Here is a 72,089-nt window from a genome sequence, read left to right as displayed (position 1 = left end):
ACATTAAGACTCACTTTGTGTCAAGCTTATGCTAATCCCTGTGAACACTAGAATGAAAACAAGCCTGGAGCATTTTTGATTGTTCAAAACGAAAATAAGGCATCTCATCCTCTTAAAGAGAAAGTTGGTTTCTTACAAGGATGCGAGCAGATGGACCACTCACAGTGCAGTTTGTCGTCTCCTTGCCTCCAGCTTATCTGACCCACGTGGTCTCCTGTTTGCGCCTCTCTTTCTCTGCCTGTGAATTCTCCTTCTTCCACTACCCACTGACCAAGAGATCACACATCATTTAGTCCAGATTTCAGAAGGAAAAATTTTGATTAGCTTATGATCCCCTTTGCAAGGTCAAAGCCCTCAAGCCCACTACCTTGTGGGTCACTGGACAGCATTAGATCGAGTGTCCATTTGAGTGACAATGACAGTCTCTAGACAATAAAATATTCTGATATGTTTCCTTGAAACTATTAGAGGAATTTAGGAGTGAAAGGCCCTGTGACCTGGATGTCTAAAAGGATGATTTAGAAATAACTCTAGGGACTTCTCTGATGGTTCAGCGGTCAAGACTTCACCTTTCTATGCAAGGGGTATGGGTTCGATCCCTGGTCGGGAAGTTAAGATCCCACATGCCTCACGGCCAAAAAACCAAACTATAAAAACAGAAACAATACTGTAACAAGTTCAATGAAGACTTTAAAAAAAGAAAGAAGGAAAATAACCCTAAAGTTAGGCTCTCTGTCAGTGGTCTGATACCTTCCAGTACTCCCTGTGTCTCTGCTGGAGAGCTGTGACTGAGTGATGTACATTGACTACCCCACCACAAGTTTAAAGCGTGAAGTAAAATGGAGTCAAAGTCTCTCTTTTAACAGAATCAGCAATGATTCTTAACCTGTTTTGGAGAAAAGAAATAGAAACTGAATTATCAAAGCTAGAACAAAAATGTGCTCTATAGGAACAAATCATCCACAGTGTCATCATTTCAGAAGGACTAAAAATACTTGCAAATGTTAAATTAACTAGTTAAGAGAAAAGCAATTTATGAGGCAATGTTGTAGGTTTTTTACGGTAAGATACTTCTGGACATGCGATTATATTTCCAGAGAGGTGATCCCATTGGCATGAACTTAACCAAGAAGACACAGAGTTAACCGGATAGATTCAGTGAATATAATCACTTAAATGGAAGATTTTAATTTTTAAACAGGAAAACACAAGTGTGATTTCAGAATTATTAGAGGAAAATTCTTAGAAGAAAAAGATAACTTATCCTTATTAATTTGAAAACAACTCTAGAAAGAAATAGGGAGTGACACTTTCTACCATTTACTTATCTGCATTCTCTATTGTTTCTATAGTCAGAATGTATCACCTGAGAAAAATTTAAGTGTGGTATTTTATATATGCATTGTAAGCAATTAAAAGGAAAAGACAGCAATTTATCTGGTGTAGCAGCCAGCATGGCGCTGTAAGTAAACAGAGGCTTTCCTTTCTAATGCCTTTGAGGGTGATGATCTCCGTTCCAGAGTTAGCACGTAGAAATGCCACAGACACCCTGGAAGCACACTGGAGCCTATCTTGGTGCATTTGAATTCAGAATTGAAGTACTGAACCCATGTGGGTGGTGTCAGATGACGGTGGGGCATGTGGGCATTTGTGCTATGACTTCACTTACTATATACTTAAATAGAAGATGGACAGCTGTGCAAGATACTATTTTCATCTGCCTCCAGTCTCGGGTGAGCGGTTTCATCCAAGCTGTATCTAAGCACTCAGTCCTCAACGAAAACCCACCAAAGTCAAATGCAGCCATTTAAAAAGCAACCCACTTTGTAACAGGGGCAGGAGGAATAAATATTCTTTAAAAGGCAGTGTTCTTTGAGGAGTGGGCTGACTAAAGTACCAGTCAGGCCATGTCATCACTGCCCTTAACAACGTCCAGAGTTCCTCATTACTGACAGAATGCTGTTCTCTTCCCCACTCCATCTCCAGCCCTTGTCCTAACTTTTTCTCCAACCTTATCACCCCCCAACATCTCTTGATACACCCCACTTTCTGACCATCTGAGACGGCCCTTTCCTGAGCAAGCCTAGCATTTTCTGATCTCTGTATGTTAAAATATTTGTCCTGTGAGTGTACAACAAACATGCCCAAGGACCACTGTGAGGAGAAACTCTGTAGTTATGTCACTGACACTTAGAATTTTCCATCAGTTTCTTCTGATCATTACTGCCAGGCACGGGGACCTTCCAAATATGCCCTTCAATGGCAGCCCCGCTCCCTGAGGATAGCACATGTTCACGCAACCACTGGTTCCAAGAGGACTTTGGAGTGTCCCCCAGGTTCCACGAGAGACTCAGATGAGTGTGGAGCTGGAGCCCAGAACCTGGATTCCAAGCTGAGTGACCTTGGGTTGCTCCCAGACTTCCGGTCCCGTACTTCTGCTTCTTCAGCTGCCTCTGGGAAATAAGGATGCCTGCCCTGCTTCCCTCAGAGTTTGGGATGAAGAGTAAATGGATGTGAAAACAGAGACATTCACATCTCAATAAATCTCTGCTCTCACTTTAGTTTAGCATAGGGGTTTTCAGCCTCAGGGCTACTGACATCTCAGATGGCTGGACGATTCTTTGCTGGTGGGGTGCTGGCCTGCATGGATGTGTGCTCACTAGATGCCAAGCAGTCAGTTCAGTCCACTTCAGTTGCTCAGTCGTGTCTGACTCTTTGCGACCCCATGAACCGCAACACACCAGGCCTCCATGTCCATCACCAACTCCCAGGGTCTACCCAAACCCATGTCCATCGAGTCGGTGATGCCATCCAGCCATCTCATCCTCTGTTGTCCCCTTCTCCTCCTGCCCCCAATCCTACCCAGCATCAGGGTCTTTTCCAATGAGTCAACTCTTCACGTGAGGTGGCCAAAGTATTGGAGTTTCAGCTTCAACATCAGTCCTTCCAATGAACACCCAGGACTGATCTCCTTTAGGATGGACTGGTTGGATCTCCTTGCAGTCCAAGGGACTCTCAAGAGTCTTCTCCAACACCACAGTTCAAAAGCATCAATTCTTCGGCGCTCAGCTTTCTTCACCATCCAACTCTCACATCCATACATGACCACTGGAAAAACCATAGCCTTGACTAGACAGACCTTTGTCAACAGAGTAATGTCTCTGCTTTTTAATATGCTGTCTAGGTTGGTCATAACCTTCCTTCCAAGGAGTAAATGTCTTTTAATTTCATTGCTGCAATCACCATCTGCAGTGATTTTGGAGCCCAAAAAATAAAGTCTGACACTGTTTCCACTGTTTCCCCATCTATCTGCCATGAAGTGATGGGACCAGATGCCATGATCTTAGTTTTCTGAATGTTGAGCTTTAAGCCAACTTTTTCACTCTCCTCTTTCACTTTCATCAAGAGGCTTTTTAGTTCCTCTTCACTTTCTGCCATAAGGGTGGTATCATCTGCATATCAGAGGTTATTGATATTTCTCCTGGCAATCTTGATTCCAGCTTGTGCTTCATCCAGCCCAGCGTTTCTCATGATGTACTCTGCATATAAGTTAAATAAGCAGGGTGACAATATACAGCCTTGACGTACTCCTTTTCCTATTTGGAATCAGTCTGTTGTTCCATGTCCAGTTCTAACTGTTGCTTCTTGACCTGCATACAAGTTTCTCAAGAGGCAGGTCAGGTGGTCTGGTATTCCCATCTCTTTCAGAATTTTCCACAGTTTATTGTGATCCACACAGTCAAAGGCTTTGGCATAATCAATAAAGCACAAATAGATGTTTTTCTGGAACTCTCTTGCTTTTTTGATGATCCAGTGGATGTTGGCAGTTTGATCTCTGGCTCCTCTGCCTTTTCTAAAACCAGCTTGAACATCTGGAAGTTCACGGTTCATGTATTGCTGAAGCCTGGCTTGGAGAATTTTGAGTATTACTTCACTAGCGTGTGAAATGAGTGCAATTGTGCAGTAGTTTGAGCATTCTTTGGTATTGCCTTTCTTTGGGATTAGAATGAAAACTGACCTTTTCCAGTCCTGTGGCCACTGCTGAGTTTTCCAAATTTGCTGACATATTGAGTGCAGCAATTTCACAGCATCATCTTAGGATTCGAAATAGCTCAACTGGAATTCCATCACCTCCACTAGCTTTGTTCGTAGTGAGGCTTTCTAATAGCACCACCCAAAATGGACACTGCCAAATGTCCTGGGGAGAAAGTGCCCTGGGGAGAACACTGGGTATAGGATGAACCCAGCTCTAAGTTGGGTTCTGGTCACCCTTCCATCTTTCTCCCCACACTGCTCCCTCCAGCCCTGTCTGCAGGCTTTTGTGGTCATCAAATAAACAAAGCTTTAAAAAATTCCATGTCCAATGCCTTCCCCCACTCTGAGTCAACCTTTTATAAAGATGTTTCTGCAGTTACCCATGTGCAGACTTAGTAGCTTCTCTGGATTCTGTCCACAGAATCTCCCAGAAGAGAACATCATTTCCTGGGTGCTAAGCTCAAAAACACTTCCTCTTTTCTAGTTCATCCTTCCATCTTTATTGACTAAACAATCCTACTTTTTTGACACACAATCTTCAATGTGAAAAAAATACACATTTTTTCCAACCTACCTGCAGACCTATTGTGGGTCTCTTTTTTCCTTCACGCATCTTTTTTGTTCTGTTTTTTTAATATGAAGAAGGCAACACATGTATTAACATTTTTTTCCAATAGTATCGAGATGTATTAAAGGAGATTTGTCCCCTTGGCTTCCCCTCCTCCTCCTTGCCCCTCCCGCCCAGCTTTCACCATCTCTCTCTAGAAAGTTGAAAAGTTGAAAATGTTAGTCACTCAACTGTGTCCAACTCTGTGACTCTATAAACTGTAGCCCATTAGGCTCCTCTGTCCATGGGATTCTCCAGGCAAGAATACTGGAGTGGGTTGTCATTTCCTTCTTCAGAGGATCTTCCCGACCCAGGGATTGAACCTGGGTCTCCTGCATTGCAGGCAGACTCTTTGCCATTTGAGCCATCAGGGAAGCCCCTTCTCCCTCCAGAGATAATTGTTAATTCCTGGTGGATCTTATCTTCTAGTGTTCTATCCAGAAACATATTTTTTCCTCATTGTTTTTTCAACATGCTAATGTTTGTATATGAAGATGATGAGATTTCTCTCATTCTGTCCCTAGCCAGACTAATTCTCCATCGCTGAAGATGGTCAAAGAGGAGGTTTTATTAGTGCTCTGCAGGTATTGAAAACAGACTTTCCACCTGCAAAAGCCCCACGGGAGCTGCCACCGAGCTCTGGAAACACTGGTGGCCCAGCATGGCCAGGAGAACCCCTGCAGATGTTCACACCGTAACCCACATGTTAAGACCTCCATTCCATTCTGTTTCATTCTTTTCTTTTTTTTCCAAAGAAGCAACACGTTTTGCAAAGGACCCTGATAAGAGAGTATGGACAGGTTTATGCAATAGCAAAAAATAGCTACACCAGAGGAGAAAAATTAGGCATGGTGTGACTGGAACTCATTCCAGGGACCGTGCTGCTTTGAAAAGGCTCATGGATTAAATTCTTGGCTGGGAGACAGTAAGAACGATTTTGTTTCTGGTTCGGTAACTCGTGACCATTTACAAATACAGGTGTCAGTGTGCAAAGGAAAGATTTTTTTAAAATACCATTTGAATAAGGGCCATTTTTAGATCCTTTCTCTGATTCCTTTGTTCATTCAGCATGTATTATCTGTTCTGGGCTATCTTAGGGGGCAGACTTTTGAGGAGGAAGAAGTCATCAGGTTGACTGAGACATGGATACTGCTCTCTTTCAGGGGAGAAAGAGATTGTCTACATTATATAATGCAAATGTCATGTGATAAAGGTCATGAGGATGGCTAACATGCTGCAGATGCTACCGATACACTTCTTTTCCAGTGAACACTGCTGTAAACAGTGTTTCTAGGACACCTAGTTGTCCAGGGACCAAGAAATCCAGAAAGGCCACGGGCAATAACACAGCACAACTCAGTCATGGACATTTGCTGGCTGTGGATCGAACACAGGTCCGGCAGGTGGGGGTAGGAAGAGGAGAGTGCCGAGTTAAGTGTGGACATCCCTGTCTTCACAAGCCTTATCCTTACTGTCTACAGGATGATGTGGCAGTCACATTTCTCTGCACTTTCACGGCTTGGCCGGAAGCAGCTCTGATTTCCTTCTCTGACTTTTTCTGCTCAGGTCTGCCACTTGTGAATGAAGGATCTTAAGAGCTATATTGGTCAGCTACTGCTGCACTGATGCTACGTGAAAGACAACCCTAAATCTCTCCGTAGCTTACGATCTTAAACGTTATGTCCATGTTCATGGTTCTGTCAGTCAGCTGAGATTTGGCTGATCCGGGCTGGGCAGGATTCCAGGTTGCCGGTCTTGTTGAGGTCTGTTTCACATCACGGGGCTTGGGATGTCAGATCACAGAAATGCAAGATTCCAGGAACAAACACCAGACAGTGAGCCATACTGTGTGATGACGCTCAAAGAATTCAGCCCACGCTGTCTATTCCACTCATGTTTTTTTGGTCAGAGCAAGTCATACATGGCCTGGCTCAAGATCAGTAAGGCAGGGAGGTAAACAGTGCCTACGTGAGTGGGAGAGACTGCCCAGTCACAGGGCAAGGAGGAAATTCATGTCATTCAGAGACAGCGTCAGGAACTGGGAACAGTTATCTAATCAGCTGTAAGGAGTTGCCATTTTCCTCAAAGCGAAAAACCTCACAGTGAGACCTAGAAGGAAGTAGCCTCTTTCCACGGAGTGGAGTTGATGCTAGCCTGTGGGTGCTGAAACCCGTGTCACTGCCTGTGCGGTTGTAGCTGAAATGATCTTCACTGTAGAGACTTGATGACTTTGGTCCCTGGCTTCAGATAAGTTTTGGGCCTGCTGCTTCACAGTCGGTGAAGGAAACCTGTCATCTCTCTTTGTGGCGTACTTGCCTGTTTATTTCCTTCCTCCTGTCCCAGATCCACAGTTGTCACGCTGCTCCAGCCCGCTCACTAATAGCTGCTCCACTTCACTTCTGTCCTGCTCAGCGGTCGGGCAGCTCTGGAGGTCCTCTGCCCTCCCCTCTCATCTGGCCCAAGGCTGCAACACTGCTGTCAGTACCTGCTACATTTCTGGAACTCAGTGATGAACGACAGGCTGCAGGATGGGCTGGGTTGTCTGTTGCAGGGCCTGTCTTTAGAAGTGGAGGCCTTTTTCTTCACTAAGAACTTTTAAATGCGCCCACTCCCAAAAGAATCTCACAGACCCATAGGATATGAGTGCCAGAGCGACAGTGACTGTCTAGTCAGCCCTACTGTTTCACAGATAAAGCCAATGAGGCCAGAGAATCTAGTTCATGAAAGAATGAAGACTGGGGCCTTGGACCGGGCTTCTCAGTTTGGTCTACCCCTGGTGTCTCACCACACCCATCCTTCCTCCATTTCATGGACATTGTGGCAGGATACTAGATGAAATTCCAAGAATAAGTGGATTGGGGAGCTCTGCACTCCATTTATACACCTGTCTAGAGACCCCAGCAGCAGAGACCCCATGACTAGCAAATTAGGCTACTATTTGGGCTAGGAAAAGGAGGACTCAGTTAAAATGCAAAGATAAAGAGTTAACTCTTCACTTTGATCTTCTAAAGGCCCGAGGAAGGAGATAGTCCTCCCTACCAACTCTGGTATTCCAAGGCAATATCAGAGAGAACTGGAGGATGGAGGGAGGGACCTGAAACAACTGAAAAGTCAAAGTATTAGTCACTCAGTCATGTCCAACTCTTTGCAACCCCATGGACTGTAGCCTGCCAGGATCCTCTGTCCATGGAATTCTCCAAGCAAGAATAGTGGCATGGGTAGCCATTCTCTTCTCCAGGGGATCTTCCTGACCCAGGGATAGAATCTGGGTCTCCTGCATTGTAGGCAGATTCTTTATTGTCTGAGCCACAAGGAAAACAACTGAAGTTAATCCTGAATAACTGAGAAATCACTGAACTGATGACAGGTTGTATTTGTGACTGTATTCAGTTTACCACAACCAGAACGGAAATTCAAAATTGATGCTGTAATAGAAAAATAGAGCAAATTGTCATCTTTCCATACCTGAGTTTGTAGCTATAGTCTGTTGGCAGGATAGTGACATGAATGGCTAGAACTACAAGTGGAAGGAGGGGTGAACTGCCAGCTAATATCTGGAAAAAGATCTGGGAGGGTTTAAACATGGAACAATTTTGTTTTACTTATATGCACTTAAAATTGTTCCACAATAGTAATTAGCCCCCAACTAAAATAAATAAATTTATTTAAAAAAAAATTGTTCCACAATAAATATATAATGTTTTTATTATAATTTACAAATGTACTATTTCAATTTAAAAATAATTACCTCCCAGCCTCCCCTATTCTCTCCCATTGGATTCAAATCCCCTCAATTTTTGCTTATTTTTGGCATGACCCACATACCTTGGAACTGGAGTTGTTCCTCCTGGTGTCTCTCTTTATTATAACTTGCCCTCTTCCCCAAGCCTTTGTGCTTTTGCATTTTATAGTTTCAAGGGTGCTGAGGACTTAGTTGGCCAGCACATCATCAACTGCAAATCTGGAAAGTCAAATTAAACAGGAAAAAAAATAAAAGAACAAACATTCAAGTCACTCATCTGTGTTTATCATTCTAAAGCGCAGCCTTATACAGATACTCCGTGCTTGTTAATAACCTATGTCCTTCAAAAATACTTGAAGGGACTTAGAAAGAAAAGCTATCAGTATATGATCTGATCAAAACTGAAAGAACAGTGGGAGGAAGTTTAATTTCTTTTAACAGGTATGGGAGGCTGCAGATGAGTGAGATCAGGGGGGTCAGGTGGGGAGACTAACCAACCAGCTCTTCTTAGTAGGTTCTGATGGGTGTTGTGGGATGTTGGGGTGGGGGTGGGGGCTCTTTGACCAGTGTGGGGCAGGGGGAGGCTTCTGAGAAGGCTGTCTGGTGGAGATGCTTCCAAGACTAAGTCCTGAAGGAAGAGTTAGGGTTAGCCAGGGAAAGGAATGTTCCTAGAAGTGGTGAGGAAACCTGAGCTAATGGAAATTCCACTCCCAAGCTTTACTTCTAGTTCCAGGCTTTTGGGCCAACGAAGTGAAACCAGAAAATAAGTCATGCTATTTATTTCTTACTGTGTGAGAAAGGGGACATAACTTTCTAGGAACAAAAATGAAACTCTATAATAGTGATTCTCTAGTTTTATCATGAATGAAAATGCCCCCAAACATCATTAAAATTGCAGAGTTCTGGACCTCAGCTCAGATTCAGTCATGCTGGGATGGGGTCCAAGGCTACATATTTTAACAAATTCCCAAAATGATTCTGGGGTATGTAAACTTTAAACCCCAGTCCACCTAAAAAAATACTGCTGTAAAAGGAATTTTTTATTCGCTTACTCATTCATTCATTTGTTCATTCAAAAACAAAACTATGAAGTACTGTCCTAAATGCAGGATAGACTAGAGAACAAGGCAGAGAAGCTCCCTGCCCTCAGGGGGATGTTGACCACTGGGAGGAGGACTCCTGAATCTCTGGGCCAGTCAGCTCTTCTTCCTCAGATGCTCCCCAAAGGGCCCTCCAGACTAGAGACCACAGATCACTGCAACTCCCAACTGCAATCCTTCTCAGTTTGGTGACCAGACATCTGCTTAGGCCCTGGAGACTCTGTCGTGGAGGAGGTCCAGGCTGAGGCCGAGGGTGGAAGCTGCTAGAATTCCCCAACCTTGCAACAGCTCCTCTGAGCAACCAGCTGCAGGGTGAGTGACCAGGGTCAGCAGCCGGGATGCAGGGGCAGAGCCACCAAGGGTTCTGAAAACAGGTGGGAGGAACCTGTCTGTGAGGACTCCCAGCTTCGAAGGTACTGTGCTATAGACTGAATACTTGCGTCCCCTTCAAATTCAGATCTGAAGCCCTAACCTCCAATATATGTATTTCTGTCTCGGGGGGAGAGGCAATTAGGGTTAGATAGGGTCATGAGGGTGGAGCCCTCCTAACAAGATGAGTGTCCTGTAAGAAGAGATGCCACAGGGCTTGCTCTGTCTCAGTGCCATGTGAGGACACAGCAAGAAGGTGGCCATCTACAAACCAGGAGGAGGTCTTCGCCAGGACCCCACATGCTGGCACCCGATCTCAGAATTCCAGTCTGTGAATGCTCAGAAAATAGGTGTCTGTCTGTGGTATTCTGCATGGCAGCCGGTGCTGACTAAGACACAGTGGAACTGCCGTCAGCTGCTCTCCTGGCTGGGATTCCCGGCACGACCTGGGCTTCCACCCCAGCTCCAGCCCTAGCCCCTGTCCATCCGTCTTTCTGGGTGCTTCTTTAGAACCTCCGACCTTAACCTGCCCCGCCCCCTCAGTGGGCTTCAGAGTGATCTACAGGCCCCACCTGATATGACTCTTACGTTGTGTGAGGGCCCACCTCCTTTTTAAGCAGAGTGCACACCCTTAACTACCACCAGCCAGCGCTGAGAGAAAGAGGGGTGCCCCAGAAAGTGTGTGTGCAAGCATGTCAGTGTGTTTGTGTGTGTGTGAGCACGCATGTACATTTATGAGTGTGTGAGTGCGTCTGTGGGTGGGTGTTGAGAGACAATATACAGACCATGGCTAGGGTATATACATATGTATATATTTACATGAAAACAGAACTCAGACCCTACCTGCAGCAGCAATCCAAGAAGCCGAGCACTTATCCCTGTAACACTGGCTCTAATTTTTCCTCTGCTTCTGATTTAGGAGAAGCCAGATATGCATCGCTAAGCAATCACTGGAACCCATCAGTAGAACTGGCTTCTGGTACCCCAGGCCAACGGTACCGGAGCCTTTACGTTGTCCACTGTAGAGTTTTCCCCGCTCCTCTACTAGACTTTGAGTCTCTGCCTACGGCAGGAGATGGTGGCCAACTCCCTGGCTGTCGCAAGCTCTCTGTAAATGGCCTGTTGCTTGTTCTCTGGTTGGCCTTCCTGTATTTTCCACAGTGCATGAGTGTGTTAAGCATGTGTATGGGGTGTGTCTGTGTGTTGGAGACGGTGAAGCCGGGGGATGGAGGGGGACATGGGGGTGGGGAGACCTGCAGTCCTGCAAGATTATCCCTTCTGGGATGTTCCCTTGAAGTCCCTCCTCTTTTCTGGCTGAAGAGGTGGGGCAAGAGAGAGGGGAGGAGGAATTGGACAAAAGTCACCTGGTACTACAGAGAGTTGATTGTAAAAGCCAGACTCTTTTGCAAAGTCGTAGAGTACCTGCAACCAGTAATGGGCTTCTCTCCCTGCCCTCCTGAGCATAAGGAGGCGGGCATCTTCCAGGCACGATACCTCCTATCTCTCCTCCCTCCCCTTCCCTGAAAGCTGGCGGCAGGCATGCTGACCCCACCCCTGCCTGAGGCTCCCTGCCGCCTCACGCCTGCTTGTGACTGGGACCCTGCCTGCCTGCCAGGAGCGTATCAGGATTTAATCTGAGGCCAGGTGGCCACTGCCAAAATGAATGGTTGGTAAAATTAGAACAAACAGAGGTAAACAGCCCTTTACCTCGCACGCAGTCACCCTGGGATTTAACTGCAGCGAAGAGATCACTGAGGTGCTGCAATTTTCTGATCAATGATGGTAATTTTCTCCCCCTTAAGATCAGCTTAATCACGCTGAGGGTCTTAGAGAGCGCAGGGGTCAAAAGAAAATTACAGAGTGGCACAGGGCTTCTCTGCAGCTTATTTTGCACATCATTCTAAGTGATGCAGTGCTGCCTGCTCAGAAGCAGCACGGGGGACCCTTGGGGAAACTGTGAGACACTCGAGGGCGGTGTACGCGCTGCAGACAGACACCTGCCTCTGCAGACCTTCCTGCCAGATGTATCTTAAAATCAAAGAAACCAAGGCTTACACGTTGCCAACCACATGCCTCAAGCCTGGGGTCCAAGATGGTTTTAATAGAGTGTAAATGGCAAAATGAAGAGAACTTTCAGGCCCTGGGCCTTTTCCCTGGCACATATGTGGTGCAGCGGGAGAAACGCCTGCTCGCACAGGAATGATTGCCCTCAAACTCAGTGCTAGAGGAGCTCAGAGCCAGCAGTCAAGCTTTTGATTAAAAGGTCTTTGCCTGTCGTTTTCAACTCAATCATCCAGTTTTGAACTCTTTTCTTCTGCTGTTTGTTCTACATTGTTACCTAAAGCACAAAAGCATATTTTATCAGGAGTTGACTTAACTGCCGGTTAAAAATATTAAAATGCATACTGTCAACCCATTCACACACTGATTATTACATGAATCATCAACCTATTTCTGTGGATAAGAACTGAGATAAACAGGGACCATGGACAGGGAAGAGCAGCAATGCACTAAACCAAAAATGGCCAAGTCTGGGGCGGAGGAAGCCAGTCACCTTGTGTTCTCACACCGACCGGGCCACTGCAGATGGTACGGGCCGGAAGTCGGTGACTCACAGTAAGCTGCAGGCAAAGGTTGAGAGATGAGACGGTGTCTGAAGCCTCTCTCTCTCTCTGCCTGTCTGTCTTGTACCACAGCAAACATGATAATGAAATTCCATTCTTTTTCTGTGGTTGTTCTATGAACTTTATTTCTCAAAAACAGTCTTATGATACTTGTGGAATAAAATACCCAATATTTATGTGGAATTCCATTCTGCAGAGCTTAGACCCTAGACTTAAACCAAAGAAAGGACTTCAATAGAACATAAAACACCTAGCCTACTCTCATGGCTCTCAACACTGGTATAAACTGTCGTGTCCTTCCTGCGTTTTTTCATTCGGGTAGGCTTTCCACCTCCCCTTCTAATCCAACTCAGTCTATCTTGTTTTGTTAGGAAATTAGAATAGGAAAAGACTTCCTTGGCGGCTCAGACGGTAAAAGCGTCTGCCTACAATGCGGGAGACCGGGGTTCAATCCCTGGGTCAGGAAGATCTCCTGGAGAAGGCAATGGCACCCCACTCCAGTATTCTTGCCTGGAAAATCCCATGGAGGAGGAGCCTGGTAGACTACAGTCCATGGGGTCGCAAAGAGTCGGACACGACTGAGCGACTTCAATTTCAAATTTCAATTAGAATAGGAAAAAGGAGGCCAAAATGGCGGTGGCTACAAGACAAAGAAAGGGAAAAGCCCATGAAAACGGAACAAAGGAAAAACCCACGTCACACCTGAGAGTGAGACCCTCAGGTGAAAAGCCACGCCCCCTCCCTGGCTAACCCTACTTTGCATAGGGCAGGCTCAGGGAGTGGGCGACAAAGCATGTAAAAAGAGGGAGCCAAAATGGGTTGAGGCCTCTCCTTTGGGGTCGGCTGACCCTCACGCCTCAAGGGGGTACTATCCTCTGTTTGCCAAATAAAACTCAGCTGTAACACTAGCCCGCCATTTCAAGTCTTTGCTGTGGCAAGACAGAACCAAGGAAATTACACACTCTCCCAATAGTTTGTTGTTAACAACCTCTGAGAAAATTGTCATTCAAGTAGGAAGAAAGGTAAAATACAGATTTTTCCCCTCCTGAGAGCATATTCTACTTTGGAAATGGGCCCTTTAAAAGATTGTTTCTCTTTGACTATCAATCCAGCAATCAAGCTGTTTGGTATTTTCCCAAAGGAGTTGAAAATTGATGTCCATGCAAACAGCTGCACACGGATGTTTCTAGCAGCCTTATTCCTAACTGCCAAAACTTGGAAGCAACCTCGATGTCCTTCAGTAGTGTGTGTATGCTTGCTAAGTCACTTCAGTAGTGCCTGACTGTGCGACCCTGTGGACTGTAGCCTGCCAGCCTCCTCTGTCCGTGGGGTTCTCCAGGCAAGAATACTGGAGTGGGTTGTCATGCCCTCCTCCAGGCCCTTTCAGTAGATGGATGGATAAATAAAGTGCAGTACATGCAGCCGATGGAGTATTATTCAGCACTAAAAGGAAATGAGTTGTCAAGTCATGAAGAGACATGGAGGAGGCTTAAATGCATATTACTAAATGAAAGAAGCCAATCTGAAAAGGCTGTATACTTTGTGAGTCCAACTATCTGTCATTTTGGAAAAGGCAAAACTATGCCAACAATAAAAAGATCAGTAGTTATCAGGGGTTGGGAGGGATGAACGAGTGGAGCATAGAGGATTTTTAGGGCAGAGAAACTACCCAATATGATACTATAATGATAATACCTGTCATTATTATACATCTGTCCGAACCAATAGAATATATGGCACCAAGAGTGAACCCTAAAGTAAACAGTGGGGCTTGGCGCAGCTATGATGTGTCAATGTAAATTTATCAATTGAAACAAATGTACCACTCTGCAGGGGTATTGATAGTGGAGGAGGTGCTGCAGGTGTGGGGACTTGGGGTTTAGGGATAATCTCTGCCCTTTCTTCTTAACTTTGCTGTGGATTTAAAACTGCTCTAAAAAATAGTCTTTATAAAGAAAAAAACAAACATGAAAAGATGATTTCTTTTTTTTTTTTTGCCCAGCCCAACCCCCAAAAAGATGATTTCTCTCTGCAGAAGCAGAGCACACCCTTTAGGCATGGCTAGAGATGGGTATAGTATAGGTTTTCCTTCTGATGAGCTGTTCGGGGTGGGGCATGCAGGACCCAGGTCCCAGGGAGAAAGGTGTGCCTGACCCAAGAGAAGGGTTGGCCTGTTCCTGGCTGGGCACAGTTCCTGATGGCACAGGTGTCCCGGCTGTCTGGGGTCCAATGTGGTAGCCACTAGCCACAAAGAGTTACTTAAATTTACATTAATAAAAGTAAAAACTGACAGTTCCGTTCTCGCCAGCCCTATTTCGAGTGCTTAGCAACCTATGTAGCTAATGGCTACTGTATTGGACCACAAAGATTCAGAACATTTCCATCATCTCAGAAAGTTCTACTGGAGAGCGCTGCCCTAGACTCTAGGCAGAACGGGAAGCTGACCTGGGGATGGAGTAAGATCACAAACCGAGAGGGCGTGCGGTCCATACGCCCCAGCCCCAGATCCTGAGTCACATCTGAGCGCGGGACACCGCTCCCACCCGGGTGATGTCAAAAGATGGGGGCCCACGCGAGCCGGGGTGGGGAAAGGCCTTGAGAGGCGTGTTAACTGAATCAGTGCTTGAAGAGTAACTTCTCTTTTGCAATTCTTGCTGGTCTGACAGGCTCCTGCAGAATTACATCACTTCCTAAAAAACAGGCAAACACCTCTCCTTCAAGTTAGCACCGACCCAAACAAGCAGGAAACAGGAAATGTTCACGTTTCAGCGGGACTGAAACTGCGCGCAGCAGCATCACGATGCCGGGGCGCGCGGCCCCCGAGGCTCCGCGCGCCGCCCTTCTCTTCGCCGTGGTCCTCGCGTCCCTCCCCACCCGCCCGGCGCAGGGTAAGCGCCCCTCGGCTTCCCACTCCCGGCCAGGAGGATAAGGAAGGCTTGTCTGGTACCCGCGGCTACAGAACTCTGCCGGGGAGGGTAACACTTAGAAACACCTAAGCCTTGCTGTGAAAAAAGTGGAGGAAAGCCTAGCTGTCTTTTTGTGGGGGAAGGAGGAGGGACTTGGCTTCGCTCGCTGCCGGCGGATCCAGCTGCAGTTCGCTCCTTGAATTGAAGCTCCCCGCAGTCTTTGTTTTCTAAGATGTAATTTACCGGCCCCAGTCATTTACCGGCTTTAATGGGCATATTAAGAAAATGATCAACTCTTTGGCAGTTCCTGGAAAAGGCCGTTTCAATCAGCTGAAACAGAGAAATAGTGAATTAACTTTTAGTAATGTGGGCCGAGAAGTCTGCTGGTTCCAAAAAGTCCTGGAAAAACTGGGCTATGGAAATTTAGGACTGGAAAGTAGACTAAAGAAATACCATGCTAATGCTAAGTCGCTTCAGTCGTGTCCGACTCTGTGCGACCCCATAGACGGCAGCCCACCAGGCTCCTCCATCCCTGGGATTCTCCAGGCAAGAATACTGGAGTGGGTTGCCATTTCCTTCTCCAAAAGAAATATCATAAGTTAAATTAAAAAAAAAAAAAAAGAAAGTAAGTAAGCAGGAAATTGTCTGAGGAATCCCCAGGCATCCATTCCAACTTGTAAGGTCTTTCATCAGCTTTCCTTTGATCTTGCTACTTTGGGAGAGATTTTCTTTGCGTTGATTGTGACTAATGAAGCTTTGTTGTTAAAAAGCTATGTGATTGTAGTGAATCAAAGGTATCAGAAAGGACCAAGTATTTAAATCTCATTGTTGAGCTGAGAGCGGCAATTGACAGTTGCTACAACTAGCACAGTCACTCCCCATTGCTTCTCACCCTTGTGTGGATTCGCTCTTGGGTAAATAAACTAGTCGCTGGTGGTTCCTGTCAGTGGACACCTCCTCCTGCTGCTAGTGTAGCATAGTATGAGACCCACAGGGAAGGTTCTCAAGCTGAGGTTCTTTAAATAGGATGTGGGGAGGGGCATCAGACACTACTTACCAGACAGGTAACCTCTTGGAGATTAGCAGTCAGCACACAGCCACCCCACCCTATCAATCTCCCTTTCCCTGGGTGTTCTCTGCGTGGTCTCTCCAGGGTCCCACGTGGAGACTGGAAAGGCCATCCATTCCAACTGGAGAGATATTTGGCTGAAATTGAGGTTCATGTTCAAAATAAGTTTGGGGGACACTGTGTTTTTAATGCACAGAGTTTTGGAGCAGGTGTGCTGTGCTTAGTTGCTCAGTCGTGTCCGACTCTTTGCGACCCCATGGTCTTAGCCCGCCAGGCTCCTCTGTCCATGAGGATTCTCCAGGCAAGAATACTGAAGTGGGTTGCCATGCCCTCCTCTGGGGGATCTTCCCCACCCAGGGATCAAACCCAGGTCTCTCACATTGCAGGTGGATTCTTTACTGTCTGAGCCACTCCCTTCCCCATTTGGAGCAGGAAGGGAGCTTAAAGATGATGCTCAAACTGTACTCAGTGTATAGCTGTGCTGGAGGTGCAGCTGTACAGGGGGTGCAGCTGTACTGGGGGTGCAGATGAAGAGACTGAGAGGAGAAAGGTAAGACCCACCGCCAATCAGCTTTCTTGACTTGGACTCCAGGGTCTTTCCTCTCCAGCCAGGGAATCGACCAGGCCCCCTGCTAAAACCTCTGGACCACATTCTTTTCCTTGACAGGCATCCCTCAGCACCCATGGAGCAGGGCCCAGCTATCCTTCTTTCCCGCTGTTAACTCTCACTGCTACCACGCTTGCCTCAAACAGGCTCCTGAGAGTGGTATTTAGCCTTAGCTGAGCAGTTTTCTTGAGCACCTGAAAATGATGGACTCAAAGTGTCTGCAATTCAGGAGCTGCAAAAGGACTAGTGAAGAGACTCAGTGAAAGGTCTCCCTCTGGGGTCTGTATTTGATCGGTGACCCTTCCCTTCACAGAAGTGGCTCCTCACTCATGGCCCCGGCCTCTCCCTGCAGCTTCCTTTCCTCAGCATCTCTTTCCGTCTCTCCTGCTCCGCCACTGCAGCCCCTCAGCCACACGAAATGGACCGTGTGTTCCAGGCCTCTGTGGCTTTGGCTACAGAGGTTCCTTTTTTTTTCTTCCTACAAGGTGGATGCCTATGTAACCTTAAAAGACTCAGACTGAATGTTACCTCCTTATTGGTGTCTGTCTCACTGCCTCTTCCGTGCCTGTTGTGCCCTCTTAGACCTAAACTTCTGCTAACCCAGCTAACCACTTAGAATCATATCCAGGCCTCCCTCCAGGCCGTGAGCACCTCCAGGGAAAAGAAAATTCCCTTTTGTTCATCTTTGAGTTCCCCAAATCTTGTGAGGGGTCAGCATAAATTAGGAACTCGGTGGTTGTTGAGAAATACTGAAATCATCCTCGAGTGGGTGTGAGACGGATCACTAAAACCGATGAGCTCCTGAAGGCAGGTAATGTCAGGATGTCAGGAGAAGGACAAGGAGGAAGGCTGCATTTGAGGGGAGCACGGGGATTGTCTGGGTGGGTCATCCCACACACCCACTGGGCTCTGTCTCCATTCTCAGTGCCTGAAAATGCAAAGATGCCCACTTGTAAGCAGCTGGATAATCAAAGCTTATTACTTTGAGATTAGCCGAGGGAAAGGCTGTTCTTAATTAAGGACTATACACTGTAAAATATACATTGTTAAATTAAGTAAGATATACATCCTTTTGAGGGGCTTCCCTATGGCTCAGCAGTAAACACTTTGCCTGCCAGTGCAGGAGACGTGGGTTCAATTCCTGGGTTGGGAGGATCCCCTGGAGAAGGAAATGGCAACCCACTGCAGTATTCTTGCCTGGAGAATTCCATGGACAGAGGAGCCTGGGGGCTACAGTCTATGGGGTTGCAAAGAATCGGGCACAACTTAGTGACTAAACAACAACAACATATCCTTTTGAGCTAATGGTGTCTAAGTGTCACGTGCGTGCAGTAAGTCGCTTCAGTTTTGTCCAGGTGATCTTCCCGACCCAAGGATCAAACCCGCATCTCCTGGGTTTCCTGCATTGCAGACAGGTTCTTTACCACTAGCACTATCTGGGAAGCCAAGTGTCACAGTTGTATCTAAATATTTCTTTGAATTCTTCAAAAAATATAACGGAGGTGTTTGGTAGAAGAATGCAGTCTACCAAACAGCCTGATTCTCCTTTGCAAGCATAATCCAGGTTTATCTCAAATCAAACGGGTGACATTATCTAATACCTGCAGTTACCTGAGACCAGCATCATTACTGCTGAGTCACATCTTTTTATCTTTTGCTTTTTATAGATATAGAGCCTGGTACAGAATGGATTACTATCTCAAGTGAAGTCATCCACTTAGAAGTCACCAGGGGAGAAATGAGAAAATAGCTTTTCTGGGATTTTGACCAAACAGATGAGAACAGTTAAAGTATAGCTCTGAGCCCAGGGATCTTGGCCAATGTAGGATGCTAAGTTCAGAATCAAGGCAACATTCTGCCTGTGGAAGGAAGGGCCACCTTGTTCCTTATCCTGTGTCCTGCCAGCGTCAGCTTAACACTATCAGAAAGTTCAAAGCAACTTCCCAGATACCAAAAGCACGGGATTTATTAGCTGCTAAAAGCAGAATGGTCTGTAGAAAAAAAGAACTGAGAGGCATGAGGCAGGAATAAGGCAGCTATAAATGTTTTGATGGCCAGAGTTAAACACTGGGTTTGATGGAGAGGACTGGGAGGTTTTCTGGGCTGTTTCAGAAGAGTAAGGATCATATAAAGATTGGATGAACCTTGAGAAGGGGAGAAAGAATGGAAGAAAATACTATTTACATAAATGAAACTAAACTTTCTGAAGCTGTTATTATTTCAATGACAGTGACCGCCACGTGCTATTTCCTGGGACAGTCCCAGTTTGAAGTACTAATAATGATGATGGCCAACATCGAGAGCACTCAGTATATGCCTGTTCTGAACACTTTACATAAACCAGCTCATTTGATTCCTTTAACAAATGTTATGTAGTGGGTACTATTATTGCTGTTTTTGGAGGAGAAAACTGATGCACAGAGGGATTAAGTGACTTACCTGAGGTCACACAGCCAAGTAGTGCATCTAAATACGATTTAGCCTCAGGAGTCCATGCTCTAACAATACACCATATTGCCTCTGGGTTTTCAGGCTCTGCCAGGCTCTGATGCCTTCCTGGCTGTGTAGGTACATCACGTAAACTGTTGGCTGGGCTCTAAGATTGTCACACTTGTGGCTGTGTGTGTTTGGTTGGACTGGAGACAGGCTCACAGGAAAAGGGACAGAGGATTTGGGTTGAACTTTGGCCTGTGGAGTGGAAGGGAGGGGCCGAAAGGTGCAGAGTGAGCAATAGAGAATCTGAAGTTAGTACAGTTAAGAGCAGAAGCAGGAAAAACAGAATGTTGAAGTCACCAGGTAAGAGGCTGCAGGGTGTGGGAAGCAGGTCGAGGAAGCACAGTCAGGCATCAGGCGGAGTCAGTGGGAGAACCCTGCTGAGATCTGACCCCAGGAGTCAAGCAGCCCTCGGGAGAGGGGAGGTCAAAAAGGAGAAACACAAGCAGAGAGAGGTTTACTAAGGCTTAAAGTCCTTCTGTGTCTAAAGGCAGACCCAGGAGACCAGAAGAGGGCAAGACCTTGGCTGGGATGGGCTCAGTTCTGTAAAGCAACAATGCAGCCTGCGATCTGCCTACCTGTGTATGCTTTGCACCACCCTCACTGTTGGCAAAGGTGTGGAGAAACGGGAACCCTGCACCACTCGTGGGAGGGCAGATTAATGCAATCATCTCATGTGCCTGCTGCTGAAGCTTTTCATTTCAAGAAAATTTGAGAATATAGAATATTCATAAATATATATATGTATATATATATAGTCTTGGTTTTATTTTTTCTTTATGTTCTTTATTCCTTCTTTTATGTCTTTTAAACGTATTATTAACTTTTTGATCATTTTTATCTAATTAGAACAAGATCTAATCTTGTTGTATCTGTCAACTCCCATCATGATGGAAATCTTGGGGACACTGTGGGCAAAACCCAACACCTAGAGCTGGGCCCACCCTATTTAATAGAACTTCAACTTTTCTGATCCCGTCATCAAGCTACTGTAAATACTTTCCCAGCACAACCTCAGTCCTGTCACCACAAAATAAGGTTTGGAAAAAACTTGGACACGAATGTGTACGGGGCTTAAGGAGAGCGGGTGCTTGGACCTCAGGCTTAAACCCGAGCCTTGGGATGTGGACGGAGCAGACCCTAGGTGTCAGCCTCCGAGAGCTGTGTGAGGTGCCAAAACCTCATTAAAGGTGCAAACCAGTAGCCAGAAGCAGGTGAACAAAGTGAGCAAAGAGACTGCCAAGGAGCATGAAGCAGACAGAACCAAATTCACAGTCGGGCCATGGGCCAGGGGTGCAGTGTCAGGATGATGGTGAGGTCAGCCCAGGGGAAGCACTCCTGACTTTGACCTTTGCCAGAATCATTGCAGCTGCTTTTCTTTTTTTCTTTATTTTTTAAAACCATGAACTGGTGTTTTAGCTTTAATTTTTGACCCAGTGGGTGGACTGGAACCCCTGAAAGCACTATAGAGCCTCTTATATCCCTGTGGGGTTCCGGGAAGTCCCCATAGGTAGGTAGGTATGGCTGTGAATTTAAATTTCCTCTACAAGCTGTTGTTTTGCTTTCTCCATGTTTTCTGGGCCCTGGGATTGCCTTGCTTTTTTGTGATTTCTTTATACATTCTTATATAGTCAGGCCCCTACATACAAACCTTCAAGTTGCAAACTTTCAAAGATGCAAACTTGTGCCCTGTCTTCATCAGGCATGAGTGAAATTGCAGCCTGCTCTCCGTCTCCTATTGCTGACAACCCTTCAGCTCTGCCATCTTCCAGTCTCTCTCCCTCCTCCAGGCAGTAACTCTTCTTGCCTGCTCACTTGATGCCAGCCCCTGTATGCCAGCTATTGTACTGTACTGTGAGATTAAAACCATTTTCTTTATTTTGTGTTTGCTTTTTATGTATAATTTGTGTGAGAAAATATTATAAACATATTACAGTAAGTACTGTATAGGTGTTTGTGTTAGTTGGGTACCTCAGCTAACTTTGTTGGACTTATGAACAAATAGGACTTATCAACGTGCTCTCAGAATACTCTTGTTCGTATGTAGGGGACTTACTGTATTTCATTTGTATCTCTAGGTGTTGCATATTGGGAGGATTTTTCAGGTTACTTACTCTATGAGATTATTTGAAAAAGGAAATTTTTCCATACAACCATTCCAGAGAATGATTTGGAAACATTTAGCCAACTGAAGATGTTCATACCCTTACAGCTTCAACAATCCAGTACTAGGCATATACCCCAGACCACTCACAAATGTATAGCAAAGAAGTATGGGCAAGAATGTGGAGTGTAGCGCTGTTGGTAAAAATGGAAAAAATAGAAACAATCTCAATATCTATTAACAAAAGAAAAATGTAAAGAACTTGATGTAGAATGAGATATCATAGAGCAGGTAACTTTAATGAGCTGTAGCCAAATGTATAAAGATAAGTCAGTCTCAAATGTACTGTTGACCAAAAGAAAACAGTTGCAGATTATTATGCCCAGAATAATTATATTTATTTAAAGTTTTAAAAACACTCCAAATTCGGTTTCTATGGCTTAGGGACACAAGCATGTTTGAAAAGTGTGGGACTGATCATGCTGACTTGAGGAGAGCGGTTAACCTGAATGAGATCAGGGGAAGGAGGGCTTCAACTATATCTACAATGTTGTGTTTCTTTCAGAACAAACACTGTGGTCCAGGGGTGGCAAACCAGGCCTCAAGGCCCCAGTTCAGCCATCTTCCTGTTTTTTTCCAACCCTTGAGCTAAGGCTGGTTTTCATATTTTTAATGGTTATATAAAAACAGATAACAGCCTCTATTTGGCCTCTTGGCCCCCAGGGTCTAAAACCTTTACTCTCTGGCCCACTAAGAAAAAGTTCTAGTCATTATGGGGAAATAGAAGAGAATCGGAGTGGGCCCCGTGTTATTTGTTATATTCATTTCTGTTCTCTTCGCTAGGTTAATGTTCATAATGAAAAGTGAGTTCTTTTCCAGTTCTCCTGGGTCCCTGCTGGCAGTCCGCCCTCTTTCCTTTCCATGGCTTCCAATCCCTTTGAAAGACAGCCAGCACACCTTCATTTTCTCCCTCTTCATTCACCATTCAGCCCCCATGATCTGGCTGCCGCAGCAAGCACAGCACTCAGATTGGTCCACCCGAGTCAGCGGTGCCTCCGAAGAGCTGAAACCAAAGGGCCCGTTTCTGTCTGTATCTTCTGTTTCTCTCTGCAGCCCTTAACGTAATTAATGAATTATTGAAACACTCCTCTTCCTTGGGTCTTATGAGGTCACTTTCTTCTTGGTCTCCTATGAGTTTGCTTGTTCCTTTCAAGTTTGGGGTTGCAATCTTTCTCTTCCACCTGTTCCTTTCATATTTTTCTTTTCTCTTCTCACTCCTTCCATCATTTCAGAGCCATGTCTTGCATTTCCTTGGCTTCCATCTCAGTCCTCGGCTGATGATTTGTCCCGTATCACGTCTACTCAGGTCTGAAGGCCCAGCCCCGGTCCTGCATTTTCATCATCTGTCCTCCTTGGAGATGTCCCAGGGGCCTTGGGCACAGCCTGGCCAAAACAGAACTCCTTCTCTGCTCCCTGCTGGTTTAGGCCCTTCTTAGCTCTCACCTAGAGTACTTCATCAACTTCTTAACTAGTCTTCTTGGCTTTATCTCCTCTCTAACTCCAGTTCATATAACCTCCAGAGTGATGGTTCTCTAACAAAAATGTGATGATTTTTCTCTTGTACTTACCCCTTCAGTGGTTTTTCATTTCCTTTGGATAGACTCCAGTCTCCCTGGCATCATCACAAGGCCCTTTATAAGCTTGTGCTGAGCTCCTTTCCTGCTAGACCCTTCCCATCACACATCCTGTGATACATGTACTTGAATGTGCCAAGCTCTGTTGGGCCACGGAGTCTTTCCTTAGTTGTGCTTCAGCTGCAATGTCTTTGCTGCCATCATTGCTTGACGAATCCTGAGATTCAATTCAGTGATCACTTCCTCTGTGAAGATCTCCTGAATCCCCCACCCCTAATGCAATGAATGTCTTCCCCTCCTGAGTCCTCATGACACTCTGTATCCAAACCTGTTACAGCTTTTATGAAACTGTCATGTGATTATTAATTTGGATGCCATTGTCCCTACTTAGCCACCACTTCCCGGGGAAGTGGTCTCATTCACCTTTATGTCCCAGCATAGGGCCTGATACATAACGGAGACACTGCCGACAGACTAAAGAAATGAATTACGTGAAATTTATTCTGTCACTCAAGACATACTTGTGTTTCGGACAAAGTTATAATCATTTCAATAATACAATGTGGTGAAAACTGGATGAATGTGATTTTTTTTTGTTAATCCAGTTTTATTTTACTCTTAAAATGGTAACTCTCTCCAATCATTTGGTCTGTGAATAGTTCAGTTCTGGCTCCTCAAACCAAACAGGCCACAGCTATTCCTCCTTCTCCTGTGGTGAAAGCTTCGTGGCCGCCTCCGTGAGTAGTTCCGAGAACGCCTTCTGTCCACCTCCCTCTCAGAATATGGAGGGAAGTTCAGGAGATAAGCGTTGAGTGGCATGACAATCTGCAGAAAATCCAAGTAGTTACAGAAGTACTTTTGGGGAAAAAAAGGAGAATGTAAGTTTCATAGACACGAAATTTCAAGCCAGTAAGAACTGATTTGAAAACTTGAAAAAAAAAATTATGTAACATAAAAAGGATGGAAGAGTCTGCCTCAGGCGCTGAGGACAGCACAGAAGGACTTCCTGAGAGGTTAAAGAGGTGGTTGGAAAGGAGAGCTATCCACCAGAGCAGGGTCTGATGGGTGGTGGTATTTTTTTTCCATAAAACAAAACCAATTAATCTAGTTTTCTCTTGAAATCTGAATTTTTTCTATATTTCTTTATTTTATATGAATTAAAACCATCTTTATTATTTCCTATTTCCCCATTCTATTATGGTTTTCAGAAACAGGAGCCCAGTAATTAGTAGGGTTTGCTGGCGTTTTTTTTTCCCCTGACATCACTGTTTATTAATTTAAAATCTATTTATTCTATTCTAAAAATTATGCTTATTTGTCTATGATTAAGATGGCTAGCCTAGTGGTAAAAAAATCCACCTGCAATGCAGGAGACCTGGATTCAATCCCTGGGTTGGGAAGATCCCCTGGTGAAGCGCATGGCAACCCACTGTGGTAGTCTTGCTTGGAGAATCCCATGGACAGAGGAGCCTGGTGGGCTATAGTCCACGGGGTCGCACAGAGCTGAACATGACTGAGCCAACTTAGCTTGCATGCACACAGATGGCCAGATTTAACAAACAATATAAAACACTCAGATAGATGTAAATTTTAAATAAACAAAAAAATTTTAGTATAACTATACCCCATGTCGGAGAAGGCAATGGCACCCCACTCCAGTACTCTTGCCTGGAAAATCCCATGGACGGAGGAGTCTGGTAGGCTACAGTCCATGGGGTTGCTAAGAGTCGGACACGGACTGAGCGACTTCACTTTCACTTTTCCCTTTCATGCACTGGAGAAGGAAATGGCAACCCACTCCAGTATTCTTGCCTGGAGAATCCTAGGGACGGCAGAGCCTGGTGGGCTGCCGTCTATAGGGTCGCACAGAGTCGGACACGACTGAAGCGACTTAGCAGCAGCATACCCCATGTAATTTATTGTAAGTATACATATAAATATTACATGGAACATATTTATAAAAACACTATTTGTTGTTTACCCGATATTCAAATTTAACAGGTATCCCATATTTTATCTAGTAACTCTATTTATGATTAGATGATCTTTTGCCAAGCAAAGACCACTCCTATTTTGGTGCATCACTAAACCCAGAGACATATTGACTATGTAGCCAGTTAAATATTAGAAGAATATTTAAACTGAGTCCTAGATCAGTCATTCAAATAATAAGGAATTATCACTAAAAAAAAAATCAAAACAAATGAAAAAACCTTGGCGATGAAGTAGAAGAAATCAGAAATACAAGGGTAGATCAACTTTAAAGAATATTTTGATGTAATTTGTCTCATTAAAAACAAAGTGAGAAAAAAGTCATAGGGGTATATTAATAAATGCAGAAAAGAGGTTGACAGAAGAGAGTGAGGCATCAGAAGTTCAACCAGCAGTGTCAAAATTCTACTGGGGGCTTCTCTGGTGGCTCCATGTAAAGAATCCATTTGCCAGTGCAGGAGACACGGGTTCGATCCCTGGTCTGGGAAGATCCCACATACTGCAGAGCAACTGAGCCCGTGTGCCACAGCTATTGAACCTGTGCTCCAGAGCCCAGGGGTCGCAACTTCTGAAGCCTGCCGGCCCTGGAGCCCATGCTCCAAAACAACAGAAGCCTCTGCAGGGAAAGGCTGCAGCACCGCCAGAAACAGTAGCCCCTGCTCTCTGCAACCAGAGAAAAGCCCACACAACAACAAAGACCCGCACAGCCAAAAATAAATAAATAAAATGCTAAGAAAAGAGGTAGAAATGTAACAAAAATAGTAATTATGACTAACCTGAATACTTTTCCATCACTTAAGAATCTTTTTAAAAATTTTCAAATACTTTTCACACTACTATATATAAAATAGATTATAAGGACCTACTGTAGAGCACAGGGAACTCTACTCAGCGCTCTGTAATAACCTATATGGGAAGAAAATCTGAAAAAGAGTAGGTATGTGTATAACTGACCCACTCTACCGTACACCTGAAACTAACACACCATTGTAAATCAACCATAGTCCAATATAAAATATGTGATTAAAAAGTACTTTCGTATCTATCGTTCTACTGATGATAGGAAGAAATTTTAAATGTTAAAAGTATATTGTGTCATATAAATATATACATTTCTTTAAACTGCCAGGATAAGATTCCAGTGTATGAAAGGTAGTCAGATGGTCAAAAATGCAGCTTCCCAAGTGAGTAACTTCAAACCAGAGACCTCCTTAAGGTCTGGACACGTCTGCTTAGATACAAGTAAGCTTTCTTTAAAAAAAAGCCTCCAAATAAAAAGTTTAAAATGGAAAAGACATCTGACATTGTGGGCCCTGTGGTGGGGCATGTTTTCTGTTTTTTCTCTTTTTTGCATTTTATTGGAGTATAGTTGATTTACAATGTTGTGTTAGTTTCAGGCGTACAGCTAAGTGATTCAGTTATACATATATTCATTCTTTTTCAGATGCTTTTCTCATATAGTTTATCACAGAGTATTGAGTAGAGCTCCTTGTGCTATACAGTAAGGCCTTGTTGATTATCTGTCTTATGTATAGTAGTGTCCATATGTTAACGCCAAGCTCCTGATTTATCTCTCACCCACCCTCGTTTCCCCTTTGGTAACCATGTTTGTTTTCAAAATCTGTAAGTCTGCTTCTGTTTCGTAAAAAAAAAAAAATAGTTCATTTGTGATACAAAATTAGATTCCCCATGTGAGTAGGCATGTTGTGTATGTAGTCATATGATAGGCATGTTGTAACCTGAAAGCAGATTGCCATGGCAGGGGTGCTTCTCAAAGCAACGGGGTAAAACACAGCTGAGCTTCACAGGTGCTTTCCCACAGCCCACTGTTGTATGAAGGCCTTCATCAGCTGACCTCCTCAGAATAAGCAAAAGAGACGGTCGTCTGATGGCTGAAGAGAGAGGGTGCAGGAAACACAGACACTGCTTTACCCAAACTTCGTGTTTACAATCTGCCCCTAACCTTCGCTGATCTTGCACTGAGTCTGTTCAACCAACTATTTATTCTTCTTTGAGTATAATGTCAGAAAAAACATTCTGAGTGAATATTTCCACTTATTAAAAGTTGTCAAGTGCGTAGTGAACAGAGCTTACAGAGGAATTAATAGTCCCTCCACCCCCTAGTCCTGCTCCCCAGAGAGGGTTCAGTCACTCGGACTTTATGTGGGAAACCCTAAGACACGCGTGATTGCAAAACCAAAACCAACCAACAGAAAGAAAACCCCAAAAGCTAGAAACGTGTAATCTCATTATTAGAGATTCTTGTCTTTTCACTCAGTTCCTCTTGTTTCCCAGTGTTTTCTTTAAAATTCAGATAAGTTTCTGAGAAAACCGCTGCAGATCCCTTTTCTGTCTGTGACTAGGAAGACACTGTGTGTGTTCCTGGAAGGGGGTTGATTGAAGAAGGAGATAGAAGACTCTTGATGAAAAGGCGCGATGCCTGTCTAGCACTTTGCCTCCGACTCATCTGGCCTTTCTCCTCAACAGCCATTCAATGAACGGCCGCCGCCCAGCAGACAGGGCTTGCTGTGCTGTAGAGAGATGTGGGGCAGAACGGTGAGGAGACAGCCGAGAAACCAACAGGTCCAGGGGAGAAGTCACTTCAGATAATAAACAGTTCACAGCACTAGTTCAAAACCAAGTGAGCTAGAGAAAGGACCTGCCCTTGAGAACGGCCTGTGCTCCCAGTGGGATGGTGTCCCAGGGCAGCCGCTGGTCCACGCCAGAGCCCCGCCATCAAGGACGTGCCCGTCCACTGGGCATCAGCAACCCTGGCATCAGCACAGCCATCCTGCCTGCAGCCCGCTGGGGTCTGGGCTGCCTGGTAATGCTGTTTGTTCCTGTTTCATTCCCATTTTGCCCCTGACCACATTCCAGTCAGATGTCACAGATGCTGAACAACTGATTAAAAAAAAAAAGACACCAGAGCTGAAGAGATAGACCGTTTGACAAGTACATACAGAGGTATTTTTATTGTTAAGGTATGGTCGATTTACATTATTATATTAGTTTCAGGTGCACTGCATAATGGTTCAGTATTTTTATAGATTACACTCCAAGTTATTACAAGATAATGGGCTTCCCTGATAGCTCAGTTGGTAAAGAATCCGCCTGCAACGCAGGAGACCCCGTTCTATTCCTGGGTTGGGAAGATCCGCTGGAGAAGGGATAGGCTACCCACTCCAGGATTCTTGGCCTTCCCTGTGGCTCAGCTGGTAAAGAACCTGCCTGCTGCTGGAGACCTGGGTTTGATCCCTGGGTTGGGAAGATCCCCTGGAGAAGAGAAAGGCTACCTACTCCAGTAGTCTGGCCTGGAGAATTCCACGGACTGTATAGTCCATGGGGTTGCAAAGAGTTGGACGTGACTGAGCCACGTTCACTTTCTTCACTTTCAATGGCTATAATTCCCTGTGTTGTACAATATATCTCTACTACTTATCTATTTTATACAAGTAGTTTGCCTCTCTTAACCCCGTATCTCTAATTTGTCCCTCCCCACTTCGGTCTCCTCACTTGTAACCACTGGTTTGTTTTCTCTATATGTAAATCTGTTTCTGTTTAGATCCACATCTAAGCAATATCATACAGTACTCCCTGTCTGACTTATTTCACCAAGCATCATATTCTCTTGGTCCATCCATGTTGCCGCAAAAGGCAGAATCTCAATCTTTTACGGCTGAGCGGTAGCCACGGTATATCTGTGCCCCGTCTTCTTCACCTGTCCATCTGCTGATGGACACTTGGATTGCTTCCGTATCTTGGCTGCTGTGAAGATCGGGATACGTGTATCTTTTTAAATTAGTATTTTCTGAATATATACCCAGGAGTAGAATTGCTGGATCACACAGTAGTTCTATTTTTAGTTTTTTGAGAAAATTTCATATTGCTTTCCACAGTGGCTGCATCAATGTACGTTCCCACCAGCAGTGTAGGAGGGTTCCTTTTTCTCCACACCCTCGTCAACATTTGTTATTTGTAGACTTTTTGATGATGGCCATACTGACAGGTGTGAGATAATATCTCATTGTGGTTTTGATTAGCATTTACCTAATAATTAGTGATGTTGAGCATCTTTTCTTGTGCCTGTGGGTCATTGTATGTCTTCTTTGGAAAAATATCTTCAGGTCCACTGCCCATTTTCTGATTGGGTTATTTGTTTTTTTGATATTGAGTTGTGTGAGCTGTTGACATATTTTGGAAATTAATCTCTTGTCAGTTATAACATTTGCAAATATTTTTGCACATAGATTGCCTTTTTGTTTTGTAGGTGGTTTCCTTTGCTGTGCAAAAACTTTTCAGTAATTAGGTCCTATTTGTTTATTTCTATTTCTTTCACCTTGGGAGACAAGATCTAAAAATATATCGTGATGTATTCTGAAATCTGGGAGGCTTTGCTTCCAGCTTTGTTCTTTTTCTTCATGATTTCTTTCATGGTTCTGGGTCTTTTATGGTTCCATATGAATTGTAGGATTAGTTGTTCTAGTTCTGTGAAAAATGTCATGGGTATTTTGATAGGCATTGCATTAAACCTGTAGATTATTTTGAGTAGTATGGCCATTTTAATAGTATTAATTCTTCCAATCCAAAAGTATGGGATTTCTTTGTATCATCTTCGATTTCTTTCATCAGTGTTCTATAGTTTTCAGTGTATAGGTCTTTCACCTCCTTGGTTAAGTTTGTTCCAAGGTATTTCATTCTTCCTGATGCAATTTTAAACAGAATTTTAAAAAACTTTCTCTTTCTGATAGTTCATTATTAGTGTATAGAAATACAACAGTTTTCTGTATATTCATCTTGTATCCTGAAACTTTGCTGAATTAATTTATTAGTTTTAATAGTTTGGAGCTGGAGATTTAGGGTTTTTTATATAAAGTATCATGTGATCTACAAGTAGTGACAGTTTTATTCTTTCCTTCCAATTTCAATGCCAGAATACACCTTATTAATTTTGCTCCCAAAGATGTCTTTCTCTGTGGGGTTCTCCGGTCATCTTTGAAACGAATAAAGACTGTCTTCATGAATAACAGCAAATTAAAGTTAACTGAATTATGATTTAACTCAGTAATTTTCAACCCAGCATAAATACTTAATGGACTCATCTAGGGAGCTTTAATAACATACCGTTTCCCAGGCCACAACCTCGGATGTCCTCAAGAACTGATTTTGAGTGGACCTTAAAAACGACCAGATGCTCTCAGTTCAACCATGGGTGTGACTGATGATTAAACGCAACCCCATGAGATTGTTTGGGACACTCAGACCCATGGTTCTCAAGGTATGGCCCCCGACCAGCAGCATGAGCATTTTATTAGAGGTGGAAGTTCCTGGTCCCATCCCAGACCTGCTGACTCAGAAGCTCTGGGGACAGTGTGTGTGTGTGTGTGTGTGTGTGTGTGTGTGTGTGTGTGTGTGTGTGAACCCTCCTGGGGATTCTGGTGCACACCAATGGAGGTGTACTGCTCTGTGGGTGGTCCAGCGGTTCCTTTTGCTTGAGGTGAGGTTTTAAGCTCCAGTATGATCTCTCTCGTTAATGACTCTTATTCAAATAATAAGGCATGATTGTCACAGCTCTCTCTAGTATATCCAGGCCAGAGGCTCTCAGGGGGTCAAGGCTTCAGTGATGCTTTTTAAACGATCAGGTTCTTATGACACAGTGGGCAGCTGTTGGGAGCTGGGAATCCACTCCCTACCCTGATTCTCCTCCAGTTCATCAAGAAGGAACATAGAGAAAGAGGGGTAGACTGGGGAAGGTCAGGGGTGGACAGGGTTTGGAGCCCTGGTACTCAAGCTTGGCTGCACACCGGAGTCTGTAAAAGATACTGAGACCTAGGTTCAGACTGAATACCACAGGAATTTGGATGTAATGATTTGGGCTGGGTTGAAAGGTCCCCAGGTGACTCTAATATTCAGCCGAGGCTGAGAAGCTGGAGGACGTCTCAGTTTGGTTTGATCTTTCCTTCCTTCCTACAAATCTGGCTCTTTTCTGTAGACAGAGGTACAGGGTTAATGGGAAGTGGGCAGGCTTCTTGGGTTTGGTTTCTTGAGCATCCTGAAATCCTAAATCAAGTTTCTCTACCGAGTAGGACATTTGAAGATGGTTTCAACCATCTGCATGTTGGAATCAACATAAGTGAAAGAATGGGGTGTCTGACTGAGGTCCATTATGCTTCCTGACATTCTGAGTTTAATAATATTCTCTTGTCAGTGTTATATTTTACATTGTGATATGAGTGTGGCAACCTTTCAGTTGCTATACAATACTTTTGTTTAAACTTTAAAAACTAGAGCTTGATTGCATGTTTGTTCCACTTTCAAAAAGAGAAGTTAGCGAGTTTGCTTCACCAGGAAGCAGAGTCACTTCCACTTGGGGGCGAGGTGTGGGGCGGTAACAAGGGGGTGAGGTGCCTGCCTGGTTGCCGAGCTGCCAGGCTCACCTTGGGCATTTCCTCCCTTTGCCCACGTAGGAGGATCCCTCCCAGGGCCCTCGCCAGATGTCTGAGATACGCATCCCAGCTGTGTTTATATGAACATTGTCAACAGTCTTTTGTGACTCTGTGCACTGTCCAGTTATCTGGTCATTTCAGGATTAAAAGTAAAATGAATATTGCAGCTTAATTTCATTGCTCAAATGGCCATTCCCATCATCTCCTATTAATGCTCCATTTTGTGAGCAGAGAGAGAGATGGTGAAAGGATCGCCCTGGGGAGACTTTGCATGGGGGTCACAGCAGAGAACAGAACCGAGGCCCCTGGAAGAGAAGAGTCCTAACAGACCTGCCTGAGTCCCCCCTCCCCCACCCAGCGCTGGCCAGGTTCAAGGCCACGCCCGCAGCCCTGCCCACAGCCCTTCTGGTTTCAACAGCAAGTCCGGTTCTTTCTTCCGCTTTCTTCGTTCTGCACTTTGCCGGTGGCTGCCTCTGTCCCTTCTCAGGCTTGAACCTCTCTTTTTTTTCTGCAGCTTCTTTAGTTTTACACTCCGTCCCCACCCCCAGGCCACACCCCTCTTTTCTGAAATATGTCCTCTTGTAGATAGAAAGACAACAATAAAATAAAGAAGTCATACCGGACGGATGAGTCTCCGGGGGAACAGAGAACAGATCAGTCTAGAATGGGAAGACAGACTGGGCGGAGGATGAGTAGCGAACGTCCAAGGCCAGTGTGAAGGAGGCCGCTGGTGGGACACACAGCATCTTCACAGCTGGGATTCCCCCACTCTTCATGTGATCCCTATGGGGTGGGCCGGGCTGGTGGCCCCCTTTGGGGCCTTTTAGGAAAGGTAGAGTTAGAGGAGAAAGAGGCTCTTTCCAGGCCCCACGATGCAAGAAGACATCCATCCGGTCGGGGCTCAGCACAGGAACTGGCCCTGTACATTATGCAGGCAACTCACTCCAGACTCACTTCTGGAAAGAGTGTGGGTTCATGCACAGTGGAGGTGGACCTCTGAGTTTCTAAAATGTCGCACTTTTACCCAAGAAGCATAGGATGGTAGGATGGCTCCCACAGGAAACCACCGTTGACGGTTACGGGCCTGACCTAGTGTTTCTTAGAAAAGATGAGGCGCAGGGGGCTGTCTGGACCACACAGTGATCCACTGGGCTGGGAGCTGCTCTCAGCCCCCAGGTCGCAGGAGGAACCGCTGTCTTGCTTTGAAGGACTTCCCGACCTGCCCTGCTCGGCTCCACCCCTGCCCTGCTCTTGGGACCTCTGGATCCTCTCTGGTTGCCACTTCTGATTTTCTTCACGACTCCTTCTCTGTCCCCCATGAGACCTACTCCTGGCTAGGGACTTGATAACGTGGCCTGGCCCGCCCCAGGTTTTCAGCTCCCCCTTTGAGGACATTTGATGCTCTTGGCACAAACTCTTGTGCTGGTCCCCAATGTTTTCAACTTTTCCATCACAGATGCCCTGGGTACCAGCCCTTCCTCAACTTAGTTTCTGCCAGTCCTCATTGTGTGGGGACTGGTCTGGTGGTGTCATGGAACAGAAGTTAGGGCAGACCCCCAAGAGGAGTGAGGGCAGACCCCCAAGAGTAGTGAGGGCAGATCCCCAAGAGTAGTTGGGCGCCGCACGCTCACCCTCTCCCCACGCTGGAGATAACGCTGCATATGAGCAAGCTGACAGGTGTGCTGGCGCGACTGTGGCCATGCGAAACACAAAAGAAATAACTTCCAAACACAAAGAAAGGACCTAAGTCCCTGTCAACAGGAATAGATTGTGATACATCCAAATAATGGGAGGAAAAGGCAACTCTCTATGTACAGACATGGAATAATCCTCAAAATCTAATTTTAAGTGGAAAAAAAAAACCAAGGGGCAGCACATTATATAAATTGTGCTACCATTTGTGTTAAAAAAGGAAACAGGAAATGATACTTATACTAGTATATGCAGAGAGTTTTCTGGAAGGCGGCAGAAAGAGTGGTTACCTCTGGGGAAAACTGAGTGGCTGAGGAAAGGGTGTAGTGAAGCGTCCTCTCTGAACTTAGTGCAGTGTTTGTAGAGCCTGTGCAAAAAGTCGAGCTAAAGACAAGATAAATGCTTTAGGATCAACATAGAGATTCGGAAATAGATGGGACCTTGGGGAGATAGAGATTAGATCAGAACATTTAGCCAGTCCTTAGTTGTACAGATTAGAACATTTAGCCATTAAGGGGATTTGTCCAAATTCCCATAATCACTAAGTGGCTACACCTCCCGCTGTCATTGGCACCCATGCTCAAGGGAGGGGAGCTTCAAAACCCTATGTATCACGGGCACCTCGATATTCACAGTAGCACTGTTTACAATAACCAAGACATGGGAACAGCCTAAACGCCTATCAACTAATGAATGGATAAAGAAGACATGGCATATTAGTCATAAAAAAAGAATGAAATGCCATTTTCAGCAGCATAGGTGAATCTATGATGAAGATTATTTATTGCATTAAGTGAAATAAATCAGAAAGAGGAAGACAAATATCTTATAATATCACTTACACATAGAATCTAAAATAGGACACAAATGGACTTATGTTCAAAGAGAAACAGACTCACAGCCATAGAGAACAGACTTATGGTTGCCAAGGGGGAGCAGGGTAGGGGAGGGAAGTATTGGGAGTTTGGGATTAGCAGATGCAAACCATTATACATAGAATGGATAAACAATAAAGTCCTTATATATGTGTGTATAATTGAGTTACTCTGCTGTACAGCAGACATTTACACAACATTGTAAGTCAACTGTTCAGTTCAGTTCAGTCACTCACTTGTGTCCGACTCTGTGCGATCCCATGAACCGCAGCTCGCCAGGCCTCCCTGCCCATCACCAACTCCCAGAGTTTACTCAAACTCATGTCCATTGAGTCAATGATGCCATCCAACCATCTCATCCTCTGTCGTCCCCTTCTCCTCCCGCCTTCAATCTTGCCCAGCATCAGGGTCTTTTCCAATGAGTCAGTTCTTCGCATCAGGTGGCCAAAGTATTCGAGTTTCAGCTTCAGCATCAGTCCTTCCAATGAATATTCAAGACTGATTTCCTTTAGGATGGACTGGTTGGATCTCCTTGCAGTCCCAGGGACTCTCAAGAGTCGTCTCCAACACCACAGTTAAAAAGCATCAATTCTTCGGCACTCAGCTTTCTTTATAGTCCAACTATCACATCCATACATGATCACTGGAAAAACCATAGCCTTGACTAGATGGACCTTCACTAGCAAAGTAATGTCTCAGCTTTTTAATATGCTATCTAGGTTGGCCATAACCCTCCTTCCAAGGAGCAAGTGTCTTTTAATTTCATGGCTGCAGTCACCATCTGCAGTGATTTTGGGGTCCCCCCCCCAAAAGTCTGTCACTGTTTCTATTGATTCCCCATCTATTTGCCATGAAGTGATGGGACCAGATGCCATGATCTTAGTTTTCTGAATGCTGAGCTTTAAGCCAACTTTTTCATTCTCCTCTTTCACTTTCATCAAGAGGCTTTTTAGTTCTTCTTTGCTTTCTGCCAGAAGGGTGGTATCATCTATGTATCTGAGGTTATTGATATTTCTCCTGGCAATCTTGATTCCAGCTTGTGCTTCATCCAGCCCGGCATTTCACATGATGTACTCTGCATATAAGTTAAATGAGCACAGAGACAGTATATAGCCTTGATGTACCCTTTTCCCGATTTGAAACCAGTCTGTTGTTTCATGTCCAGTTCTAACTGTTGCTTCCTGACCTGCATACACGTTTCTCAGGAGACAGGTCAGATGATCTGGTAGTCCCATCTGTTTAAGAATTTTCCACAGTTTGTCATGATCCACACAGTCAAAGGCTTTGGCATAGTCAATAAAGCAGAAGTAGATGTTTTTCTGGAACTGTTTTGCTGATCCAATGGCAATTTGATCTCTGGTTCCTCTGCCTTTTCTAAATCCAGCTTGAACACAGTTCACATATTGATGAAGCCTGGCTTGGAGAATTTTGAGCATTACTTTGCTACCGTGTGAGATGAGTACAATTGGGAGGTAGTTTAAGCATTCTTTGGCATTGCCTTTCTTTGGGATTGAAATGAAAACTGACCTTTTCCAGTCCTGGGGACACTGCTGAGTTTTCCAAATTTGCTGGCATATTGAGTGCAGCACTTCCGCAGCATCATCTTTTAGGATTTGAAATAGCTCAACTGGAATTCCATCACCTCCACTAGCTTTGTTCGTAGTGATGCTTCCTAAGGCCCACTTGACTTCGCATTCCAGGATGTCTGGCTCTAGGTGAGTGATCACACCATTGTGGTTATCTGGATCATGAAGATATTTTTTGTATAGTTCTTCTGTGTATTCTTGCCACCTCTTCTTAATATCTTCTGCTTCTGTTAGGTCCATAATATTTCTGTCCTTTTTGTGCCCTTGTTTGCATGAAATGTTCCCTTGGTTATCTCTAATTTTCTTGAAGAGATCTCTAGTCTTTCCCATTCTATTGTTTTCCTCTATTCCTTTGCATTGATCACTGAGGAAGGCTTTCTTATCTCTCCTTACTATTCTTTATACTTCAATAACAGTTTTTTAAAAAATCCTGTGTATCAGTAGAACTGCCAGCATAAATAGCAGGGTTATGCCACAGGGCGAGACATTTGAGACTGTTTCTTTGTTTGTATTGTGAACAATGAACTTGGGAAGATTGTTAGATGGTGCATATTTATCCTAGTACCAGCATACTCTATCAACATCTAACAAATGACTGTTATTTATTATTTGCAGCTATCACAGTATTGTTTGGGGAGGGAAGGGTATGAGGAAGGTTGTCACAAGAGTGTGTGAAGATGAAGACTTGCAGGGTAAAGAAAAATAAGGCACACACAGAACCCTTGACTCATTCATTTAAATAATCGCTCAAGAATCGGAGAGAGTAAATGATGGTTAGCATGGAAAACATGTTACAGTGTGTGTGTGAGGGGTGCTGGGGAGAAAATTTCATTCCAGAATGCCACACTTGTCACCAGCATTGACACTTGTGCTAAGAAAGAAATGTGCACAACCCAGGGCCATCTGTGAGCTTCTCCATTTCTCTTTCATGCCTGATTGTCCAACACCCTCGTTATTCTTGCTAGCTTATTTCTTTTCCAAGTCTCTCCTTTTCTGGGGCAACAGGTCAGGTGTGACTCAGAGTGCTGACTGTGCTACTGGGAACTTGTCCGCCTTCTGTGGAGAGGCCGGAAGGATCCTGGCATCCTGGGCAGCTCTGCTCACAGCCACCTGGCCCCAGGAGCCCAGTGAGAGACCTCCCCTCCTCTGTGTGCCAGAAACCTGCCTCTTGTGGGCTGAGGGGCAAGAACGCAAGGCTCCCTCTCAGGTCACCACTTCATCATTCGTAAGCATTCCATTCCTGCCTGATGGGAAGGAAAATGCCATGTGAGGTTCCAAGCTCATGTTCCTCTATCAGCCCTCCTGGGTTTAAATCTTCACTCCTCCATGATAACTTTGTGGGTGCGGGCTAGTTGTATAACCTCCCTGCCCCAGTTGCTATCTGAAAAAATGATGGGAACAAAATGAGATAATCTGGCACAAGGCCGAGCACAAGACGTGGCTTTCAGTAAATTATTTGCAAAAGTTAGCGTGAAATAGTAGCAGTAGCAATAGCAGTAGCAGAAGTAAATAAACAAAAGAAATAAAAAGGAGGTCTGGGTATTGGAGGAAGGTCCATCAGCACTGACTTCAAGGAATAGGGCTGTGGTTACCAACCACATGTGTATATGTGCCACTGTCCCTGTGGCCCACCCATTCCCCTCAAGGCATGCAGTCTTTACTGGCCTAGGTTACCAGTGAAGAATGATGTTTGATTCAGTAGTTCTGTGAGCAGGGTGATATGTCAAACCTTTTAACAAATACATTATTGACTCACGTTATTTCAAAGACATAAATGTAGAATGAGGTCGGTCACTTAACCCTGAAGGCGGAAGTCAATAAATGGTAGATATTTTTTGAATTCTGCTTTTGGTGTATATACATGAGGAATACCAGTTACTTAGCAGTTTGTAACTGATTCTGATTGTTTGGGGTGGCATTGACTGATAGCATTACCAAGTGGATCCCCTGCTCTTGGGGAAATAGAAGTGTTTATATAACCGAAAGATTAGACGGGGATCAAACAAATATTTTTATAAATGATTGTCACGCAGACATGTGGAGAGCTAAGGCCTGAGCTGGCCATGCTGTGGCCAGTTGGTCATTCTCTGGGAGGTGGCCTAACGTGCAGTACTGAGCGTGGCTTCAGGCAGTGGACATCTTTGTTTGAAGAGTACCTTTTACCTTAGGAAGAACTTTCATATAAATTATCTCACTGTTGTAGCCTCAGCTCATATGCTCTTTTTCACAATGTGTCCCACCTGAATGATAGGCAACATTGTAATACCATGATGGGAGGAAAACCGGACCATGGTCACTACAGAGCCAGATGAGGAAGGATTTTTTCAGATAATCACCTAGCTACTAGTCCTTTCCTGTCCTGTCATGAGCCAAAGGATGGTCTTCCAACACAATCCAAAGTCCCAACAGAATAAACCTATTAATAGGGCAGGTTCTAAAGATTCATATTATTCAGTAAATTTAAATGTTGGTGCAGTTTCCTTAGTTTCTAAGGGAACATTCCCTTGAGAATTTCACTTTACAAGAAAAATACACATGGTATTTTAAAAACATTTAGTTGTTTATTTTCATCCATGTTGGGTCTCTCCTGCTGCAAGGGCTTTCTCTAGTTGCAGCGATCAGGGACTACTCTCTAGTTGCGGTGCACAGGCTTCTCATTGCAGTGGCTTCTCTCGTTGCAGAGCACAGGCTCTAAGGCACGAGGGCATCACTAGTTGTGGAAGTGGGCTCGACAGTTGCATCACCAGGGCTCTAGAGTACAGGCTCAGTAGTTGTGGTGCATGGGCTTAGTTGCTCCTTGGCATGTTGAGAGACTTCCTGGATCAGGGATTGAACCCATGTTTCCTGCATTGGTGGGTGGATTCTCTACCCCTGAGCCACCAATGAAACCCCCATGCATTGTATTTTTATCTAGATCATTTCAGGATTTCTGTGAGATCATTTCAGAGGCAGACTCAGTTCTCTGCAGAGCTGAGGCCTGACACTGACATTTGAGCAGTCACTCCGATTTGAAAAAATTCCTTTCCATTGGTAGGAAACCTTTTATTAAAAAAGGAAATTAGGACACAGTCCATTCCTTTTACCTAAAAGTGTTAGGTGGTGAGTGCTTAACTCTCAGGAAGTTGGAATTTAGATTTATTCAGAAATATTATTAGTATACCCAATTGGATATCCTGGAATATTGTGCTAGACACCGCAAAGCTTCTCAATGCCCTTTGCTGAAGTGCATCTGAACTGCCTACCTTTATGGGAGGTTTATTTCTGGGTTCTGATTCCACGTTGAATGTACTCCCAGCTTGAGTTCCATTTATATTCAGTCAATACTGTGTGTCATGCTGAACTGGAAGACCAAATCTAGTGGATCAAATTTCTCGCTGGATGCATGGAGGGTAAGTTTCCGACCATTGAAAACATACCATGCTAGCTTTGTCTCCATGACAGTCTCAATTTTGTATGTGTTCCCACAGGAGAGGAGGACACAGAACTGTCAGGAGACATGCTCCCGGGCACGGGAGGCCCGGACGAAGAGCCAGCAGCTCCAAGCACACTTGCTGCAGTGACCACAGAAACATACATCACCAGTATAAATTCTACCCTTATTGAGGAAGACACAGACCAGTTAGAGTTTATATTAATCGTGTTGATCCCGGTGATTTTACTGTCTCTCCTACTTCTGTCAGCGATACTCATTGTAATATACCATAAAAGAAAAAGAAGTAAACAAGGTAAATATTTTGCCTGTTCTCATTTCTAGACAACTGCTCCATGTGTTCATGACTAACTGATAAAACACAATACTTTTTGCTTCCACACAGAGCCCTCTAGCCAAGGATCTCAGAGTGTTTTACAGACACGTGAGTATTCTTCTAACACCTGCCTGGAGATGGGATGGGGTGGACAAAGAAACGGAGATGTTTTTAAGTGAAGCAGCTGCATAAAATAATGAGTGATGATTTGTTTCAGTGACATTTTCTAGAGTTTAGAAATGTCATATTCCTTTCTATTTAAAAAAAGAAAGAAAGAATGCCTTCAGCCTAAACTGAAAATTGAAATACACAGCTTCCATCTCTGTATCTAACCTGGATGAGGGCCTGGTGTAATTTGGGCCAGTGTTGGTCAGTGTACCCAGTTGTGGACGTGACTGGTGATAGAAGCAAAGTCTGATGCTGTAAAGAGCAATATTGCATAGGAACCTGGAATTTTAGGTCCATGAATCAAGGCAAACTGGAAGTGGTCAAACAGGAGATGGCTAGAGTGAACGTCGACATTTTAGGAGTCAGCGAACTAAAATGGACTGGAATGGGTGAATTTAACTCAGATGACCATTATATCTACTACTGTGGGCAGGAATCCCTTAGAAGAAATGGAGTAGCCTTCATAGTCAACGAAAGAGTCCGAAATGCAGTACTTGGATGCAATCTCAAAAACGACAGAATGATCTCTGTTCATTTCCAAGGCAAACCATTCAATATCATGGAAATTCAAGTCTATGCCCCGACCAGTAATGCTGAAGAAGCTGAAGTAGAACGGTTCTATGAAGACCTCCAAGACCTTCTAGAACTAACACCCCCAAAAGATGTCCTTTAAATTATAGGGGACTGGAATGCAAAAGCAGGAAGTCAAGAAACACCTGGAGTAACAGGCGAATTTGGCCTTGGAGTACAGAATGAAGTGGGGCAAAGGTGAAAGGTTATTGCTGAACCACGAAAAGACATTGGGATTCTTGGCCTCCGGAGGAGAAGAATTTAATCCAGGTCCAGAGATGAGGCTTGATAGCTCAGAGCTTTTGTGGAATCAAGTTTTATTAAAGTATAGAGGAGATAGAGAAAGCTTCTGACATAGGCATCTGAAGGGGGTAGAAAGGGTACCCCCCTGTTAGTCTTCAGCTGGATGTTATAGAGTCATCAGCAGTCTGTTAGTGAAAGAAAGGAGTGTCTTAAAACTCAGAATGGCACCAGGCCCCTCATCCATAAGATGCATTTTGGGATAATCTTGGCACCAGACTAGTCATCCCGGGCCATAAAACAATTGACTTGAATCTTGTAGAAAGGCGGATTACCATACACATAGTTTCGTTTACATAGACTAGGAGAACAATGTCTGAGTATAACATACTGGTTTGTCAAGTAGGTTCTGAGCAGTTAGGTAGAACCGACTTGGAGACAGAGTTTGGGGTAAATGCATAGGACATTAACATAGCTTAAGACAAGCATTTCCATAAGAAGAATGCATTGGTTAACTCAAGGTTTGAGAATAGTTAACTTCAGGTGGAACCAGGTGTCATTATGGCAACACAGTATTTTAAGAGAAACCTCCTTTTAAATTTGCATAGAGAAGGGAAAAAAATATGTATATATATATTATATACATATACATATATATATATCTTTAGTCTGTTTCCTCCTGCCACTTAAGAGAGATAGAAATGTCTGACACTTGCAGCCTATTTCCTCCGTTTGGAGACCCCTGGCCTTCCTGCCTGTTGCCCTCTCAAAGGCTAATAGAGTTTTGCCAAGAGAACGCACTGGTCATAGCAAACACCCTTCTCCAACAACACAAGAGAAGACTCTACACATGGACATCACCAGATGGTCAACACCGAAATCAGATTGATTATATCCTTTGCAGCCAAAGATGGAGAAGCTCTACACAGTCAGCAAAAACAAGACTGGGAGCTGACTGTGGCTCAGATCATGAACTCCTTACTGCAAAATTCAGACTTAAATTGAAGAAAGTAGGGAAAACCACTAGACCATTTAGGTATGACCTAAATCAAATCCCTTACGATTATACAGTGGAAGTGAGAAATAGATTGAAGGGATTAGATATGATAGACAGAGTGCCTGATGAACTATGGACAGAGGTTCAAGACATTGTACAGGAGACAGGGATCAAGACCATCCCCAAGAAAAAGAAATGCAAAAAAGCAAAATGGCTGTCTGAGGAGGTCTTACAAATAGCTGTGAAAAGAAGAGAAGCGAAAAGCAAAAGAGAAAAGGAAAGAGATACCCATTTGAATGCAGAGTTCCAAAGGAAAGCAAGGAGACATAAGAAAGCCTTCCTCAGTGATCAGTGCAAAGAAATAGAGGAAAACAATAGAAGGGGATAGACTACAGATCTCTTCAAGAAAATTAGAGACACCAAGGGAACATTTCATGCAAAGATGGGCACAATAAAGGACAGAAATGATATGGACCTAACAGAAGCAGAAAATATTTAAGAAGAGGTGGCAAGAATACACAGAAGAACCATACAAATCGTCACGACCCAGATAAACACGATGGTGTGATCACTCACCTAAAGCTAGACATCCTGGAATGTGAAGTCAAGTGGGCCTTAGGAAGCATCACTACAAACACAACTAGTACAGGTGATGGAATTCCACTTGACCTATTTCAAATCCTAAAAGATGATGCTGTGGAAGTGCTGCACTCAATATGCCAACAAATTTGGAAAAGTCAGCAGTGGCCCCAGGACTGAAAAAGGTCAGTTTTCATTCCAATCCCAAAGAAAGGCAATGCCAAAGAATGCTTAAACTACCGCACAATTGCACTCATCTCACATGCTAGTAAAGTAATGCTCAAAATTCTCCAAGCCAGGCTTCAACGTACATAAACTGTGAACTTCCAGATGTTCAAGCTGGATTTAGAAAAGGCAGAGGAACCAGAGGTCAAATTGCCAACATCCGTTGGATCATCAAAAAAGCAAGAGAGTTCCAGAAAAACATCTACTTCTGCTTTATTGACTATGCCAAAGCCTTTGACTGTGTGGATCATGACAAACTGTGGAAAATTCTTAAAGAGATGGGAATACCAGGGAACCATATCAGAATACCTTGGGAATACCATATCAGATGGGAACACCTGACCTGCCTCTTGAGAAACCTATATGCAGGTCAGAAAACAACAGTTAGAACTGGACATGGAACAACAGACTGGTTTCAAATAGGGAAAGGCGTACGTCAAGGCTGTATATTGTCACCCTGCTTATTTAACTTATATGCAGAGTACGTCATGAGAAACGCTGGGCTGGAAGAAACACAAGCTGGAATCAAGATTGCCAGGATCAATAACCTCAGATACAGAGATGATACCACCCTTATGGCAGAAAGCAAAAAAGAACTAAAGAGCCACTTGATGAAAGTGAAAGAAGAGAGTGAAAAAGTTGGCTTAAAGCTCAACGTTCAGAAAACTAAGATCATGGCATCCAGTCCCATCACTTCATGGCAAATAGATGGGGAAACAGTGGAAACAGTGACAGACTTTATTTTTTTGGGCTCCAAAATCACTGCAGATGGTGACTGCAGCCATGAAATTAAAAGACACTTGCTCCTTGGAAGGAAAGTTATGACCAAACTAGTCAGCATATTAAAAAGCAGAGACATTACTTTGCCAACAAAGGTCCATCTTGTCAAAGCTATGCTTTTTCCAGTAGTCATGTATGGATGTGAGAGTTGGACTATAAAGAAAGCTGAGCGCCAAAGAATTGATGCTTTTGAACTGCAGTCTTCTCCAACGAGAAGACTCTTGAGAGTCCCTTGGACTGCAAGGAGATCCAACCAGTCCATCCTAAAGGAAATCAGTCTTGAATATTCATTGGAAGGACTGATGCTGAAGCTGAAACTCGAATACTTTGGCCACCTGATGCGAAGAACTGACTCATTTGAAAAGACCCTGATGCTGGGCAAGATTGAAGGCGGGAGGAGAAGGGGACGACAGAGGATGAGATGGTTGGATGGCATCACCGACTCAATGGACATGAGTTTGAGTAAACTCTGGGAGTTGGTGATGGGCAGGGAGGCCTGGCGAGCTGCAGTCTATGGGATCACAAAGAGTCGGACAAGACTGTGCGACTGAACTGAACTGAACTGAACTGGTCAGTGTAACACTTTCTGACCTTTGGAGGAGACGGTCAGGCTGGTGAGGCAGTGGGTTAGGTTGGGGGCATGCCGGGGAGGCCCGAGTCCTTGAGTCATCACCACCAGAAGAGGGTTCTTCCATCTGTGTTTCATCACAGGTACTGTTTTCTCCACCATGTCACACACCAACCTGATCTTGAAAAGGGCTGGTTCTTATTCCAATGAAAGCTATGCTAACTTTTAAAATGAAATTCCTAATCAGCTAAAGATGTAAATAGTAAACCAATAAATAGTAAATAGTAAACCATCAGTAGTAAACCAATCTGATAGATCATTCCCTGGGTCAGTGATCCACTCTGAGAGGATTCACTTCCAATGCCAGGACTATCAAATAGTAGGTTTGGGGATGGTTCTGGGTCCAAAGCCAACTTGGCTTGTTTTGGCTTATGCTGCTAAAAATGACTCAATTAGATTTTCAAGTTGAAGCCTTTAGGCATTCCAAAAATCACTCAAGGGTGATAAGATATATATTTATATGTGCATACAAAAGTCACTTTTTGTCTTTCACATCCACTAACAGGGGACCTCTGGCTTTGAGGGCATCCGTTAGGCCTGCCAGTCCCCACACCATCCTTGTACTAGGAGAAGCTTTAAGCTCTTACAGAGTTGTAAATGATCATTTTCCACTATGCCAGCAGGTAGGGCAAACATGAACTGGGAAGGAAGCACTGAAATGCATTACCTCTCATGGCAAGGACTGATGTAATAGATTCCAAGAAAGTAGGAAATACACGTTTCTCCACTGTTTGCAGTTTCAGGGTGACCAAACAACAGCGATCACGTCGGAGCTCCTTTGTAAGCCAGAGAAAAAGAAAAAGCAAATAGAGATGCCTGGATCTTTTTTTTTTTCAAAGTAAGCAAAGTAGGACTTCCCAGTTGGTCCAGTGACTAAGACTCCATGCTCCCAATGCACGGGACCCTGGTTCGATCCCTGGTCAGGGAATTAGAGCCCCAGGCTATAACTATGACCCAGCACAGCCAAATAAAAACAAAACAAAAAAGAAAGCAGAATTTCCTGCCTAAACCGTAGGCTACAGCTGGTCTTACCTAATGGAGTCCTGGGGTTGGGGGAGTTTGGGGTTGACTAGTCAAATGGTCATGCTCTAAGGCACTAAAGCCAGAAAGGGATTTTTCACTGAACTTCATTTTGAGACTCTCAAGATTCAAAAGCCATTCAGAGTGAGCACTGGCCTCGGACAGGGTCTGGGTGTTTGGGCTGCTCCCTTCCCGAAGGCCTCCCTTCCTGGTTGATGCTGCGTCTCTGTCTGGAATTTCCTTCTCGGCTGCTTGGCAGACTGCCACCCTATTCTACAACGGGCAGTTCTAAGGTTTTTATGAAGAGCTGAGTAATCAGACCCCAGGCAAAGTCACTCACCACCTCTCGACTGTGTTCACACTTGCTGTGCATGGTGGTGAATACTGTCACCAGTTGGTGACTTGCCTTTTTTTGGGTCTCCCTTTCTCACTAGGTGATGTTCTCTTTAAGGTCCAGAAGAACCAGGAACTTGTCTTATTCATCCTGTGGAGCAGTGTGGCAGGAAGGTTATAGGGACAGATTCTGGAACACTCTGCTCAATTGGCTTTTCTATTCCCTAGTTTTATAACCTCCAGTTCAGTTTCCTCGTCTGCTAAATGGGCAAAACTCAGTACCACCTCATGGAGTTGTTGGGAGAATTAAGTGGATTCATCTATGTTAAGCATTTAGAAAAAAACAGTACCCTGCGTATTGTAAGTGGAAGCTAATTATTTTCACCCCTTTATCTCACCGAGTGCTTTGCCCAACACATTACTAGCTGCTCAATAAATGTGTATTGCAGAGATGAGTTGATGAAAGAATGTGAGAACATTTTTTAGAGAACACATTCTCAGAGGTAAAAGTAAATTTGCACATTATTCTTAACACAAATGGGCACATTTTTACTTTAAATGTGCCTCCCCTTAAGAAAACACAAATGGAAAACCTAGAAATTCAAAGCAGTTGCTTATCACCAAAGTTCTAGGTCAAGAGAGCTGTATTTCAGTATCTTCTTTTACTCACCATTCCTTTAATATAGATACAGATGGTTAACCATGAATCTCTCTTCAGACAGCTAAAAAATTCACAAACATTGCCCACCAAAATCCACCCATTCATATTTAACATTATAATACAAGGCAGTAAAAGGAGGCTATTTAAATGAACAGAATTTGATTTAAATATATTTTTTATTTATCTTTCCAGGAAAAATAAAACTGTCATACTGGGTGAGACCAGCATGTTGCTTGGAAAGTTCTCAAAGGAATGTTTTGTGGCAGGTCATAGAGGATGTCCTGTTAGGAATAGACACGTTGTTTCTTTCGGCACTGACTACAGCCTGATGTATTCTTCCGCACCAAGAAATGTCTTGAAATTTGACAACTGAGGAGCATTTGGCCAACATTTTTGGAAAGAATACTTCACCTGTAGGGGAATTACCCTTTTTTCTTTGGCCTGTTCCGTGTCCAGGAAAAGGGAAGGCTATGGAGTGACTCGATGGGCAATGGCCCTTCTCCCCAGACTCACAGGCATTAGATCTGCAGTTGTTATTATCTGATATTTATTAGGTGCCTCGATGGGCTGCCTCTCTGGGAGAGAGCTGCAGGGGAAGCAGCTGGCAGTAAAGCGTCGCTTTAAACAGGCTGTGGCTACAGGACCCCTAGCTCGGCTCACTCTCCAGAAAGACACGTTGAGCACGGAAACCAGATGAGCAAGCTGGCCGCCTGCTGCGCTCCGGGCCCCCAGCCCCGCCCGGCACTGCTCCCGGCAGTGCCCCGGGGAGAGAAGCGGGAGGCGGCCCCGGGGGGGTAGGGGGTGTCCTGTGGGACCCGAAGGAGGAGGACAGGAAGTGGCCGGGCTGTAGGAGGCAAAATGGAATCCAGCGCAGGTAGGGGGCTGTGTGAGAGCCTCCGGGGCGCACAGGCTGTGAATAGAGAGACTGAAGCCAGGTGGAGTGGAGCGGGCAGGGCCTGATGGCCGGGGACGGGTAATTGGTCTCCCTCCCGGTTTAATGCTCTGCTCGCGGGCGCCCTCCCGGATGTTTTCGCGTTGCCATGGCGGCCGGGGCAGGGGTAATGGCCATGGAGCAGGGGAGATGAAGCCACAGGAGGCTTTTTGCTCGGTTTGAATACTGATTACAGGAGCTTCGCATTCGGTGCATCTGGAGCACTTTTGTAATGGGTTTTTAAACTTTTCCATCATCTGCACGCAGGTCTAGCTCCAGCTCACAGCGAAGCCTGCAGGCACCCAGATTAGAAAGATAAATCCACCCCCTCGAGAGTCGAGAGTCCGGGCTGTGGGGCCATTTGTTCTGAAAGAAATTAGTGAAGGGCTATTAAGCAGGGAAAGAGGGAGAGCAGGGAGGCGGTAGTGACAAAACAGGGGCATTTTTGTGGGTCACCTGTGAAGGAGGTTCGGTTGTATAGGAGCTTTATTTATAGTAAAATCCTTTAAGGAAAGAGCCTGTAAATGTTAGATGAAAAATGCATGTATATAAAAATAAGGTGAACATCCCTCCCTTTCCCAGTCTAAGTGTCCAGAGGAGTCCGGTATCTGCAGGAAGCTTCAGATACCTGCCCCAAAGTAGGGCGACACAAGCTACAGCCCCTAAAAGGGAAGCAGTGATGGCATGAAATTGGCAACTGTGCCCAGCTTCCCGGGGTTAGTGGTGCCATTAAAGCTTGCCAACCCACAGGAAATTACAGCGGCTCGTGGCTGCCAGGAGCTCAGTTCCAGGTGTCCGCTGGTTGTGCTCCCTCGCTGGGGGCCTCCCCTCTGCCCACCAGACAGAGGAGGCCTCTGATGGCTGAGAATCAAGACCATTTGACTCTGCAGTGGATCTCTATAAAGCAGTGTGCTTCTCAGTGGTGTTTCATATCATAAAAGGTGCAGTGGGGCTGTGCTGTCCACTCACTGGCCATCATTGCCTCGTTTCTCTGGGGGCATCTGTCCCCCTGCCAAGCAAAACAGAGGTTGAACTGGGGCACTGGGCTCTAATTCTTACCACATGTTCATCTGGAATCTGATGAGCATCCAAGCCATTTTGCAAACTGTTACCTGACGCATCTCAACTAAAGCAACCAAAAGCAAGCTTGTTGGAAGTTTCGCTATTATGAGATGCTAAATCCAAAACATTGGGCACGAATTTAAACCCAGAGTTGGCCAATCCAGATGAAGACCTGTTCATTTGTTCAGTTCATGTGGGGTGTTTGTCGGGTACGGTGCAAGCTGGATGAGGGGGGATGTCACAATGAACAAAGCAGATGTGGTCCCGCCCTTTGGGAGCTATGGTCTAGTGGGAGAGATAGACAATGCAGAGTTAGACAGAGAACCTGATTGATGGCAAATTGTGGCAGACACTGTGAAGGAGCAAAGAGAAGCTGACCTGGCAAAGATGGGCCCTGTTTCAGACAGAGGAGGTGGGGGAGGCCCCTCTGAGGAAAGCTGATGTAAGGGGGCAAAGGACTCTTGTCTGCCATGAGGAAGCCAGGCTCTGACAGTGGGAGTCTGCAGCAAAGGAAGGGTTCATTACAGGTTGCCATGAAAGTGGGCAGGAGAGAAGCCTCAGATGCACTCCAACTTGGTGGTTGAGTTCGCGGTGTTTTTAAAGGAGAAGAACAAAGACGCTGCGATTAATCATCAACTGTGACATTTCTTAATCATGATTTTGGGAGTCAGGATGTCTCTGGTTTACGATTCTCTGGCCAGGTGGGCCATGGCTGGGGGTCCATGAGCTTCTCTTGTCCTGGAGAGACAACCTGAGTTTGTGCTTTAATGATGACATCTCCACAGCCATTTTAGTCATCTGCCTCTGGTTGATTAATGTTCAGTTAGCCCAGGACTGAGGTCAGAGGGAACAAGAAAGGGGGAGAGATTAATCAACTGGTAGGGGTCCTTCTGTCTTAGGGGGTTGGTTTCACTGAGACCAGAAGGCTGTGAGGGATGCAGCCATACAAAGAGCCGGGGTGAGAGGAGAGTCCCGAGGGGAGCCTGGGATGGATGCCCCACATCCCACTCCATGACAAAGGGACAGGGTCACAGGGTTCAGTTTGGTGTGTGACAAGGAGATGAGAGAGCAGTTGTTTAAACGCTCTCAGAGGATCACTGGATCTAAAAGAAAGATTTCACATGGACGGGACCTCATTTCAAAATGTCAATCTGCCCTTGGCTGACGTAGAAGTTAACTTTAGCCCCTTTCAAAACGTAATCTCTTGGAAGTCGTTTGCCCGCTTTGTAGAGATTTCAGCTGATGTGGAAATGAAAAGCTGTTACACATACTGAACACTAACGTGACTTGTATATTTACTGTCTTTTAGATGAACTGGGAAGTGAAAACGTGAAAGTGTAAGTCCCCCCGCCCCCAGCCGTGTCCAGTTCAGCTTTGGGGCGGACCAGGATGTTGGGCAGGTGGTGGTGAGCAGATCAAAGGGCCAGATTTTCAAGAGTTCTGGCTTTGACAGCCCTGGCGGGGCCCTCCTGCTTCCCTAGCCCCAAGAGAATGTTCCCACACCTCACCACCAGGACAAGGGATCTGACGGGGGAGAAGGTCCTCTGTTCAGAAAAGAACCTTTTTCTGACTGCTATAATTCCAAATGCATGGGTGGTTGAGTATTCTGACCCTGGGTGTCTTTCAAGGACATCAGTTCATTTATTCTGATTAAAAAATTTATCACCAGGGAAGAGATTTTAATTGGTATTAAAGGAGGGGAACCCTAGTAGAAGCCCAGAGTTTTTTGTTGAGAAGAAGAGCCTGGTGGGGAGTGGGGCAGGAAGAGGGATGGAGGTGGCAGGAGGGGATGGGGAGAGAGGACTCCGCTGCCGCTGGAGGAGTGGCCTGGGGCACTGTCACCATCGTCTCTGCCCTCCCCCACGCCCCCTGGCTTGTTTGGACCCTAGGCTGGCTTCCTCTGCAGGGGGACAGCCAGTGGATCAGAGCAGGTGGACCCCTCCCCCAAGCCTACCTACATTAACTAGGGCTTCTTCCCTCCTCGGGGAGAGCTGAACCCCAGCCAGGGAGGGCCGTGGATTTCTGAGCACAAGGGCTCCATTTCTTCCAGGCAGGAAAGCCTGGAAATGGAAGAGCGAGGTGGTGACAGTGCCCGTTAATCAGCCTCCTGACCTGAAACACTGATCAAAAACCCCCAAAGATAGGGAAGTGAAATTGAGCAAGGCTAAAATGCTAAATGTGGCAACTCCCTGGAGGAGCCTCAGACTCATCTCAGTACCTCCGGGGGAGCCAGCTCTCCTGGGCTTCCTCTCAGCCCATCATCAGTAAAGGATGAAGGTTTATTTTCATTTTTGCTTTTTTTCCTGTTAGAGTTTGGTCCTCTTGAATAGAGCAAACGCCTAGATTACCCTGGAGCATAAGACGTTGAATCAAGTTCACCTTCCTCACAGTTAACAGCCTGGGCTGTCCTCAGACAAAATCTAGCACAACACAAAACATGTTTGTTTTGTCTTTTGTTTTGTTTTTCCAACAAGCTCTTGACTTTCTCTCTCTAGCCCTATTTTTGAGGAAGACACACCCTCTGTGATGGAAATAGAAATGGAAGAGCTTGATAAGTGGATGAACAGCATGAATCGAAATGGTATGTGGTGTGGAATAACCAAAGGTTGTTTTTTCCGTGCTCTCTGGTAAGAGAAGGCTGCCCCCTCTTCATAACTATGCCATTGGATCCTGGGTGGGACCCTGTGAGCCCACCTGCCTTACTTTCAGCACATGCAAGGTGTTAGCTGGGGCCTGACCATCCTTAAATATATAGTTTAATTATTGCATCAGTTGTTGCCACTTATTTGTATTTTTGCCCATGTTTTTCAAATGGACGTTTTCAAGAAGAAAATGGACTGTTTTTTTTTCAAGTGAGGAAATCTCTTGAGACCAAACTCTCTGGAAAAAGTTAGCATCCGGCATTACCTGAAGTATTATAGAATTTAGAGATCTGTGATTTTAATGTGTGCATAGATGTAAAACTTTATCAAATATAGTTTACATAGATCTGCACTAATAGGCACTAGCCATCTATGTCGATTTAACTTAAAATTTTAAAAACTAAATAAAAATTTAAAACTTCATACCTTAGTCACTCCCTGTGGCTAATGGCTATTATATCAGACTGTGCAAATCTAGAATACTCCCTTCATTGTAGAAAGTGCTATTGGACTGTACTAGAAGAGATAGTAATATGAATATCCCATTATAACTTAATTTCCAGTTGATATCTGACAGTAATTGTAGTATATGTTCCTTGCTGGTGGTGGTTTAGTGCTAAATCATGTCTGACTGTTGCAAATACATGCACTGTAGCCCACCAGGCTCCTCTGTCCATGGGGTTTCCCAGGCAAGAATACTGGAGTCGGTAGCCATTCCTTTGCCAGGAGATCTTCCAGACTCTGGTGACAGGGATCGAACCCTGGTCTCCTGCATTGCAGACAGCTTCTTTACCGACTGAGCCACCAGGGAAGCCCATATGTTGCTTACTTTTCATTAAATCAATATTTGGACTTAAAAATGATGACAGCTGTTTTTTTTTTCTCCTATTTTTAGTTTCTCCAAAAATCAATAAATTATCTTAATGCTCATGTTAAATTAATACAATCCACTATCTATATTATCATACCACTTGTTTTTTTTTTAAAACATTTATCTAAAAAAAAAAAAAACCTGGGGATCTATCAGATTCAACAATCTACAGTGGAGTTCTCAAAACCAGATACTTGTTATCGGAATTTTTGTACCAGAGGCTCATCAAGATGAACTTTCCAAAAGATGAAAACTACTTAACTAACATGGACAATTTTGGGGAAGAATGGCTTGGTAAAGCATTTGAGAATAGGGGTGAGTCATCGAGATAATCCTTAAAGTAGTTTCCTTTTGTGGCTTTTAGTTTATAAAAGTAATATACATACACAGCAGAATTTGGAAAATGCAAAAAAAAAAAGGTAGAATGAAGAAAAAATTTCCACCACCCAGAGATAATCTCAATATTTTGGTGTATTTCCTTTTTTGTGGCTGAGATAATTGCAATACAAGTCATGGTCCTGTTACAATCACTAAACCATTTCCACTTGACAACTAAAGGAGCGAGTTGTTTTGACACATCAGTGATAGATCCAGCAGATTTCCCTCCCTTGAAAACAGCAGACATGTAATGGGAGAAAATTCTGATGGCTTTAAGAAGGTCGGTTGTTCCCCACTTTACCTGCTTCTTGCTCCCAACCGAAATCATTCTGCAGGCACAGCAGAACCTCGGTGAAGCTGTTTTATTCCAGTGTCTATCCTGAACTGTGCAGATTCTAGTCTTTGGAGCCCCTGGGGGGTTGTTCAGCTGCTGAACAACCAAGCAGTGATGAATTGTGCCCTTTTCCGCTGGGGCCAGAGACATGCTGAAATCTTGCATCTGCACCATCAGTGCTTTTTCCATTTCAAGAGCCTTGCCATGATTAATCTTTTAACCTCTGAAATTCCCTGGTGAGGCTATTTCTGCACAAGTAACAGATCAGAGAGATACGATGTTCAACGGCACAAGTCTTGTGGGTAAAAAGTAGAATTTCAGTGACTAATAATGAGCCTGGTTTTCTTTTGTCCTAGCCGACTATGAATGTTTACCTACTTTAGAGGAAGAAAGGGAGCCAAACCACAACAACCCAAGGTACTTCTTATTTCTGCCACCGAGTATATGTGAGTGGGGGAGGGGGAGGTTGGAGGCCACAGTTGAGGACTTTCACTCACCTTCTCTGTGCCTATAAATTTTGTGTGACCATTTTCATGCGTGTACATTGGTGTCTTGTGGAGAAATGGAAGTGTGAGTTATGGAAAATAGAAAAATACAAAGTAAATATCTTAGTGATTCTTTGTCTTTAGAAATAAATTAGTATTTATATTTTCTTGCCCTTCTAAAGAGACACTGTTGAGTAGGCTTCTGTTTTAGTCCTAAAAGTTTCTGGTTCTAACAAACTGTAGGTTTGTTTATCTTGGATGAATAGATGTTTGGTCAGGAAAACAAATGGAGGTGACAGTCTCAACAGGATAACTGAACAAGAGTGAGTAGAAATGAACATATAACAAACAAAAGAAAAGAAAACCCCACTTAGGTTGGATTATTCTTCGTGTTAGTGGCTCAGTCGTGTCCAGCTCTTTGTGACCCCACAGACTGCAGTCCCCCAGGCTCCTCTCCCCTCGGGATTCTCCAGGTAAGAATACTGGAGTGAGTTGCTATTCCCTCCTTCAAGGGATCTTCCCGGCCCAGGGATCAAACCCATGTCTCCCACATTGCAGGCAGATTCTTTACCATCTGAGCCACCAGGGGAGAGAAATTAAAGGAGAATTTAAAAACTCCAATACTTTGGCCACCTGACGCGAAGAACCGACCTACTGGAAAAGACCCTGATGCTGGGAAAGATTGAAGGCGGGAGGAGAAGGGGACGACAGAGGATGAGATGGCTGGATGGCATCACCGACTCCATGGACATGAGTTTGAGTAAACTGGGAGTGTTGGTGATGGACAGGGAGGCCTGGCGTGCTGCAGTCCATGGGATCACAAAGAGTCAGACACGACTGAGTGACTGAGCGACTGACCTGAACTGAACTGAAAAAAACCCAAAAAACGCCCATACTCTGTCCTACCACTAGGTGGCTCTGCTCGATAGAAAATTTTAGTGCACCAGGGCAGGCGTGTTCTTAGCCCTCCATAATTTTATTTAAATTGTATTCTTTTTTGTGAGGATAGAAATGACCATGTTTGGGTGTTTTTGATCAGAGAATTCTCAGTCAGGACTTGGGACATGCTAGTAGGAAACAGGACTGATGATTCAGCAAGTCAGGGACTTGCTCTGTAGAGCACGGCTGTGATTTGGTGGGGCGGGGGCGCTGAATTGTCGATGGGGTGACTCTGAGATGACCAGTGCGCAGGGAACTTGACTGAGCCCGTAACTGAGATGTCACACTTCCCTAAGAATCATAAATACCCACCCCCTCTCCCTCCAGGTTAAGCAGAGGGCCTATGCTAGTCACCTTAATTGTGTCCAGAGTGTAGTCACTTTTCATGAGCAGTTCCTGAAGCCAGCATGTTGCAGGGAAAGACTGGTTACTAGACAGTGACTGAGGCAGTCAGATGTTTGTCTGACTTGTTCTGCTTCTTCCACTAAACCTTGCCTGGGAAGTCAGGCCACCATAGTCTTCCTGGGTCAAACCTCCGCTCTGATGCCAAATCTACATCTTATTGTAGATGTCAGTCATTGTTACCTCTGTAGGTGCTTGCATATTAAAACTCATCACTCGTTCAGGAAAGAGTCTATCCTATTTAAATGAGTTATCAGACATTAACAAGCAGATAAAAGAAAATATGCTAGCGAGATGATCACAAAGCACATTACCAAGAAGTATTTTCCTTGCATTTTTACCTAAAATGAACATCTGTGTGTGTCCAGTATAGGGCTCAGAGCACCATTAAACCCCTGTAAGTATTTTATTATTGAATCTCTGATGGGCACCCTCAAAAGATGTGAAATGTCATTGGTTTTTATATACCTGCCTCTTGTTCTTTGAAATTATTGGCAACATAGGAGAGGCTTAATGTTAGAAATTATGTGATGGTAAAAGCTTTTTAGAAGTCACACTTCTTTGAAATATCGAGAGGCTGGTCTCTGAAATAAGTTCTACCTCATTTCACCTGTAAGGCAAAAAGCCTTGACCTATTTGGAGAGCTGGTTTATCCTCAATTATTGTTTTTAAAGGGAATGTCTACTTTCCTCTGTTGGTTCAGAGCTTTCTGCTTTAATTCACAAGACAGCTCTCAGGCCATCACTTCATTCTTTCTTGATGAAGCCAGGCCCAGAGTTATAGAATCGAAAGTGGCAAGTCCCCAGTCTTTGGTATTGGAGACATTGTCTGATTACTCCAAAAGGAACCCTCCAAGCAGAGGGCCTACGCTAGTCACCTTAATTGTGTCCAGAGTGTAGTCACTTTTCATGAGCAGTTCCTGAAGCCAGCATGTTGCAGGGAAAGACTGGTATCTTGATCTTGCAAAGCAAATTTAGTTTTTATTCACTAAAACTCATAAGAGTACAAAGCACTTAGAACAAACCTTGGTACAAAATTAGCTCTTAGTTAATATTAGTTATTTTTAATTATGATTAAAAAGTTAGAATTGATGTACATAAACTCATTGCCTTGTGGGTTAACAAGTCTGTGTCCCTAGGTCGAGGCTCATCTACTACCTGAAGCATTATTTTTGCCCCTGGTTTCCCTGGGGACTTCTTTTTGAAGCTTGCCAATCCTGAGAAATCATGAATTTGTTTAATCCCCTAGTAATGATCTGGAGACTTTAAGTTCCCCATCCAGTATCAGCATGGGTTCCATTCATGTTAATGATTTCAGAATAGCCATCTTGGAAGTTTGGAGGGTCTGAAAGGGTACATAGTTTGGATTATCTCATAGTTTGTATAATCTTTCTTTTCCATCATGATTTTATTTACATCCCTTTTTTTTTATTGTCTTCATTACATTGATAATTGGTGAAACATTTATTTGGAATATCTAATCCAGGACAGAAAGAAGGTCCTTTTTCTTTCTGACAGCTTGTGAATCGTTAGCTGTCAGAGATATAGGTGGTGAATCATTAGAGATATAGGTGGCAACTGCATTGGTCTTTGGGCTTAGAATCAGATGGCTGGTTTTAAGACCTGATTTGGTTGCTCATTTGTTCTTTGTACCAAGACAAGTCAACCTGAATTTTGTAAGGTTCGATCTTCTCATCTTGAAAGATGGATATAATGCCACCTGTCCTCCTAGTTTCACAGAATCTTAAGAGAGAAAAAAAACATTTTGGAAGTTTCAAAGCACCATGTAAATGAAATGATTTCTTTTATGCTCTGGCAACAGTTCTCTCCATCCCTTCCAGTCAGGCTTTTTTTTTTTTTTTTTTTTATCTTCTATTTTGAGCAAATTTAGGTTCAGAGCAAAATTGAGCAGAAGTACGGAGAAATCCCATACACCCCAGTCCCCGCATGCACAGCCCTCCCCACTGTTGATGTCCCCCACCAGAGTGGGACCTTTCTTACAGTTAACCTCTTTTGACACACCATTACCTCCAAAGTTCCCCAGGGGTTTCTTCCTTTACCATCTAAGCAAGATACAGGTGATTCTACTGCTTCAGAAAGTGCAGTAAGTCCCCCACATAAGAACAAATTCCATGCCAAGAGTGCATTCATATGTCCAGTTTTTGTTCATGAGTCCAACAAGTTAGCCTAGATACCCAACTAACACAATCACCTATATACCACTGCTTTTGCGTTTGCTTCCGGACATCCTTGGCCTGACATAAGAATCCTGTACCGCTGTACTCTCTACGGTACTGTACAGTAAAGTGCACAAAGCACAGCCTCTTGTAGAGGTTGCACATACATGACAATATGCCCCAGATGTGTGAACTAGCTTGTGTGATTAGACATTCAAATATGTGCTGGCATCTTTGAAAGTTTGCATCTTGAAGCTTTGTATGTAGGGGATTTGCTGTACATAGAAGTCACTGGAGATTGAAGTCACAGATGGAAAAAGTGATGGAAAGCACACTTTTCCATCCTGCTTAGATTAGCAGGAGGATGAGCAGCTAAGACTTCTGGAGTCCATTTACTTGATGCTAGGGAGACACCCTGACACAGAGCCTCTGGTATCCATAAAGTCCGCTGTGCTCCTGGGAAAAAGGAGTTGATCTGGTCACCATCCTAACTTAATGCGCTACATTGTGCATTAAAGACTTCAACCCTTCAACCTTCTCTTGTTTGGGTCCATAATCTCAGGTCTTTCAGAGCTTTTCCCACTCCTTTGCCCTGTCCTCACTGAGTGGACATTTTCTTTGAGCTGTGGAATCTAAAATTTCGCACAGGATTTTGGTAAGGGCCAGAGATGTACAAAGTACAATGGGAATTTTGCAGTATGGTTTTCACGTTTTCAAAAAAATCAATGGGTAAAGACGGCAAAGGAATTGTGGGGGAAGGAGGAGTCTAGATCCTATTTCCCACCTTAGCATGTTCCCCTCTAGTTCACACTTGTTATGTGCCAGGCCATGTCTGAGGAACTGGGAACAGTGTTGGTGGAGCAGTATCCGAGGGGTGGGCAGGGCAGGGCAGAGGTCTGCGCTGGAGTTGAAGAGGATTTCATGGCTGACATGGTTCAGCCTTGCCAGTGCATGGTGAGCACACAGATCCACCGAGTTGGTTTTATTATTGTTTAAACTCTCTGCAAAGAATTCACCCCCTTGGGAGAGGATGTGCAGGACCAGAAGAGCGGTCAGTAAGGCTCTTAGCACCATGTGGCGGCGGCTGCTGCTGCTGTTGCTGCTGTTGCAGCAGCAATTTGTCTGGCTCTGTTTTCCATTGTCTCTTGGTCTGAATAGCCATCATGAGTCCAAGGTACCTGAGTATCCTGGTGAACTACGCTGTGGGCTAAGGAGCTTTCAGTTCACCGTAAACCTTCTCAGCCAGGAGATGGAGACTCCTCCTGCACTAGTAGCGTGGGATAACCGTGGGCTGCTACACAGCCTGCAGAATGACTCTGACTGTGGCACCTGGGTCAGTGACGGCCCTGGCAGCTCCCCGGTGGTAGAAGCCTCCTACAGTAGCTGCTATGTCACTGAGTGGGACTCCTACTACATCATGCCCGTTGGAATTCAAAGAGCAGGTGCGAGTGGACCTGGATCATCGGTTATGGAGACAAAGCTTTTCAAGTGTCCTATGGATCTCCCAGATGTCCCAAATGCTGGCCTTTGTGACTCTGTCCCAGTCTGGGACAGACTGCCATGTGCTCATTCACCCATCACTCAAGGAGACTGCGAACAGCTAGGCTGCTGCTACAACTCTGAAGAGGTCATTTCCTGTTACTACGGAAACACAGTGACCTCACGCTGTACCCAAGATGGCCACTTCTCTATTGCTGTGTCCCGGAATGTGACCTCACCCCCACTGCTCTTGAATTCTGTGCACTTGGCCTTCAGGAATGACAGTGAATGTAAACCTGTGATGGCAACACACGCTTTTGTTCTGTTCTGGTTTCCATTTACTACCTGTGGTACTACAAAACAGATCACTGGAAAGCAGGCAGTATATGTAAATGAGCTGGTTGCCGCTCGGGATGTGAGAACTTGGAGCCGTGGTTCTATTACTCGAGACAGTATCTTCAGGCTCCAAGTCAGTTGTAGCTACTCTGTAAGTAGCAGTGCTCTCCCAGTTAATGTCCAGGTTCTTACTCTCCCACCACCCCTTCCTGAGACACAGCCTGGAAACCTCACTCTGGAACTTAAGATTGCCAAAGATAAACGCTATCGCTCCTACTACACAGCTAGTGACTACCCAGTGGTGAAGTTGCTTCGGGACCCCATCTACGTGGAAGTCTCCATCCATCAGAGAACAGACCCCAGTCTCAAGCTGCGCCTGGACCAGTGTTGGGCGACACCCAGCACAGATGCCCTGCTCCAGCCCCAGTGGCCCTTGCTGGTGAATGGGTGCCCCTACACTGGAGACAACTATCAGACAAAACTGATCCCTGTCTGGGAAGCCTCAGACCTACTGTTTCCTTCTCACTACCAGCGCTTCAGCATTTCCACCTTCAGTTTTGTGGACTTGGTGGCAAAGCAGGCCCTCAAAGGACCGGTGTATCTTCACTGCAGTGCATCAGTCTGCCAGCCTGCCGGGACACCATCCTGTGCGACACCTTGTCCTGCCAGACGAAGAAGAAGCTCTGACATCCATTTTCAGAACAACACTGCTAGCATTTCTAGCAAGGGTCCCTTGATTCTACTCCAAGCCGTTCAAGACTCTTCAGAAAAGCTCCACAAATACTCAAGGTCTCCTGTAAACTCCCAAGTTCTGTGGGTGGCTGGCCTATCTGGAATCTTAATCGTTGGAGCCTTGTTCGTGTCCTACCTGGCCATTAGGAAACGGAGATGAGTTACTCAGACCAAATGTGTTAATAAAACCAAATTTAAAAAAAAAAAAAAAAAAAAGAATTCACCCCCTTATTGTCTACCCCCATCCTTACTCTACCTTTTCGGATACCTCTGGATGGTGGCAAAAGCAAGATAGACTTCCTTTCATCCTGGTGCTGTTAGTCCGGGCAGCCTTTTCCTTCTTTCTGAGGCCTCTGTAACCAGACAGTTTCCTGAAAGCTTGCTGTTTCTGTCTCTGTAAGCTGAAGTGAATAATCATCGAGAAGGAATCGCAAATATTAGCCAAGTGCCTCTCTTCTTTCCTTTTGTGCCCGTTGGCCACAGTGATGATTTTACGTTGAGTAAGAGCATTGGGAGAGATTAGGGGGAAATTAGATTTGGTTTCATCCAAGCAGATTTATAATTTTGAAAGTACAATAATAACAAAATAATGAGACATTTATTCTAGATGCCAGATGCCTAGGTACTACTCCCTAGGAAATTAACCAAGTCAGAGAGGGTAAGTAACAATATTCTGGTTTTGAAATAATTCTGTTATTCATTTTATGATTCATGTTTGAGCTCAATAATGTTGTAAAAATGTATCACTTCAGTATTTCTCAGGAAAATCCAGGTTAGCTTAATAGAGAATTTTTTAAATTTTTCCTGTTTCTTCCCTTCTCTTAATTTTTCTTTGTTTTGTTTTTGAGAAAGTACAATCTTGGATGTAGTTTTTCACAATATATTTGTTGAATATTTGCCTGGCACAGTCCACATCATGCCAAGACAACCAGCTAAAAATGAAATAATCCATCTGAGGAAACCTGGAACTCAGAGAGGTTAAGTAATTTGTCCAAGTTTACACAGCAAGTTTATGATGAAGCTCTAGCTAGAGAAGAATTTCTTTGAAATTTGCATTTTCATTTTCTTTGATGAATTAGTTAAAACAAAAGAGACATTCCAAAAATGAAAAGACAAATTGGAGTTTTTTTGAAAGAACCTTTAGCAGCAAGAAAGCCAGCCACCATGAGACTGACCTATGAAAGTCTTTGGTGGTCAATGAACCCATCGTGCACTGACTGCAGTCATTGACAAGACTGGACCACAAATTGCAAGAAAACAGCAGTTTTGTGTGAACTCTTTTGGGCTCTCCACTGCAGTAAATCTCTGTGGCCACTTCCAATTACTTTATGGGTTTCTTTCCTCTTTTTCTCTCTAGTCCCAAAAGTCATTTAGAAGTCAACAAGTATTAAACAATAAGTATATCAAGTGCCATCTGATTTTCCTCAAATCCAAGCTAAGTATCATGAGGGGTACAAAGCAGCAGTTTATAATCCTGCAGTATGCTGACCTCAAACGAGATGGCTAACCTGCGGTGTGTGTGTGTGCTCGCGTCTTATACATGGGTGTGGTGGGTGAGAGGAGATGTACTAAATTCAATAAGCCACAGCCTTGCTTGAACAGTGGCCCAGATTGTGTCTACACTGTGGGCATGATCTATGTGTCTTGGACCAGTTCTAGGTCTGGCTCTGATGTCAGCCAGATGCGTGTCTCTATAATTCCACCCGGGCCAGGCCTGTTACGGGAAGGAGAAGGGACGTGCTACTGATGACAAGGAAGAGAGCATGAGCTGACTGTTACATGGTTTCGTGCTAAACTGAACTCTGCACTCCCTCAAAGCCAAGTGAGAGAGAGTCATAACTTGAGAAAGGTTTAGCATAGGTCTATCGCATCTTGGGAGACAGAACATTGGCTGCTGTCAGAAAGAGGGACTGTTACAAGATAAACTGACCAGAAGGGCAGAGATGGCTTAACAGATCCCGACTGCAATGAAGGGACAGTTATGAAATGAGGTGTCAGAATTGCGCTTCCTCATTTGACTGATGGCGTTCCATTCAATGCTTTCTTAAAAATCACCAGATGATGCTTTTTAATCAATTCAATTGGTTTTTAGAGTTTGGAGGCCTGTTACTATACAGCTTTTGGGAAAGCTGTCCCACATTCTTAAAATACCTATCTAACACTCCGAGAAAAATCACTCACTCATGCCGCTGTCACAGATAACTGACTAAAACCGTACGAATTAACATCAAGGCAAGCAATAGAGGTTTGAAGCAGGATCACTGGTTTTGTTTGTTGCAATTCTGTGGCAGTCTGCCAAGATATTTTTAACAGGGAACTCTAGGATTTGCCAGAACTGAAAACGCCTGGGCTGATTCGATCATTTCACAGAGATGATAAATAGCCACGAAGACAGCAGGGAGCACATTTAAAGGAATGAGCAGGAGAGAGAATAATGCCTCCGGGCGTGAGGGTGGGTGGGGGCAGGTCCGGGTTGCTGACTAGCGAACAGGCCGGAGGGCCCTCACACCACCTGGAGCAACCCTGTGTGAGCGTTGTGACCCTAGGAACTGCCTGATGCCCCGCAGCTGAAGCAACTTGCATCCCCACTGGGACTGTCTCTGGTGTGGCGAGCCTGGAACGCCGTCACAGTGCCCAGGTCCATAAGCACGTAAGCTCCACGTGTAAATATCATGCATGGAGTCTCGGGCTCTCTGATGCTTTCAATGAATGGGTTCTGGTTGGTAGACAGTCTCACATGCTAAGCCTTCATGATCCTTGCAGAGTGTTCTAAACAAACCACATTGAAGTACATTCTCTTCAGAAATTGCAAGTTTGGGGGCTTCCCTGGTGGCTCAGTGGTAAAGAACCTTCGTGTCAACACAGGAGACATAGGTTCGATTCCTGGTCTGGGAAGACCCCACATGCCGCAAAGCAACTAAATCAGTGTGCCTCGACTACTGAGCCTGTGCTCTGGAGCTTGTGAGCCATAACGACTCACCCCGAGCGCCACAGCTGCTGAAACTCTGATGCCCTACAGCCCATGCTCTGCAAGAGGAGCCACTGCAAAGAGGAGCCCATGCCCTGCAGCTGGAGAGTAGCCCCTGCTCGCCACAGTTAGAGAAAACGCCTGCAGCCACGAAGGCCAGCAAACCCAGAATAAATAAATAAGATAAAATTATTTTTTAAAAAAAGAAATTGAGTTTGTTTTGGAAGATAGTTTCTTAAAGCCTTTGGATATGTGAAACAACGTTCAAGGAGGTCAGGTTTCGTGGACGAACATTCACTAGTGTAGAATCTTCAACATCAGAACATAGGTTCCTGTGTCTGGAGGTCAGGCCCTTGGCATTGAGCTTTACCTACATTTTCTCATTGATTTTTTCCCAATACCCCACTAAGGTACATGGTATTATTATGTATGTTTTGCAGATGAGATGAGAACAGAAAATTTGAGCTAAGGAATGTTTGCTTGCTCAAAGTCACATAGCCAAGGAAGTGGCTGAGCCCTGATTCAAGCTCTGGTCACCTGACCCTGTGCTCAAAAAGCCCCCATGAGCACATGCCAGCATTGGGTCAACCAGAAAAGAGGCCCAAGAAGAGAATTCCCCGGGCAAAAGCTTAATCAAAAAATGTATGGGGTACTAGAAAAAGAAAGTGTTCAGATTTTTATCGAGGAACATAAAAGATTTAAACAAATAGAGACATACCGTGTCTGAATGAAAGACTCTGCATTTAAAAAATCTACATTTAGATTCAACTTAGTCTCTTAAAGAGCCCAATGGGCATTTCATCTGGAAGGATAATTGGGCACAAATAGCCAGAGTAATTCTAAAAGAAGAAAAAAGAACAATCCTGTATAGGTGGGTGGATTTGCAGGGAAAATGTCCAATAATTAAAACTGTGTACACTCAGAGCTAAATAAGAAGTTTTAGTGGAATAGAGTATTCAAAACAGCCTCAAGTATATGTAAACATTTAATATACTCTGAAAGTAGCAAATCATAGCAAATGGAGTATTCAATAACTAGTCTTAAGACAACTGACTAACATTTGGAGGGAAAATTTAGAACTCACACTTTAGATTAAAATAGACTCCAGATAAGCTTAAATGTGAAAAAGAAAGGAAAAATCCAGAAAAATTATAGATAAATATTATTATAATTCTTAAATGAGGACTGGCCGAAAAGTCAGAAACTGTATCAGAAAAGAATAGACTTAACTACATTAAAAGCTCAAATTTTCTGTACTTCAAAAAACACGAATAAATGTGTCAAAATTGCAAAAAAAGAATTTAACGTACTTAAAATTTCCTGGCTCTTTGAATGACATTACTTTAAGATAAGCAGATATGCTCAATGCTCTTTATTTCTGTAGCCAGTCTTTTCAAAAGTCATAAAGATTACTTTTTGAAAATTTTTTTAAAAGCACAATAAAGAAAAGTAGGAGGAAAATGACAAACTAGGGGAAAGCATGTGCAGTATGTGTGATGAAGAAAAATGACTGCTATTGCTAATACATAAATCAATAAGAAGGCAATTGTCCCATATGACCAAAGAATGGTAATAAGCAATTTGGCAAAAGAAGAAGTTAAAATTACCAACAGAGCCTTGAAAAAATCTTTAGTCTTCCTAATAACACAAAAAAGTAACACAATAGGACAGTAAGGTAAATATTATATTATTTTCACCTATTAAGTTTACAAAAACTGAAAATAATAATATTAGAAAGAAGGTTGGAGAAAGGATATTTCCCTAAAGGAAAGTGTCAGGAGAAGGTAAATTTTTAGGGAAGGGGGATGACAGTGGACTGGTTAAGCTTTAAAACCGCATACATTTTAACCTAGTAATTCCTCTTAGATATTTATGCAAAGCTAACAACTGGAAGCATGCAAAGATGTAGCGGTTTTTATAGTAAATGAAAACTACAAATTGGAAATAGCTTGAATGTTTAACAATAAGGATATGCCTAATTTTTTTTTAATCTAGCGAGACAGTGGTGTGCTCTGTAGTCAGTAAAAGATATGATATATTTATTAGCCAGGAAAGAGGTTTCTATAGATGAATGAGAGTGAAAAAATCAGATTATATTTCAATATGCATAATATGATTCCATTTTTGTACAAGAATATATATATCATTATCACAGAAAAAAATTTTGAAAAGTAAACACCAAAATGTTAACTGCAGTGAGATTGTTAGTACTTTTATATTGCTTACTTGTATTTTCTATTTTCAACAGTGAATATGGATTGGTTTTATAGTAATAATTAGTTATAATAATATAATTAATTTAAAAATCACTTTTCTTGTAACTGCTGGACACAGATCAGTCTTGTGGACAAAAGAGGGATTGTGCCCCTTGCTGTACAGCCTTGTGTTTTGGTCTGCTTAGAGTAGCTGAAATGCCAAGATAAGGCCACAGAAGAAAAACATGCAATTCAGAAACTTATGCTCTGTAGAGATGAACGCCTGGATCTTAGAAATATTATCTTGCTACCACCCAATTTCCGAGAAATGAAGTCTCCTTGCCTAGTTTAAGAGGTGTGCAGGGTGACTTGTGAAATGGGTTATGTCTGCTCTTCAGATAAGGAATGTCTTCCTTTTCAATCAGACTTCCATGAAATAAGTTGTGCTACAGAAGTTGTCCTTTTCTTCACGTCCACCTTCCCCCTTCTTTCCCATCGATCAGCCCTCCTGGTCACAAGCTTCCTCCCTGCCTTCACAACACAGACACAGACACACAAGCAGACACGCCGTGTCTGCCCTTCCCTTTCCTGGTTAGATCTATGTATCTATCCATCTATCTGTCTATCGTCTATCAAGTTGCTCCACTGACCTTTTGGAAACAGCTGGTGAGCACTGAACAGAGAGCACTGAAGTAGGAGTCTGGAGAGCACAATCTATCGCAGCCTCCCACGCCTCTGAGCAAAGGTGACACCGGGTCCTGATGATCATCATTCAGACACAGGTCACTTTAAGTAGAGACATGCTAGAATTTGGTTGAAGGGACACAAAAGTTAAAGAAGGGGGTGAGGAGGTTGAATGGTCTGCTTTCCAGGAGACTTGGGTGGAAGCGTGGTCTCACTGGGAAAGAGCCGCAGAGCCAGACATGTGGCCAAGGTAGCCAAGTTAGAAACTCAAGCAGAAATGAGCGTGCCAGTATGCTTGTGTCCAGATTCTGCGTCCATAGCTTATGTCTCCTCACACCCCAAGATGCCTGATGATTGAATTCTAAATGGCACCAAGAAGGCACCTCCAGATCCTCTGTGGATGTGAGCAAAATGGGCTTTTGAAACCATGCCAGGACCACAAGCTCTGAGAGAAAATAACACATGGAAATTTTTTTTTCTAAAGGAAGAAAAAGGCAGTTTGGCATCTATTCATAGAAATGGGATTAGATTTAATTAAAGGGGGAACCCCAGCTCCATCTGGTTCTCTCTTTGTCAGCCCTGGGGAGGAATATTACTGCAAGAGCTAGGGATTATGTCTTGGCTTTTCTAGATTTCCTCCTCAGGGTTCAAATATAAAATCCAAACCGACCTTTGTTTGGGAAATTGTAATCTGGACACCGTTGGCTCCCTGACTGTTTATGCTCTCTTGAGTCACCTCCATAGCTGAGTGACCAGCTCTCAGGAACTTCTTGGAAATATACTGTTGTTCTGTTTTTTGCAGTGACAATGAATCCTGAAACTGAACGGTGCTAATGCTTTCCAAGAGAAGCAGCCCCGGAGGAAGCCCGCTGGGCCTGCCAACAGAGGATGAAGAGGATCCGAATTTAATTAACTTCAAATCAATGTAAACACAAGAACCTTTTGCTGTTTCTTGCAACGCCCACTCTTCCGACGCCCAACACATCACCTCTACCTGGAAGAAAGCTTGATTGAGAAGTGCTGGGCAAAGGCCTGGATGCCATCCATCGCTGAGGGTGGGGGAGCTGGGAGGTGCCGTCAGTCCTCATCACTGGGCGTTCCCTCCACTCAGCCGACCTCTAAGCGACTGGACCACCGCTCTGGCCATGCTGAGTCCCTGCTACCTTTCCGCTTTATTCCTTCGAGTACAAAACTGGAAACTGTCTTATCTCTGGCTTCCTTCTGGGTCACCTTGGGTCACCTTACGACCTAAGTCGCTGGATAATTTCTTCTGATTAGTCAGATCCTCTGATAGGTCAGTTATGTTCAGCAGGAACTTTGCTCAAGGTGGGTTATGTCATGGAAAAGACAGCAAACAAAGCGCGTGTTTTCATGTGTACGCCATCCCAGGGGGTGGTAAGCTTGTTCCTGCCTGCCGTGAGACGCAGTGTGAGCGTACACAGTCAAAGGGATGCTGTTTGGTGACGTGTGGACCGTAAGTTGGCCAGGTGACAGAGAAATGGGAATTTTCCATGAAAGATCAACTGTTTTCCTTCTCAGCTAAAATCAGCTGCTTATTTCCATTTCCCCATGGCGCGTCCTTGTCCTCTCCACACCTCCTGGGCGTGTGATGTGTGACTGAATGTGTGCAGCTGGGCCTCTTCTGTCACCTTCTGTGTCCCGGAGATCTTTAAGGTCATCTGGAACAGACAGAACAGCATCAGGCTCTATCTGTGCAGGTGGTGGGTTCCTCTCCTTGCACTCAGGATCTCTCCTGCCCCCTGGCACAGGTCTGGTGTCCTCAACACCACTCCCCAGGAGGCCAACACCCGTCCATCAGAGAGGACATTCTACGTGATATTTGTTGACATCCTCCTGCTAGAAGTGACGGCGCAAAATCAGAAGGGCCTATTTATCACTCCCACTCATGTAAAATCAATCTCCATTTAATCCTTAATTTTCCAATTCTGACCTTTAAAGCAATCTAGCAAATTAGGACTCCTCAGCTCTTCCACAGCACCCAATATTTTATTCCAGGAAAGAAACAAAGAATGAAAACTGTCTTTTACTCCCCACCCATAAACTGAGGCGGGGGGTAGGGTGGGATGGTTGAGGTTCACCAAACATTTGCTGCTGAATTTGGGGTCTTGTGTTTGAAAGGCTGCCTTAATGCATAACACAAACTGCCCTCCCCCTTTTCAGGATCCCTAACCTTCTCAACTCTTCCCACAATTTTAAAGGCAGAGTTCCAGGCTAAGGAGATCTTTCTGCTCCACTGAAAAATAGAACTATCTGGCTGTGTTTAACCACTGCTCTTACACCATCCTGGGACTGTGCAGAGCTTTGGCAAGAAAACAGTCTTCATGGTACAGAACCATAGCAGATCTGTCTGTTGTATGCTTTTTAGCACATCCTAATACAGCATTTTTGTTTTGCATATTTTCTGAAGTCTTTTTCTGATGTGAACCATTTTTTAAAGTCTTTGTTGAATTTGTTACAATATTGCTTCTGTTTTATGCTTTTGGTTAGGGGCGTGGTTGGTCCAGAGGCATGTGAAATCTTCGTTCTCAACCGGGATCAAACTTGCAACCCCTGCATTGGAAGGCAAAGTCTTACCCACTGGACTGCCAGGGAAGTCCCCTGTTTTGCATATTCATATTCAACTTATGGTCCACAGTGACTCTCAGATATTTATGCCAGAACTGCCATTTTACCAAATAGTCATTTCTGCTTGTTTCATTTCTTTGTTTCTCATCAATATTTTGACTTTCTGAAGAGTCTCCTCTATCTCTAGCTGCTGCTGCTGCTGCTAAGTCGCTTCAGTCGTATCCGACTCTTTGCGACCCCATAAATGGCAGCCCACCAGGCTCCCCCGTCCCTGGGATTCTCCAGGCAAGAACGCTGGATTGGGTTGCCATTTCCTCCTCCAACGCACGGAAGTGAAAAGTGAAAAGTGAAAGTGAAGTCGCTTAGTCGTGTCTGACTCTCAGCGACCCCATGGACTGCAGCCTACCAGGCTCCTCCATCCATGGGATTTTCCAGGCAAGAGTACTGGAGTGGGGTGCCATTGCCTTCTCCCCTCTCTCTAGCTAGCTGTGTAAGATTTTTGCTGAATGCTTAGGTAGGCAAACATCATCCAGCCCTATCAAATAATGGACGTTAGCAGTTCAGAGAAGGACAGGGGCTCTTGGACTCTCACTTGATGAAGCAATATTTCATAATATGGTAAAAATATTCTCATTCAGTATGTGAAATTACTTCAAATTCCAGAAAGCCAGCTTCAGCAATATGTCATGAATTTATATCTGAAAAATGTACTAACCCCTCTAATTGCACAATGTGCAAAGCACTTTAAAATATATAGTTTATTCTGGCAAGGCATATGACGTTGGTATGGGTCAGAACAGCCAAGGGTTGCTTCTAGCGCTCTGTATATTTTATTTACTATCCCATCAAAAGGCATCATAGGTTACGGTCCTTCTGAGAACTGTTTTTTAACCCAAACTAAATTTTTATGTTTTAGATTACTGTTAGTAAAAATCTTAATAATTTGCCCTAATTAGGTAGCCAATCAGAGCATAATGTGGCTTTAGAATATTTTCAAGACGTTTACATGTTATTGCAGTTTTGAACATATTAAGCAAACTAGGTTAACAACGTTGCCTCGTTGAGCTCTTCAGTAAACTTATGGTAATAAATGTATGAAAACCTCAGTCAAAACTCAGTGATGTGACTCCTTTCTCTGGGAAGGTCATTGTTATCCCAACGCTGAGCACAGCGCATGTCAGTCTTGACGTCCAAGAGGCGAGGGGCACCCCTCATCGCCCTCACAGCTCTAACAAGGTGGAGGGGCACTTTAAAAACACATATGTCTAGCAGTTGGTTTTGGTTGTTTAAACTCTCCGTTTTCACCATCTCTGGAAGAAGGCCCTTATGTTGAGTAAACATAAAGTGTACACATTAGTTTCAACTCTATCAGAATTGTACAAATTCTGAATATAGGAGAGGGATAAGATGTAGCTTCACACTGGGAAGATGGCTAAAATTCTCACTGTGAGGAAAACATTGACATTTTCTACTGAAGTACATTTGCACATGCTGCTTTTTCACACTCAAGATGAAATCTGGGTTTTCCATTTAGGTCTACAATAAGCAACCCAGAGTAGCTTCATAGACTATATTTTTTCTATCTTACGACAACCAGAAGATCATGGTATATTAATGTGGCATTAATGTGGAAGTAATCAAATTGGTTGTTAATAATTACATAACCCCACCAACCAATTGCCTGAATTATTTATTTTTTTGAACAGCTCTTTGACACTGTCTTGTCTGACACCCTAATTTTACTTTCCTCTCAGTCCTTTTGGGGGTGCTTATTTTTAGATATCTGGTGGGAGGTTTCTGGTTTGTTTTGGTTTTTGCCCTTTTCAAAATAATATATCATGTTCACGAGATAGCAAGTATATTTTACAAGTATATAAAATAAACCTTTTTAATCAACTCAAGCCCTTTTTGAAATTATATTTCAAGAAGTTAAATTCTTAAAACGAAGTGTTAACGGTCACATGAAGGCTTTAATCTCATTGTTCTACAAGATTAGAAATATATGTCGAACTATTTATGACAAGCAGAGGTGGATGGGGTCCCTTGCCAATTGGACTCCAGGTGGAGACGGCTCACTTAATCATCCTCCTTCATTCCCATCACAATATTATCACTGGCCTTTGGTGTATGCATGCTCAGTTGCTTCAGTCGTGTCTGACTCTTTGCAACCCTGTGGACTGTAGCCCACCAAGCTCCTCTGTCCATGGGATTCTCCAGGCAGAAATACTGGAGTGGGTTGCAATTTCCTACTCCAGAGGATCTTCCTGATCCCAGGGATCGAACCCATGTCTCCTGTGTTTCCTGCATTGCCCGCGGATTCTTTACCCTCTGAGCCACTTGGGAAGCCAAGTTATAGGTAAATAATTGGACTTTTTTACAAAAAGCCTATTCACATTTTTTACTTCTTTGGTCTGCGTGGACTCAGTTAATAGTCTCTAGACACTGCAAACAGTAAGCACCATCTTTTCCAGTGTAATGACCAGTAGAGATTGATCTCTGTATTCCTCTGACTTAGGTGAAATCCCTGAAATTACAAATAACTAAGGAACGTGGGAAAACTGAATGTTTAATAAATGGCAGTTTTCAGCAAGAGCAGGAATTGTAGTGATTCAACAAGTTAAAAAACAATCTGATAGACTAGCAATAATTAATATGTGTATCTTGCTTTTAAAATTAAAAATGAGATTAATATAACAAAAATTCTGTTGGATGCTCTCACAAGCAGTGTAAAGTATTTTCTCAAAAGGTCAGTAAGATCATCATATATCATATTTATCACTTGGCATTTGTCCCAGAAATATATAAGTGCTACCTTGTAAACCTCATATAAGAAATGAACCCATTACTACTGAACAGAACTGATTTGCAAAGCTATCAAAATTTTACAACTGATTGAGGGTTTCAGGCTTTTTCTCCTACTTTGCATGCTGAGAATGATATTTTAAAATATTTTTTCTTTATGACTTTACAAACATCGAGTATACATGGTTAAATATGTATGTATAGATTATTCTACCCTCAGCTGCATAGTTTTTGATAAAAATAAGTAAGTACCTACATGTGTATAATCCAAATTACTCATTTAGCAGTGATATACTGAAAAGTATTTCTAAATTTAATTGAAAAGCACTACAAGATAGAAGGAAAGAATATTTTCTACATTAATTTCTATATAATTAATGTATACCAATATTTAGAATAAACATTTATATATGATGAGATATTTACTAAAATGTTGATGACTAAATGTAAAGAGGTAAATTATGCCTCTTTCTAAAGGAAAATCCTTTTAACTTCCATGACTATTAAAAAGGATTCTTACCTTCATAATCATATTCTTTTGCTCCATATACCTCTTAAAATAAAGGAAGCCGTATCAATTCAAAAAGTTCTTATAGACTTGAACCTGTTTTACCTGAAATTGTCTAGACTAAAAATTAATTGGATTCTCTGAGTATCTAAAAGGTATTATCACACATTTTTGTCTTTTTCTTTCTGACAAAATATTTTTAAATTGAGGAATGAAAGTTACTATCTATGGGAATGTAATTTTTAAGAGTATTTTTTAGTAAAAATGGAGAAATTCTAGAGATAAAACCGTCTGTTTTTCCTGATTGCTCACTTTTCTTCATCCCTTTAATTCTAATTACGACAGAGTGGGGCTGACTGGCAGGTTCATAATATGTAGATAACATGAAGACTTCCTTGAATGAGGGTGCATTCTTGCAGGTCACAAAAACTAGTCAGTACACTGACAAATGCTGAGAAAAGGTTGCTCCTCATGGTCTCACCCAGAGTAAAACATGGTCAGTTATGGCATTGATCAGCCTCTGAAGTCGGCTGGCATGTGAATTTCCAACCCGCTTTAACCAGAATGACTGAGCAGCTGAAGTGGTGAGACAGATCAGCCTGGAAATGACTTGGCCCCAAAGAGCACACAGTTTCACAGAGTTAGAGAAAGGATGCTAAGAGAGAACATACCAGCTTGACTCTGTACGCCTTCATGTGTGAAGGGAAAAAAAAAACTTGTCAAAAACAATTTTATTCATCTCTAGAATTAGAGGCTGGCCTTAATTCCTCCCTGATACACAGGTGCCTCAGCTCTGGGATTCTCTTCTTTGCCCCCTGGGCAGGGGGTTTCATGGAGAAAACAAATACAAGTTGTATTAACAAAAGAGTAAATAATTCATTTAAGGTGATGATACGAGTGCAAAATATGGATTGCTTCTTCTCCAGACAGCACTGAAGGTCGGTGAAGCCAGCTTAGCCGTTTATTCTGAACCTCCATGAATCTGTAGAGAAACGTCCCCATCTTGTTCCAAGCGGTGACGAGTGTGCCCACCCCTGCTCCATCCCAGATGGCCCTCCATCCTTCCTCTGTGCTTGTACCGCCCAGCTTCCGCCTCGGGGCTGGGATAGGTATACCTGAGGAAGCGGTCACACAAATTCATGTCAAGATTTGTGTTCTGAGTGAGCTGAAGTGAGCAAGGAGAGCTCAGTGGGCTGGGGATAGCGGTGGGGGGAAATGTGAGGAAAAATTCTTAGGGAGTTCTCTGGTTAAACAGGAGAAACCAAAATTAGTTGTGATGATCAAAAGGGCAAGAGAGAAAACAAAAACCAAAACAACCCAGACAGAAAAAGGGCAGGAGAAGAGTCACAGTGTGGAACACAGATTGGAGGCTGCGGTCAGAAGTGGACAGGAAGGATCGGGGGCGAGGCGAGGGGGTCTGGGTGACTCCACGGCGGGGCCGCGCTGCCCACAGCTGCCCTCTGCGGACTCCGGAAGTGCAGCGAGCAATGGCGGCCTGGCCTGACGTGGGGAGGACACCAGAGAGCCAGCGCCGGCTCTTCGTCAGAGCCGCCCATCCTTCCTGCCAAGCTGGGAGCAGCGACCGGTTGCAGGGAGACAGCATCCACGGCAGACCCTGGGCGAGGGCTCACGTTCCCACCGCACAGGGCGCGTACCCTGGCTCCTGTCAGAGCCGACGGGGCCAGCTGAGGGGGACGGCAGGTGGCCTGCATCTCTGGCCAGATCGAGAATGGCGACGTGAGGTGTGGACAGGG

At 44.1% G+C, this 72,089-nt stretch overlaps 1 protein-coding gene across 1 annotated transcript; it reads left to right on the top strand.

The window, feature by feature from the left end:
- The first annotated feature begins 15,237 nt into the window (after positions 1-15,237).
- On the top strand, positions 15,238-62,409 carry TMEM154 (transmembrane protein 154). Its single transcript, XM_081544839.1, has 7 exons — positions 15,238-15,365; positions 39,346-39,603; positions 39,694-39,732; positions 49,128-49,155; positions 50,314-50,399; positions 52,400-52,460; positions 57,204-62,409. Exons 1-7 carry the CDS (start codon positions 15,278-15,280, stop codon positions 58,750-58,752), a joined length of 2,109 nt encoding a protein of 702 aa, XP_081400965.1. The 5' UTR covers positions 15,238-15,277; the 3' UTR covers positions 58,753-62,409.
- Positions 62,410-72,089: the final 9,680 nt, after the last annotated feature.

Source organism: Giraffa tippelskirchi, chromosome 11 (assembly GCF_054371585.1).
Source record: "Giraffa tippelskirchi isolate mGirTip1 chromosome 11, T2T-mGirTip1v1.2.pri, whole genome shotgun sequence".
Taxonomy (NCBI): Eukaryota; Metazoa; Chordata; class Mammalia; order Artiodactyla; family Giraffidae; genus Giraffa; species Giraffa tippelskirchi.
This window is presented reverse-complemented; position numbering and strand designations above follow the sequence as displayed.

Coding starts and splice junctions, on each gene's coding strand:
- TMEM154 (XM_081544839.1), top strand. CDS start 15,278: ATGCCGGGGCGCGCGGCCCCCGAGGCTCCGCGCGCCGCCCTTCTCTTC. Junction 50,400..52,399: donor GAACAGCATGAATCGAAATG/GTATGTGGTGTG, acceptor CTTTTGTCCTAG/CCGACTATGAATGTTTACCT. Junction 52,461..57,203: donor CCAAACCACAACAACCCAAG/GTACTTCTTATT, acceptor TGGTCTGAATAG/CCATCATGAGTCCAAGGTAC.